We start from the raw sequence: 70,602 nt of genomic DNA, 5'->3' as shown, positions 1-70,602 counted from the left end.
GACTTCAGAGATGGTTACAATACTCCTTTGTAAACAGTTCTCACTCTTAAAGAATCCCCCGTAATTCTGATTGACTGTCTTACTTAATAATTTATTACCCTGGTGATAATATATAAGTGGATATTTCTGTTTTCTGGAAGGCATAAATACTTGTGAGTTGTCTTTGTAAAACCAAAGGAGGAGATGAGCACTGTCTCTTCTCCTGCATGAAAAAGCATGATCAAACCCAACACTGTTGGAATTCAAATTTAAACAGGGAGTTTGAGAGAACCTTGTCTCATTTCAATTAATAGGAACAGAGTGCAGAGTTTTTACCTGGATTATCTTATTTAATCTTCACAGCTACTCCACTAGGTGGGGGCTATTTCATCTCTCTTTCACAGATGGGACAATGAAACACAGTGAGACTAAGGTGCCAGGGAACACACAGCTGGCAGGTGGGAGAGCCAGGAGTTAGAGTCAGGCTGGCTTAGAGACCACAGTCTTAGACTGAATGCTGTGTACCTGGGGGAAGGCAGTTCTACTTTGTCCTGTGGTTTGAGATGATTCTGGAAAGTAGAGGAAGAAGAAACTGGGGACTTCTTGAGTATCTAAGCATTCAGAGAAAGGGAGAGGAAGACCTGAGAGACAGGGCAGTTTTGCAGAGCCTGGAGGGAAGGAATAAGCACAGAAACAAACAAACAAAAAGGAGCAGAATTTAGAGAGTGTTCCTGAGTCAGAATCCAGGAGACTGTAGGGGAGCAGGGGAGTGAGAGGGGCTCAGGAAGGGGCTGGAGGGGCTCTGAGAGGGACTTGCCTGGGTTTGGTGGGTGAAAAGGACAGGGACCTCGAGGTCGATGCACTGACATAGTACAATGGGGTGGTGGGCATCGTTTATAAGGAAAAAGAAGTGAGTGGTAAACCCTGTACTTGGGCAGTTTAGAGACCCTGCTTCGAGACACTTTGTTTAGAGGAGCAGCCAACACACTGGGTAGAAGAAAAGGGAATAAACAGGAGAGCCCACTAAGTGCTCTGACACTCTGCCAGGCTAATTGGGCAATAACTGAGGCCCAACACCTGGAACAGACCAACTTGTACATCGCCTTTTCCACACAGTCACTCCGGCCAGTAATGAAAGCTGGTACATTTAGAAATGGTGGGCCACGGGGGCAGTTCTTCAGGTGTTAGCTATAGTACTTGTTTGTCGGATGTGCTTAGCCATCTGCCTTCTAATTCCTATGGGAAACGACCTCTCCAACACCACCCCCTCACACACACACACGCACACACTTCTAGTGATCTTTCACTACCTAACCCAATATACCTAGATTTAGTTGCTTAAAACAACCATTTTATTATGATTCTGGATTCTGTGGGTCAGGAATTGGGGAAACATGCAGCAGGGGTGGCTTGTCTTTGTGTATATGATATATGGGGCTTTACAAAGTAGGACTGACTCTAGGGGCAGGAATCATCTTGAGGCAATGTCACTCACATGTCTGGTAGTGGTGTTGGTTGTCCGCTTTAACCTCCCTAAGTGCCCTGGGCTTCTTCACAACACGGTGGCCTTGAACTTCTTAAATTGGGGCCCAGAGCTTCAGAGATGAGTGTCTCAAGAGGTTAAAAAAAAAAAAAAATGAAAACTGCCAGTTTCTTTCTTCCTTTTTTTTTTTTTTAAGATTTTATTTATTCATTTGAGAGAGAGAGAGAGAGAGAAAGAGAGCTCACACAAGCCAGGGAAGAGGCAAAGGAAGAGAGGGAAACAGATTCTCCATTGAGCAGGAAGCCCGATGTGGGACTTGATCCCAGGACCCTGAGATCATGACCTGAGCCCAAGGCAGATGTCTAACTGACTGAGCCGCCCAGGTATCCTGGAAGCTGCCAGTTTCTAAGGGCTGGACCTGGAATTGGGGAAAACGTTACTTTTGCCATATTCTAGTGGTCAAAGTAGCCACAAAGTGCCCAGATTCAGGGGAGAGGACATACCCTTGCCCGTGAGATGGAAAGAGAGTCAATGTTACACTTTAAGAGAACATGTAGGATGAGACATATTGTGGGAGCCATGAATGGAAAAATACAACCTACATATACTTAGTGTGGTTGTCAATAATGGTGTTCTTCTAGTCCGGGACTGTGATATTTTGGACCTATAGTGACCCTCTTGGCTACTGGTAGAATGATTCTAAGCTGACACATGCAGAGCTGAGAGTTGGAAAGACAGAGTTCTATCAACATTGCTTGATCCTCTGGGTAGAGTCACGCGCCCATCCAGGTCTTCTCCAGGATTTTCACGTTTCTGGCACAACTGAAAGAATTCTTAACAATAAAGCAAGGGAGACAGAGATGAATGTAACACGAAGGTAGTGTAAGGACCAAGATTTGGGGCCCAAGTCTCATTCTTTGGGGGAGAAACTTCCTCCAGAAGGAGGCAGAACACCTTCCAGGAGAGAAATAGTGGGAGACTGCTCTGGGGAGTTTCCATCTCCCATGGAGTATATCACCCCCATTTCTTCCTCTCCTCTCACCATGAATTTATCCCCCAAAGAATCCAAGAATCATGGAGATAACCTAGAAGTTGGGCAATTAAAGGTAGCTGCTTTCCATTCCTGTGACACTGAGCAAGTCACTTAAATCTCTCCTCACCTCACCAGTCTCATCTAAAATGTGGAGATCATAGGGTTTTGGGAAGTTTAAATGGGGTGACACATGGGAAACCCTGAGCACAGTCCTGGGCACACTGCAAGCTCTTCATGACTGGAACCTATTACATGAGCTCTTTGGGTGGTCCGGTTTCCTCTAATGTTGACACAAAGAGGTGTTAGCACAGAGGAGTTTCCTCCCCTCTCAGATAGCCTCGGCTCTGCCCAGCCTTCTCTCAGTGCAGCCTGTGGAACTATTAGAAATGACAAGAGGCTCTCTTACAGATTTATATGTATGGGCGCGTGGTAATTTCCATAACAAACACAGACACACTCGGGCGGGGCACATATTCCTCCAAGGTCCAGGAGCTGCATAGGGAACACCTACTAAATCAGAATGGGTGAATAAAGCCCAGATTGTCTTCCTCCCTTTCCCCATGCTAATGAGCTGATCTATTTCAATTATGAACCCAGTGGAAGGGCCTGGCCATGATGGAATTTGCCAGTGGCCTTGAAACTGAAGTAGCAATGCATACCCAGAGACTGCATGGAGCACAGGCATCTTTGTGCCTGTGTACTCCTCCTGGGTATGACCAGAAAGGTTTCGGGATAGCCAGGGCCCAGCAGGCACTTGAAGGGCCTGGCAAAAGGGGAAGGGAATGTCTGGAATGAGGTGAGTAAGGCTCGCAGAATGCACTGCTGTCTGTTCCTTCTGGAAGAGTTAAGATTTACCTGAGTGAGCTGTTATAGCATTTAAGCCCTCTCTTATTCAGTTGGTAAATTTGTGACTAGTGCTTGTGACCTCAAGTCCTCAGTTTTCCCATCCTGAAAAATGGACATAATATTACATGCTTTCCATACTTTTTTGGGATTTGGAGAGGACAAAAGGAGATTCAAAAGAACATGGAAAATTAAGGTCCTAGGGCCATTACAGATTCAGAGACTTTTTGAGCTAGAAAATCATGAGGTTCAAACAAACCCCCTACTTTACAGTTGAGAAAAATGAGGCACAGGGAAGGGAAAGGATCTGCCTGACATTCTCAAGTGCATTCATGAATGAGATGAGACCAAGTGCCAGAGGTCCTGATGCTAACTAAGTCAAGTAATCTTTAGTTTTTCCCCTCATTGTTCAGTTTGCTCCCTTCCCGGTGGTCATGTTGGATGTCAATTCCTAAGGCTCTTATGCCTGGAAAGATTGGGTAGAGCATGGGCTTATGCACTATGCATTTGTAGTCTCCCTGAGTCCTCCAGCTGGTCTGGGAATTAATATCCCTGTTATATTAATGCTCTAAATATCATATATGTTGATGTTTTTATTCACTTCATAATTAATAGTGTATAGTCTCCCCCATTGGCATCCCATCAGCATGAGCCTACAATTCCCACTGGCTTGATGAGGCTGTTTCTCAGATGACGAACCATGAGGAGTGGATTAAGTGCTCTGCATGTCCTTCCTCCCCAAGTGGTAACTCATGAATTGAAAGAGTGAGAAAAACTGGCATCAAAGAGGTAATAGATTCTATTTCTAGATGAGACAAGGAGCTCTGAAGCCACCATTTATTCATTCTTTCAATGGCAAATAAACCATAATATGTGATCCTGTGCATATTCTCTCATAATATCTCACAATATCTAGTGTATGGCACTGGTTACAAGAGGGACTGGAGAAAGGGAGTATGGATAGCTCAGAGAAGTGCATCCTTAATCTTGGAGATTAAATTGCATATGGTGGGAGGTGAGAAGGGGTTATCAACACCATTGTCTCCCAGTGAACCATTGCAACAGCCTAACTTGGTCTGCTAGCTTCCTCTCCTACCTACCCAGTCCATTCTTCACATAGTCAAAAAAGTAGGTTGTTTTAAACACAAATCAGATCCCTCCCATGCTTATGATCCAAATGTCTTATATGACCCACAAAGCCCATGTTGTCAGTTTCCTTCCTACTTCCTCTCCTAGTTAGAACAGTTCTCACTGTCACCACATAGCCCGTTTCCTCTACTTACTTTCTTCATAGAAATACAATGAATGGAAATTACCCTTGTTATTGATATATTTGGCTCACCATTATTTATCCAGGACTTAGCACAAGGCCTGGCACACTAGGGTCTCAATAAATATTAATTGAATGAATGAATGAATTGATTGTGCACATATGTTAAAGGAAAGATTCTAAATGACCTTGCTTTTCAATCTCTCAGAGGGGAATGTATTCTTGCATCTAGGTTTCAGAAGGAAAATAAGTTGCGTCCCAGGGGCTCTGTCCTTCTACCCATGCATTCCACTGACAATTCTACATATGAGAAACCCCATTTACCTGGGCATTCCCTGAAGCATGGGTCCCTTGAGAAACACCTGCATTGGAGGAAGGAAGTGGAGGTAGAAGGGAGGTAAATGTTGGGTGTTTTCCAAACCAATCTTCTCATCACACATACATTTTTAATGCTGTCAGAATTTAATTTGTTATACAAAACTGGAAGCAGTAGCGTTGTGTGTAAATAGCAAACTGTGGGAAGATTGCTCTCTGCAAATACGTTTTGCCAGACCAGTGTATCCGCAGCAGGTTAATGCATGAGTCGCTGTCCCCAGTGCTGAAACAATAGAACCAAGGGCACCTGGTGTTCACCACCGGGGACAGGGGCACCTCTGTCAGAGGTGCTGAAGTAGCCTCTGAGAGCTACCAGTGGCATGCGGTCACCAAGCCCGGCCAAGGTTGGGTCACTGCAGTGATAACTGTTGGAAATCATAAGGCTGAAATATAATTCAATTCTAATTTGGCATCTCTTGAAGTTAATCCAGGAGCTTCTGCGACAGCCATCCTATTCTGTTGTAGGGAGGGTATCAGGGCTACGGGACGATAAGAAATTTGGCAGCTCCAAGGGGCATGTCCAGCCTCAGGCATTGTCAGCCACATCAATAATGTCATGAGGAAGGACAGAGGTGCCACAGATCGCGGTTCACAGCTGTACTCACCATGACATCTGTCAGTTCAGCCTTACACTGCGTGGTTTGAAGCAGAGCCTCTGTCCAAAGATCCCATGCCTCATTATCCTCATTTGCACAGTGGGAAAGTATGTTTCCATTTCCCTCAAGATGGAGAATAAAGCACAAGTTTCTGAATTTCATGGTCCTTGAGAAGTGAATGACAGGTGATGATTTAAATTATGGGCTTATGTAGTGGAGTGGAGTGACCATTAAAAAATACTTATTAGTCATTTTGAGTAGTAGCTTGTATAAAGCACACAGATCTTCAGTATACAGCTTGTGTGTGTGTGTGTGTGTGTGTGTGTGTGAGTGTAACCACCATCCGTTTTTTGGTACCTTCTCCTTGTGCTGCCTCCCGCCTAGGGTAACCCTTTTCCTGACATCTGTCACCATTGATTAGTTTTTCTTGTTCTTGAACTTCACATAAATGTATTTACTCTTCTGTGTCTGACTTCTTTCATTCATCATTATGTCTTGAGATTAATCCATGTCACTGCATATCAGCAGTTCGTTCTTTTTTATTTCTGTGTAATACTCTTTTGTGTGATTGATCCATTTGAATGTTGATGGACATTTGGGTTTTTTCAAGTTTGAGGCTGTTATGAATGAAGTTATGAACATTCTTGTGCACGCCTTATGATGGACAAAGCATGCATGTTGGGTTTATGCCCAGGAGTGAAATTGTTGATCATGGTATATACATATGTTTCTAAAATGGTTCCATCAAGTCACAGTAATGTTTTGGGGGAAAAAATGATTTCTACTTTCTGATTTTGCCTTTCTTCATTCTTTTAATCAACAGAGAAGATGTTCTAGGGAAGACTCTGTTTAAATAATGTGGGTTTAGTTTTTTTCTGGAACATTTTATTGATCAATATTGATTCAATGACTATTCCATATTAATCTCTTCCTAGAAACCAGAGACATTCTTCTCTCAGACCTTTCTTGTCTTTGGTTATCACCTTGAATGACCCCTGATATGGAATGCGAATGAAGTGATGCAGAGCTTAGAATGAATAACCTCTCCTTGTTCCTCCACACCCCAGGTATGACATGTCTGAGAGAAGAATCTGGTCAAGAAGAGCTAAGAGCATGGTATTAACCCCCCTCCCCCTAGTGCAATGAAGGAATCTTGGGAGTTCCATACACTTAAAGCCCAGTTAAAAATCTGCAAGCAGTTTTATGTTCCAAGAATGGGATGGGGATAGGCAGCAGGGGAAATGGCAAGTGCTTCCTCCTTTGTTCTTTCCCATTCTTGTCTTTTCTGTAGATTTTATGAGATTTGGGAGCACTGTATCTACTGTATCTACTGCTAGTATACAATGTTTAGATAATTTTAAGATTCAAAATCAGACTGTATTATAGACAGCTCAACAATCTCAAGGGCACACAAGGATTATTTTACAAATTGTCCTAAACATTGATCCATTCATTAGGAGACCCAGTGCTCACAGTCTGCTTCACCTCCCTGATCATTCTCCCTGACCTTAGGGTCATGAGATGTTCCATTACACATTTACTCCTCTGTAAAATTTCTCTCTCTCAGTTGCTCTATGCTCTCCTTCTTAAACACTAGGTCTCTGTCATTCTTCTCACTCCTTTCCTCTAGACTTCTCGCTTTTCCCTCTCTGCTACTCCTCCCACTCCTTTGGTCTGGCATACCCTTTGGAAAAAAGATCTCTGGGTTCAGAACAGCCAAAAAGGCTGGTGAAAAATAAAATGAGACTCCAACTTTCTCTTGAGATGGAGCTAAAGTTTCTTATAGCCCCTTTAGAGGTAGCAATAGAGGTGGGTAATGGTTTGTGCTTTATGAAATGGAAGCAATCAGAGCTATGCCAAAAGAACCCAAGAACTTCCACCCTGCTTTTCTGAGTTGAGGTTGGAGAAGCTCTTGGCTGAGCTGAGAGTTAAAGGACTTGAAACTTAGGATGAGGAAGGATAGTAGAACATGTTTTTGGTATACCTTGACTTGGATCCCTTTGGCTTAGGGAGTTCGGGGTCAGATAGGCTTGGTGGGACAAGAGAGGATGCAGTGTTCACCCTAAGGCCCTGGGAATCTTGGAGGGTCTCATGGGTTCTTGACATGCCTTTAGGGAGTCGCTGCAAGACTAGGATTAAGAGTTTTGCCTGTATCAAGGTTATTTAACTTCTTTATCAGCCATCAAGTCTATCTGCAGGTCATACAAAAAGTGATCTCCAAATCTGCCATGACTGCAGGATTCTCCTCTGGCCTACCCCATCCCTCTGGCCTGAAGATGGTCACTGTCAGCACTTTCCCTCTCTATGTAGATCAATAGGGCCCTTGGATATGACCTCAAGTTCAATTATGACTTCAATTATGGAATAAAGAGGCCGTTATTGCACACCTACCTCTTATTAAAAACACTGCACTGGGGGGCTGGCAGAGAATGGACCTGGGGGAAATCATTAGCCCACTAATTTGAAATCAATTTAAAGTGCATTTGCTTAATGGCTTAAGCATAGTGAATTATCTATAAATTGTTAATTTAGTTGAATGTCACACCAGATTTTCATTTTATAAATTGCATTTTGGGGTTTGTAAATGTATGTGTCCTTTCTCTCCCATCCACCCATGCTTCTCTTCTTCTAAAACAAAGCTTGATAATCTATCTTCTGGGATTCAACCTATAACAGGAGGGTTGAACACAACTCAAGCCATAATAGGAGGCCTTGTGTGCTCCCACTCATTATCCAGGAACACACTGCCCTGTGAACGAGTCTGGTGAGTGACGTATGGCCCCATGACCCCCATTCCTCCAGCCTGACAGTCAGCAAAGCCCCCAAAGCAAAACCACTCAGCTAACCTACAGCTGACTGCAGATGCAGGAGGGAGACTTTAGGATTGGAAAAAACCACCCAGATAAGCCCAGCTTAATTTAATTAGTTTACAGAATCATGAGCTAAATAAATGGCTGCTGTTTTAAGCCACTAGTTTCTGAAATGGCTTATTAGGCAGCAATAGATAACTGGTATATTGAGACTCAGAGAGCTCATGCGGCTTTCATAAGGTTGCACAGCTATAGGTGATGGTCTGGTTACCACACTATGGGGAAAAGGATGTGTCCCAAAGTCCCCCTGGGCAAGGGTCCCAGAGTCCCTGAGTGTGACCTCCGGAAGTCAGTGATCCAGGGTACAGGGTGGGAGGAGTCTTACCTCAGCTTCATTATTTGCTAGGATACCTTGGGAGAAATCACTTCACCTTGCCGAGCCTCAGTTCTCTCCTCTGTAAAATAGGTGGCGATAGGTCTGCTTGGCAAAGTTAGGAGAAACTGGTGAGACGGTGGCTTGTGAATTGCATAGTGCTGTACACATTTTAGGGCGTCTCTCTTTTTATTGTAATAAAGTCATCGATGCTCTCTGTCCCCTTTGATCCTACCTGCACCACTGAGGCACACCACATCACTGCTCAGTGTGGAGGCAGATGCGTGCGGGAGAAACTGACTTTGGAGTCAGACAGCCTGGGTTAGAATCCCACCACTGGGTGAAGACAAGTGACTCACTGTTTTCTTTGAAAAACGGGGATACAATCCTCCTTCCAGGGAGGGTCGTAGGGAAGAAGTGATTTCAAGGCATGTGGAAGGGTCTTGGCTATATGTCCGCTTCCCTCCACCCCTCCCTCTCTCGCCTGCCCTGCAGAATTCTACCTGTTCTCACCAAGGCAAGGCAGATCTGCCCTGAAGGCACTCTGACAGGCAGAGTGTAGTGACTGTTCGTGGAAAGCCTGGTCAGAAGCCCATCTCCTCTCCCCACACAGGCCAGAGAAGTACAAGCAGCATCTCTGTCAGGTAGGCTTGTGTAGAACAAAGGCTCCACTGATCTGCTGAGAAAACATGTCCTTCACCTTGAGTCCTTTTGACAAGAGGTGGGGGAGGAGGTGAAGGCAAGGAGGGATGCAGGGTTGCTGGAGAGTAAAAGCTGTTTTACTTGCAGAGAAGCACAGCCTGGACTTCACTCTGCCCCGGTTCCGATGAGATGGTTCCCGTTTTACAGGTAGGCAGATGGAGGCTTGAAGGGGCAAGAAATTAATTCAGTCAATAAAAATTTACAGCGAGCATGCCCTGTGCCAGGAGCTGGGGATTTTCAGCCTTTTGTCTTCACGGAGTATGCCCTTGTGGGAAGAGAGAGACAAGTAGAAGATCACTAAAAATACAGGGCAGAAGCAATCCAAAGTGCTATGGGGTCACATCCCAAGATGACCAGCCCAGCCTTGGTGCACTAATGAGGGCTTCCTGGTGGAAGCTGAGTCTGAAGGATAGATAGGAGCTATGAAGATGCATGCAGTAGGGGAGGAACGTTCCAGGCAAGGAGGAACAGTCTGAGTGGAGGCTGGAGGTGAGCCACAGCACCACATGCATCAGGACCGAAAGTTTGGTTCAGCTGAGATCTGAGGTGCAAAGTGGAGGCAGTAGTGTGAGATAAAAGTGGGGAAACTGCCAGTGAGATCCTAAAAGAACTTGAAGAACCTTCAGCTTTATTCTGAAAGTGATGACCAATGCTTCAGTCAGCTACGGTTGCAATAATGCTGCAAAACAAATTTCCCCAAACTCAGTGGCTTAAAATAACAGCCACCAGTGTCAGTTGAGAGTCAGGTGATCTATGCTGGGACCGGCTTTGTTTGGCTCCAGACTACAGCTTGTGTCGAGTCTGCTCCACCTTTCGAGTCTACTCCACATATCTCTCAGCCTGCTGGAGCTAGTGGGCTCCCTGGGGCATGTCTTTCCCTTAGAGAAGCAGAAGGTCAGAGGGCAAGTCCCTTCGGACAGACGTATTTCAAATCTTTGCTTGCTTCACTCCTGCCAGCATCCCAATCGACAATTCAAAGGCATATGGCTAGACCCAGAATCAATGGGACAAGAAAACACATTCCACCCACAGTTGGAGAAAGACTAATTGGGGAGCAAATAGTCCCTGTTTATTGAAGTGCTTTGCATCTCTAAGTACATAAATGCTACCCTGAGTTGGGAGAAATCTATTTTATAACAATGCTGATGGTCGTGATGATGGTTTAGCAGGTATCGCTATGACCAAGCCCTTGGCATTATATTACCTCATTCAAAATGCAACAACCATGCACCATGGATTATTCTATTTAATGGATGAGCAAACAGGTTAAGATAGAGCAAATGACTTGCTCAAATTCACACAGTTAATGGAGGCGGAATGAGGACACAAACCCGAAGTTCTAGGACTCCACACTGACACGGCCACAGAGCCCAGACCCAGCCTTTTCCTATCACCCTGTGCTGCCCCTCCCAAGCATTCCTTCTGCATGCTCAACTCCAAGGGGGAGAGGGAGAGGCATCCAGGCAATGCCACACTCCCAATCACTTCCAAGGCTCTGATTAAACTCTTTGGCTACAGAGCAGGTGACTACCCCATGTTTCTGCTTAGAGAAGGAGGAAGCGAGGGAGCCGCTGGCCACACTAGTTCCCAGCAGTGCCTGGGTTCAGACAATCTCAGCTAATGTTTGTTGATGTCTTTTCTGAGTGGGGAGGTACACCCCTCCTCTTCTTCCTCACTGCTCTCCCTGCCTCACTCTGCCTTCCTCCAGCCCACCCTCTGCCCTGCAACCAGAGTGAGCTCTCTAAGGAGCAAATGAAAGCCACATCTCTCCTCTGCTTAGAAAGAAGAAGAAGAAGAAGAAGAAAAGAATCATCTAGGTACTACATTCCTGCAGTCAAAAGAATCCAGAATGTGAGAAGATTTATAAAAAATCTTCCTTCAGTTGTTGTCTGCCATATGCCTGGTACCAGCCCCCGACGCCATACCCACAGGTAACCAGTGTTTTAGCTTTTCTCGTGCTTCCTTCAGATGCATACACAAGCAAAAATGAGTACATATCCTCTCACCTGCCCCCCTTTTTAAAAACATAAACTAGCACATTTTACACACTGTTTTGCAACGTTGCCCTATTTGACAGCTGGGTGATGTTTCACATGCTAGCACTTAGCTTCCTTGTTCTTTCTTTATAGCTACAGAGTATCCTATTGTCTGAAGAGACAACTTTATTTCATTGGTTCCTGTGCTGATGGACATTTAGAAACCCCCAGTCCTTTGCTATACCAGACAAGTTTTCAGTGATTAATTTCTACATTTGACCGGTGTAAGTTTATCTTCAGGATAAATTCTCAGAAGTGGGTTTGCCAAATCAAAAGGATCGTGCAGCTGTGATTTTGAGAGTTATTGCCGAATTACCCTTCATAATGGCTGTTTACACTCCTACCAGCAATGCGTAAGAGAACCTGTCTCCCTATAGCCTTGCCAACAGAGGGTGTTATCAAACGTTTAGAATTTTATCAACTGGATAAACTCCAAATGGTCTCCTGCTTAAAGAAACCCTTCATTTTATTCCCATTTCCTTGGGATAGAGTCTAGCTTCCTTGGGTAGTCCTGGTGGTGGGCTCAGCTTTTTCCTTTCTCAAGGGCTTATTGTCAGCCAGAAAGGTAGATGTGGACACAACTCATGATAGCATGGAACTTGGCGTTCCAACAAGGAGCCAGGAGAGAGAAGAGGAAGCCTTCGTGGAGAAGGTAGCATCTGAACTGAGCCTTGAGAGACAGGTCAGAGTCTGACAAGCGTTAATGGGGAAAAGAGAGGGAGACATGGGTGCGTAGTCCAGAATGGAGATGGGGAATGTCTGGGGCAGAATGTCTTGGGTGGCTGGAGGACCTTGAAGGAGATGAGCCTGATGCCAGGGTTGAGGCTAGATCATGATGGACCTTGAATGTCTTGTGTAAGAGTTGGGGCTTAAACCAGTAAATGGTAGAAATACTTGAAGCCTTTGGGGGAGACTCTTTAGTTACGACTCTTGATTTAAAGTGAAAGAGAACATTACTCAAAGTGACTTAAGGAAAAGGGGATTTATTGGCTTAAGAAAGAAAGCTAAGCACATTTAGCTTCAGGCATGGCTGGATCCAGGGGCTTAAGTGATATTATCAGAAATTTGACTTTTACCCTTTGGTCTCTTTCCTCTGTTTTGGCCTAACTCCTAGGTAGGCTCCAGACTTTCCTCCCACACCTAGAAATATTGGTCAGAGGAGAGTCTACCTTTGCCATAATTCCAGCAAGTCCGCAGGAAGACATTCATTGAACTGGCTTGGGTCAGTCCATCCCTCAACCTATCACTGTGACCAGAAGATGGAATGCACTGATTGGCCAGGCCTGGGTTACATGCCATGCACACCTGGTTGGGGGGTAATGTAAGGGGGAAACTGGGGGAGGGTATGTGAGGGAGGGTGGCCTCAACTTCACCTGCACCACAGGTCTGGGACAGGGAGAGAGCCTCAAAGAAAAAAGATTAAAGTGCAGTGACCAGAAGAGGGAAGAATGGGTTTGTATGAGAGACTGATTAAAGGTGGGGAAACCAAGGAGGAAACCGTCAAGGCTGGGAAGAGGATGAGGGACCTGGAGGAAGCCCCCCTGGAGCTCCTCTGTTGGAGCTGTGGTGTGGGGGGGCTGAGCGCCTCTCTGTGGCTGGGAGCGCACTCTACCCTCCTGGTCTCAGGACGCAGACCTCATCTCTAAGGCAAATCCAGGCAGCCTTAGAGAGCGGGGCTGAGAAAGGACATCAGGCCCCATGTCAGCCTGACCCCTAGGGACCCATGGCCCCCAGAGGCTGGGCTCCTGTTGTACATCTGTTCAGAGAGGCCAGCATTTCACAGGACTCCACTGGGCCTTGGATGCCAAAGGCAATGGTATTTAGCCTGCTGAAATGGGTGTGACTACCACCCCGAACTCCTCTAGAGGCCTCAAGAGCCAAAGGAGATTTGGTTCTTCCTGAGCAACTTTCTCTGTAGGAAGGGAGACTGGCCGGAGAGCCCTGTGCACAGGACACTCCATGTGCTTTGCTCGGCTCTCTTTCGATTCAGCTGGTGGGTTGTGTGTGTCCCTTTGAACCAGATGTTCTCTCCTGGGCCAGTGTGTTGTCCCTTTTGTGTCTGGTGCCCCAAGAAGGCTCTGGCCTTAGTCCCTCTAAGGTCCAATGAATTCCTTCTTTTATGCCTTCACATCAGCCTGCAGTAAGCTGTCCTTTTGGCTCCAGAAGGCCTGTGTCTGGTGGGATCAGCGCCCCAGAGGCAAGGAAAGTGGTCCTCATCCTTCTCCAGAGACCCCTCTGCCAGCCCCGACTTCATGGCTTTGTGCCCCTCTGCCTCACTCCTCTCCCTCACTGCCCTCGGGTTTGTGTTTTTATGTTTGAGGGGTTCTTCTATGAAAGTTCTTTTCCCCACCTCAACAGTAAGGTCAATGAGATCGGGGTCTGGGTCTGTGTTTGCATTCCCTGTATCACTGAGGCCTGGAACGATGCCTGGCACATAGTAGGTGCTCAGTAACCAAGTTGTGGAACACATGGACGCACAGCTGCAATGCGGATTCTTCTGCTTATGAGATGTGAACAACAATGAGAACAAGACTCAGGGGACGGTCCCCGGTGGTGGGCACAGGGCAGCTTGATTTCAGGAGACTCCAATTCTGCCAGCATAGCAGAGAACAGATCAGAGCTCTGGGTGTCATTCTGTTCCCTGCCCCATTTCCCAGATTAAATAAATGTTCAGTGGCTTGTTCAAGGTCACCTGGGTAGGGCTGGAGCTAAGACTTGGACACTGGACTCTCAACTCCAGATCGGGTGCTCCCTTCTCTTAGGGCAGCACACAGGTGGGCAAGCAGCTGTTGGAAGCTGGCCAGCTGTCCCTGGAGTCAAATGTGGTGCATGCTGGGAGGCTGTAGGGGACACAGAGCATGTACCCAGGAGTCAACAGCCCTGGATGGGAAGCCTGGCTCTAACTTTCGCAAGCTGTGTGAGCTCAGGCCAGTTACTTCGTGTCTCTGAGCCTCAATTTCCCTTAGCAGTGATAGAAACAGAAACATTCCCTTCTGAGGAATGCAGCGAGGATTCCCAAAAATGCATGGATAGGACCCAGGACACAGCAGGTGCTCCAAAAAAGCTGGCTCTCATTCGTACCTCCTGGCCTCCAAGAGAAGGAGGGAGAGAAGCAGGGGCTTGGGGAACTTTTGGAGGGGAGAGGGGTCTCTCTCCCCTGGGCTCCCCTTGTATCCTGTGGCCCTCCTTGGCCTGCTGAATGCCTGCACCTCCTCGCAGACCCCAGGCTAACTGCTGTGCCCAAGCTAATGAAGGGCTTCTCATTAACGCTCGGCAAAAGCCCATTAAGACCGTGAGCTGTGCATCAGTAGCAAAGGAAGGTCAAGTTTCTTCTCATGGGAGTTAGTGCTTCTGGGACTCAGTGTCAATATTCACAAACAAGAGAAAGGGGGATTTATCTGTAGGCAAGTAGACAGCCGAGGGTGTGGCCCCAAAGAGTCACCCAAGTCCTTCCCCCAGCCCCTGGGAGGGAGAACATCACATCCCAGGAGCTGGACAGACGCAGGGCCTGAAGGACCAGGACAGGTCAGTTTTGATGAGGAAATTAAGATCCAAAGTTGAGAATGTCACCCTCAGGGGGCGGGGTGGGGCAGCAGCCTGGTACTGCCCAAAGCTGCATTCCCCTCTCAGGGCCCCGGGAGCTCATCTGAGAGATGAGCAGCTCTCTCTGCGGAGAGCTGTGAGGGGCACCAGAGTTGTACGTGGGCCGGGCAGCCCTAGTCACCTGGGAGGAGGTGACAGTGACACCAAGGCCTACCTGCTCACGACCCTCCGCAACACTCTGGAAGAAAGCAAAGGTCAAGGGGAAGGAAGTGGAGCAGCTTCTTAAAAGGAAGCGGGCTAAGTGGGGTATTCTTTACAAACGGGCATTATTTGGACTGTGTGCAAATGAGATGCAAACGACTCTGCATCCCCATGAAAACTAGGTTGTTGGAGAGGTTATTGGCCAGGACAGTCCCTTCTCCGAGAGCCTCTGGGATGCCTTGTCACCTTGCCAGCTGCCTCCCTGTCACCCTTCCCACCTGAACTCCTCCCACAAGCTTGCCTGTTCCTCCCACAGCACCAATCACTGGAAGGAGCCCTGGGATCACCGGCCTGAACCCCTGAGAAGCCCCTTCAGGGCTGTGTGGTCCCGAGCTCCACCTGCCCGATCCTCTGCTCTTTGCTGGGCCTCCGAGGGCTCGGGTTTCACCGAAGGTTGATGGGAGAGTACTTAAGGGTGAAGTATTATACACATTCAAGGGTTTCCATCCCACCCAGCTTTTCTAAGAACAGGCCTCTTGATTTGACCACCAACCTTCCTTGAAGGTTCCCATCGTCAGGCTTTGCTACAATTCTCCCCGAGGTCGTATACCTTTAAAGGCTGAGTACACCTTAGGGCAGATTGTCTAGGGCCAAAATCTGGCTCCACCGCTACCAGCTGTGTGACCCAGCCAAGTCAATCTCTTAGAGAGCCTTGGCTTCCCCATCTCTAAAATGGGTATGATAGCATACGCTCGGTAGGGCTCATGAAATGAGCTGACACATGTTGACCCCTACTGGTTCAGGGCTGAAATGTGTCCCCCCAGAGATACAGTGAGGTCCTAACCCTGGTACCCATGAATGTGAGCTTACTAGGAGACAGGGTCTTTGCAGGTGATCGAGTGGAGCCACTGAGGTAGACCCTGACCTGATACCACCAGTTCTTGTAGAGGGAAGGGGACGTGAACATCACAGAGAAAAGATGGCCACGTGAAGATGGAGGCAGAGATGAAAGTAACGTGTTTCCACAAGCCCAGAAACTCCAAGAACTGCCCACAACCAGCAGGAACCAAGAGAAATGCCTGGAACTGATTCTCCTTCGGAACCTCCAGGAGGAACCACCCAGCCAACACCTTGAGTTTGGACGTCCAGCTTCCAGAACGGAGAGAATAAATCTGTTGTTTAAGCAGCCCCCCACCCTCCCCAGTGGTGGCATTTTAGTTCTGGCAGCCCCAGCGGACAGGTACAAATCCTGAGAACATCTGGCACAGTAAGTAGAACCATGAATTACTTGGGGTCTGGCTTCACCATAGATGGTGGCTCCAAAGTCGGCTATTCCCCAAATACTGAGTCCCCACTTGGTCCCAGGCAGGCACTGGGTGGGGACACGTTGTTACACCTCTGCCTTGTAGATGCAGCCCCCAGATAATATTTCCAGATGACCAGATGAGCTAACCCGAAGGTCACTCAGGACTCAGGGCTCAGTTCCAGCTGTTTGTGTCCGGCTTCCTAACACTCACGGGGCAACATGTGCCCCAAGGAAGGACAGTGCCTGGCACACCAGAAGTGCCCCGAAATGCCCCAGCTGGGGTGCCTGGGTGGCTTAGTCATTTAAGTGTCTGCCTTTGGCTCAGGTCATGATCCTGGCGTCCTGGGATGGAGTCTGCATCAGGCTCCCTGCACAGTGGGGAGCCTGCTTCTCCCGCTGCCCCTTCCCCCACTCCTCTCTCTCAAATAAATAAAATCTTAAAAAAGAGCCCCAACTGACAAGCCAGACAAGCTCCTTAAAAGAAGGTTCACTGGGGCACCTGAATGGCTCAGTGGGTTAAGCGTCTGCCTTTGGCTCAGGTCATGATCCCAGCATCCTGGGATCGAGCCCTGCATCGGTCTCTCTGCTCAGCAGGAAGCCTGGCCCCCCTCTCTGCCTGTGATTTCTGTCTAATAAATAAACGAAATCTTCAAAAAAAAAAAAAAAAGAAGAAGGTTCATCTACGGAGCCCCATTCCCACAGTGCTACTGAGGCCCCCAACCTCAACCTGGGCCCGCAGAGCACTGTGGGGCCTCGGTCCCTGGGGAGTCTGGCACCCTCCACCCACCTCCATCTCCCTCCAGCCCCCACCCCCACCCCCGTGCTGGGCTCTGGCCGCGCAGCCTGTGAGCACTCGTTACTACAACGGGAAGAACGCACAGCCCGTGACGTTTACGACGCTCGTGTTAATGGCGGCCGTCCGCAGTGCCATTTCACTTGAATAGGAACCATCTGCTGTGAGCTGGTGGCAGGCACAGCCAGCCCCCGACCCAGGGACTGCCTCCCCCAATTCCAACCCCCAGAGTCGAGTCGGGGAGGTGGGGGCTTGGATCAGTGAGGAAGGCTGTGTTGGGGGGCCCCACAGCACCCCTGGGGAGAAGGAGCCCCTTGAGGCCGGGCCAGGGGTAGGACATGCAGAACCCAGGCCAGTCTCTTGTGCTCTCTGGCCAGGACCAAAAGGCCTGGGAGGGACCACAGGACCACCCGGCGTTGGCCTCCACGAAGCTGGGGGGGAGGGGAAGGGGGAGAGGGGTGCAAGACCCCTGCCCTTGAACCCACTGTGCTCTTCCTGCAAATTCTCCGACCAAGGCACAGGGCTCAGGAGGCAGTTGGGCTCTGCCACCGAGCCTTCTACATGTCAACCAATTTGTCTCCTGGAGCCTCAGTGTTCACATCTGTAGAATGGAGGCCCTGTAACAGCCCCGTGGGAGAGCCGTCGTCAGCACTGAGGCAGTACAAGGGGGAGGTCCCTGTGGTGAGCCGGCACGGAGCGGGGCTGGGCTCTTGGGCTGTCAGGGGGTACCTGACACAGCCGCTGGCCGCCCAGCACGAGGGGGGTGGCGGCCGGCTTCCCACCCAGCTCTGGCCGGGTGCCGTCATGAAGGCAGTGCGGGCCACGCGGGCAGGCGTCCACTCCCACACTGAGCGATGGGGTGCCTTTCTCGGCCCAGGCCTGGGAACAGAACTAGTTAGAGCCGAGCCGGGAAATAACGTGCCTCTGGGGTCAGAACAAGTACCTCGTTCCACACCCGCCGGACAAAAGGTGCGCTGGTCAGGACCCAAGTGCCAGGGCTATAGGGAGGCCCCGGCGGGCAGGGGGATCTTATAGCCGCTCCGGAGGAGCACGAGGCAGGCAGCCAGTCCCAGGGCCCCTGCCAGGAGCACGGCGCCCAGGGCTTTGAGGAAGGAAGTCCTGGTCCGGGTGAAGGAGCCGGGTGCCATGATGCCGAGCAGGGCCGTGCTGACCGTGAGCGTGTAGAGGATGGACACCCCCGTGTTGAGCGCGACAATCTTGCCGAACTTGGCAAATGGGGCGATGATGCAGAAGAAGAGGGGCACCGTGGCGATGACCGTGGTCAGGGCACTGGACACGATGGCTACTCCCACGTGCCGCACGGCCTCCAGGGTCCGCCACTGGCGCTGCGAGTGGGCGTCCTGGGTGCAAAGAGAGGGCAAAAGCTGGGGCCGGGGACCCGACGTGCCTGGGGGGTCCCTCCCTGCTTGGGGCCGGCCTGTTTCTGGACGGCCCCAGCTCTGCTTCCAGAGACGGGGCCAGGGACGGCCCCTGCTCCCCGGGCTTGGTGGGAAGATGACCTGGTTCCCTGACGAGGGTGTACAGGCAGGTGCTTAGCGGTTGCTGGGACAACCGGGCTGCTGCTGGGGTGTGTAGTAGGTCCTCAGAAACGGCCCTGAGGGGAACGGATTTCTTTCTTTGGACCCAAAGCAGCTAAAAACATAACTGACTTAATGTAGGTATTTATGAACATTTCCACACCACCACAACTCCAAATTAGGAGAAAACAAAGCCCTTGAAAAGACCCGGAGCTGGTGCTGAGTAGATGAGCGCGTTCTCCCTAAGCCACAGACGTCTGGGGGGGTGGTGGGTGGCTTCAGAGTCACGACTAGAACGGGCCACCCCGTTCCCCAGGCTGGAGAAGGAGACTTGGACTGAGGGAAGCAGGGAGGCCCTGTGCTCATTAGCGGAACAGGCTGGTTGGGAGTTGGGCACCGGGGTGTCCAGCTGGCCTCGGGGGACACCCTGGCGTCAGGCCGGCAGGGCGCTCACCTCAGCCTGGTGGGGGGGCAAGTTCTCTCCGGCCAGCAAGTAGCCCTCCACCAGATGGACGCAGTAGTCCACGGACGAGCCGACGAGGATGGACAGGGAGATGGCTTCCACGGCCCCCATCTCCCAGCCGCTCCAGTACATGATGGTCACCACGAGGCAGACGATGCCTGCAGGGGGCAAGGGACAGTGGGCAGGCGGCTTGGACCCAGCTTTACCCACGCAGTCTAGAGGGGCACTGGGTGGACTCAGAGGGTCCCTGGGGGAGGTGGCAGAGCCTAGAGTGGAGCCCCCACCTCTGGTGATAGGAGGGACCAGGAGGGTCAGAGAGAAGTGGGGGTTCTGGGGGAAGGACAGGTGCAGCAACAGGTCACTGGGCCAGGAGCTACCGCCTGGCGACATCTGGGTCCCTTCCGGGAGCACACAGGCTGGTCCGGGACAGTCTTGGGAGCGACCATCACACGGGGTCTTTCTGCCTGGAGTGGATGTAGGGGTGGCTGGGAAACCTTCAATTAAGGACATGTGACAGTTCAGGATGGAGAGGAACCTGCTGGCCTGAGGCCACCTTCGGGATTCCTGCCCACTCCTGGCTCCAAGAGCCTGATGCCTGCCTATTAGCCTCCCCCATCCCCCTGGCGCACATACCCAGGATGCTCAGGAGCACAGGCAAAAGGAGGAGCACGTGGGTGGTAAACACGGCCACTGCAGCCACGCAGATGAGCAAGGACAGGGCCAAGCCGTACAGGGCACTCTGTACCCCTGGAGGGCAAGAGAAGAGGGTCCTCAGCTGGGCTTCAAGGGGGGCACCTGTAAGTACCCCCCACTGCCCCTCCATGGTTCAGAGGTTGCTGGGATCCCAGAGATGGCCACCGTCAGAGCTGGTCATGTCACTCTGGGTAAGCCACAGGACCTCCCTGAGCCTCATCTGTAACACCGAGCGACAGGAGTACACCCCACAGGCCTCCTCTGGGGTTTAAAGAACACGGTCAGGCCCTTGGCACAGAATGTGGTCCCAGGAAGGGACCAGAGAGCTGCCACAATGGTGATCATTGTCACTGTTCAGGTGACCAAATTAAGGAGAATGCGGCTAGATGCCCCTGAGCAGGAGACCCACACTCCAGCCTCTGATTGGGGCTCCTGGCCACTGGGCCATTCCAGTTGCCCTGGGGCTCTTGGCCAGGCTGGAGAAGATGAGAAGTGCGCAGTTCAGACAGGCCACACCCGGCCCTCCCTGCCCCAGGTAACCTGCTACCATCCGCCGCCGCTTCAGACCTGGGCAGTTAGGGGGTGAGGGGCTGGGCTGCCGCTTGCCTATGATCTCCATGAAGATCTGTTTCCAGTGCTCACACGTCTGGAATCCTCGGCGCAGGGCTGAGCCCTCGGGGAAGGTCTGTAGCTGCTGCTGCAGGAAGCTTTCCCAGCGCAGGTAGTCCGAGTATGTCTGGAAGGAGGACTTGCCCTTGTACGTGGTCTGTGGGGCACATGAGCCAGTGAGATGGGTAGGGGGCAGTGTACACTCACACTTCCCATGTAATGGCTGGTCCGCCCTGTGGCAGGTGCAGCCGGCCCTTGGGCACCTGCACACGGACAGTGCCCCAGTCCGGGATTATCTCGCACCAGCCTCTGGGTGCATGTGTGAGCCTTACAAGGGCAGCAAGTTCTGATGCCACCAAAGTCCCTGTCCCTTCCTAACAGAACCAGTGGCAGCTCCCAGAGTCCCCAAGCTCTCACGCCCCAGCTTGTGCACACAGTTCCTTCTGCCCGCACAGCCAACTCCCAACATCCTTCAAGCCTCTCATGGGCTCTATCTCCTCCAGGAAGCCTTCTTGGAAGCCCTGAGACAGGCCTCTGCTGGGCTCTGCCAAGCCGCGGTGCTTCCCCATCAGAGCTGTTGTCACGGCCCAGCATCCTGCCCGTCTCTAGCCCTGAGCTCCGCAGAGCTGTTCCACGGGAGGACAGGCACTCAGCCTTCTCCTGGACCTTTGCCTGCTCCCACACCCACTTCTGCTCTCCCCAAGCACACCACGTTACAGTGTGTCCGTGCACATGTGTGTGTCTGAGCGTTGGTGGGGTCTGCTTGGAAGCGACACTGTGTGGTATGGCCAAGCCCGAGAGGGGTTCTGTCCTCTCTCAAACTGTCTAGGGCCTCAGCCTCTGAAAGGCAGAGGATTCTGACATAGGTCAGACGTGGGTGAACTTGGGGACCGTTACGCTGAATGAGATAAGCCAGACACAGAAAGACCAGTGCTGTCAATTCCGGTTACCTCGGGGGCGCAGAGAAGCCAGGTTCCCAGAGACACTTCGTAGAACAGTGGGTGCAAGGGCTGGGGGAGGGGCGGGAGGGAGCTGGTGTCTCTCGGGACAGAATTCCAGAGGCGGATGGTGGAACTCGTTGCATCACAGTGTAAATATCCTAAGCGTTACTGAACCATTCTTCCAAAATGGTTAAGATGGTCAATTTTACAATGCATATTTTACCACAATTTTTAAAACTGCCTGGGGCTTTGAAGTGGTGTCTACATGAGCCTGGGGCTCCCGTGGAGGAGGACTGGGAGGGGCTCTGGGGCTGGGTGCGGCGACTGGCAGATGGCGGCAAGGAAAGCAGGGCCCCAGGCCAGAGCACGAGGCCTGGTTTTCATTCCCCGCATCTCTAGGTGACGGCCCTGCTGCTTCCCGGGCCTGCCAGACAGCGGGGAGCGACATCCCACCCTGAGCTTCAGAGGAGGCCTTGGAGGCCGGTGGGGAGCCGTGATTGGCACAAGGAGACACAGAGCGCTCCAGCATCAGGGCTGGGACTGGACCCCGGGTCTCAGCACACGGGCAGCAGCGGCAGGCTCGGCAAGCCTCTGGAGCCAAGCAGCATGGCCATGGGGCCTGCAGAGGCCCAGGTCAGGCGTGCTCGTGTGTGTGTGTGTGTGTGTGTGTGTGTGTGTGTATGTGCGCGCGCACGTGCGCATGTGGGCCTCCCTCCTTGGGCCGAGTCCAGGCAGTGTCAGTATGAGGGAGGAGGCAGTGAGGGGTGCGGATGGCGGGTCCCCTGGCTTCCAAGCTTCTTGGAGGCGGCCCAGCACCCAGGACTGTGGCCTAGCGCCCAGCGTCCCAGAGCAGCAGAGGGGAGCGTTCTGAACTTTCGCCAGGGCTCTCCACCCCAGAGGCGACAAAGCAACATAGGCCCTGGCATGGGGGGAGCAGTCTGCATGGTAGAAAGGGCAGTGCCCTGTGGTCAGACGTCTGGCTTCACACTTGATGTTGACACCCATAACCGTGGGAGCCAAGGGGAGTCACTTCAGCTCTCTGGGCTGCAGTATCCCCCCCTCCATAGAGCCGCCTCTCAGATCTGGGCCGGGCGCTGAGAGGAGAGCCCTGGGCCTGGCGAGGCCACGGGGAGCTCACCGACTCGAAGGCCATGGAGATCCACTGCACCCGGCCCTCCCTGACGCCCACCGCCCCGTGAGACAGCTGCCCCGGGAGCAGGTTGGGCTCGGGCAGCTCCTTGCACTCAGGATGCAGCATCTGCAGGAAGGACGAGGTGCTGTAGCCTGTAGGGAGGAAGGGGGGAGAGAGGCGGTGGGGCTGGGGACCCTGGGAGCACGCCCCTTCCCCTCCCCGCCCCGTCCCACCCAGGGCACGTGTGCACCTGCTGGGAGGGCACGTAGGAGGGGCCCTGCCCTCCCCCCAAGCCCCTGGCCTTAACATGTGTCGGTCACCAGGGGCAGTGGGCGCTAAGGTGACCTGCAACAGTCATTTGCCGCTGGGGTGGAAAAGGACACCTTGGGTCTCCTTCAGCAGAGCCCTGGCATGACCTCGCCCGGGTTAGTGGCGTCCACCCCAGCCCTGGTTGGGAAAAGCCACTCTGGCAGGTGTGCCCCCACACACGGCACACATCCCGCACACTCATGTACCTCCACACCAATCCGTGTCGGGGCACGATTTGGCTCTAGAAGTCTCACCCCCTGCCCCTCGCCCCAGTAGGGACACAAACTCCAGCAAGGACGTGTGTCTGCCGGACCCCTGCCAGGCACGGAGGTCCTCGTGGCGGCCCGCCCTGGGAGGGGCAGCACGGCCTCCCCGGTGTGTCCTCCCTCTGGCAAATGGCTCTCCCACACACCTGAGGGCAGACACTGGGCCCCGCCTGGCTTCACCAGCTCCGAGTTCCCCGCGATGGCCTTGCAGAGGCGACACAGGTGCCCAATTTCTTTGAAGAGATCAAAGCTGCTGTCATAGACGACACTGCCCTTTCCCAAGGAGACACAAGTGGGCACGGGCCGCTCAATGAGTTGGGAACTCGGTCCTGAGCCCCACCCCAAGGGGAAGAACCTCCCCAGCCCCCGGCCACCATCACAGACATCAGACTGGAGTCTCTGCATGGTTGCCTGAGCCCCCTGCCCGAGACTGCTCTGTCCCGCTCAGACCAGCACCTTCTGCTCCCAGCACAGACCCCTAGGCTCAGCCCTGCTTTGACTCACAAGCTCTTACCCTGGGCTTCCTCCTGTCTCTCGCTGCTCCGCACAGCCAAATCTCCGTCCTCCCTCGACTGCTTTGTGTCCTCCCCGCCTCCCCCCCTCTTCTGAACACCTGGGGGACTCGCGGTCGGGACAGAGCACACAGATCCGGACTATCCTGGCTCCCGAACTACTTCGGGTCTGAAATCCTGTCTACCCAGCCAGACTGACTTCTCAAGGCAGGAGCTCTGACCTTGTCACACCCACGGTCCTTCCCACACACACTCAGCACCCATCCGTGTCACACAGACCCCATGGCTCCAGCAGTTTCTCTCCCTTCCAAAGCCCAAGAGCCCAGCGCAGGGCACAGACATCTACAGGGCGAGGAGCCTACACAGAGGGGAGGGCCCTGCAGTCAGGCACAGAGCAGGGGCTGTGGGTACAGGGAGCGGCCTCCTGCAGGGCGGGGGGTGGGGGGCAGTTTACACACCTGCATCTCCCTTAGCTCCGTTCTAACCCCTCACGGTGAAGGGCAACCAGCCCAGGCCCACAATGTACCCAGATTCCTGGGTGATTCTGAGAGCCCCGCCCTGATCGCTCCTCAAGAGAAACCACCCCTGAGGGCCCGTGGTGGTCCTGTCAGGGCCTCAGGAGCGGTCAGAGGAGCAAGAGGATGTGTGGGGAGCTGGGCCAGTGGCCGCCCGGGCTGGCGTTTGTTTGCACATCTGGTGCGGTCTGGCCCCTTGACATCTGCCCAAAGTGGGCCCATGTACCGGGTCTCCGATGACGTGGTTGTCCACCTGCCGTGTGCGGTTGATGCCAATAATGCCAAAGACCACGAAGACCATGGCCCCTGTGTCCACCAGCGGCCGCACGGCTGGCTTCCCGCAGCCCGTGTTCACGCAGGGGTTGAAGCCGAAGGTGGCCGAGAGGCGGGCCTTGGGCACTGCAGAGGGAGTCACATCTGTATGCGAAGGCGGGGCCCAGCCTCCCGAGGCCCCACAAGCCTCCCCGCATGTACCTTTCTCACTGGGCACATAGAAGAAGCCTTTGGTCGGGCCGTCGGGGCTGGAGCTGAGCAGGCAGCCGGGAGGCGCGGCGCACACGCGCCCGTGGAAAGGAGGCTTGTGGGACTGAGCAAAGTACACTTTCCTGCGGAGGCAAAGGAGCCTGGCTGAAGCCGGGAAGGCCAGGAGGTGCCTGGGAGGTGAGGCCAGCACAGCCGTGTGTGGCTGTGCACAAGGACAAGAAGAATGCGGGGACGGATTCGGGTCCCCACCCCCCAGCACGAGGATGTAGTCTCAGGTTGGGGGCTGGGATGTGGAGGTCACTCCTGGTCCCCCCCCCCCCCGTGCCAGGGGCTCCTGCTCAGCAGCCTCCGGCTCTGTGTGGGTCTCCCCACCCCTGGCCAGGAGGGTGGAGACCAGGAGTTTCCAAACCATCCTCCAGGGGGTGCAAGAGTTCGCAGAGGGGCCCAGGCTAGCCTGGCAGTTCCCTGCTCCCAAGCACCCCCTGCTTTAATGGGAACAATTACTGAGCCTCAAGATTTTGTGTGAAGCAAGTGTTCCGTGGTTAGCTTGTTCACCACTGGACCTGACATAGCTCAAGGTTCTTTCTAGAAAGTTCTAAGCTCCTCCAGGCAGCCTGATCCCATTTGCTATTGTATATATGCAAAGCAAGCCCAGTCCCGGGCTCAGGGGAGGATGGGCAGAGGGACCCCTACCCCCTGAGCCCAGGTACCCTGGACTGGAAGGGCCCAGTGAGCCCATCTTGGTCACCTTCCCCCACCTCCATGCCACTGCCCTCTGCCCCAAGGGGCTTCCAGCCTCTGTGGGTACCCAGAGCCCGAAGGTCAGGCTCGGTCAGAGACCAGAGCCCCATGTGTCCCCAGGGCAGGGTCCGCACTATCGCTGTCCAGGCCCAGCACTGCTCCCCCTTCCAGAGCAGAGCACGTGCCAGCATTAGCAACGACACTGGTTGACTTGTTAGCTGTTGTCTCCCGCTCGCCAGCCTAAGGGCAGGAGCCACATCTGTCTTGTTCACCACTGAAGCCCCAGCTCCAGCAGGGTGCCGGCACACACTCGGTGCCCCACGTTTGTTCAGTGAGCAATGAAATACAGTCTCAGTGGACACATGAATGTGAGGCCCTGGTCTGAATACAGGTGCCCCCAGCCACTCGGAGCCCCCCGCCTCCCCAGGAACGGAATGCTGTCACCCATTAAGCACTCTGGGGCACCTTCACGTGCCAGGCACTAGGCAGGGCCCAAGTATACAGAAGGTAAATATGACAGTCTCTTCTCTTGTCTCCTTACGGTCTGGCGGAACGGGGGTGGGGGGAGGAGTGGTGTGGGGGGTGGCATTTATTAAATATTTACTGAATTAATTATATGTAGAGTGAATAGTGCCTTGGAGAGGAGGTAAAAAGCGCACACATCCACTCATTTGGCCAGTGTTCACCGAGAACCCCCTGGGTGCCAGGCCCGACGCTGGGGACACAGCGACAGAAATGGTCAAGGATGCTCCCGAGGAGACAGGTTATAAACAGGTCAGAGTGATTCCAGGTGGTGCTGGGGGCTGGATAGGGAGCAGGGGGAAACGCTTGGTTCTTCTGGTCGGGGAGGGAGTTCCCGTCAGCGACAGCCTCTCCCAAGAGGGGACCCTGGAGTGGACACCTGAATCCCGGAGGCCTGAGACGTGCCTGCTACTGCACGGAGGGGCGGAGCCAGCGCGGGGCAGGGGGCAGACAGGGGAGCGGGTCCCCGGCCCATCCTCTGCGCCGGCGTCCCCCGCTCCCCAGCCCTGGGCTGGGAACTAGTTGAACACACGTGTGCATGTGGACAGGAGCCTAAAGGCACCTAAAGGTGCCTGCTGACATCTCTCGGTGGAGGGGGTGGTCCTGCTGGCCAAAAGGGGCTTATCCACGAGGCTGTTACCGCGTGTGCTGCTGTTCCTTGGCGGCCGCGTAGAAGCTGAAGTCAAACTTCCAGCCCCGCTTGGTGTCGCAGGCCAAGGTCGTCACCATCCACTTGCGGGAGGGGCTCGCCGGCTGGAGCAGCCCTACTGTAGACATACAAGCGGTGAGCTTCTTGGTGAAGTTACCCAAAGGCGCTCTATACACCTAAGCAGTGGATTGACAGAGACAAGACAGGTGACTCCGGGGGGTTGCCTCAGCCTGGGCCCAGCCTCAGGCTCCGGCCCCTCCCTCCCTCCTGGGCAGCTCCCCGACCCTGTCCCAGTACCCGCAGAGGGGCGGGGCAGAGCCCTGGGCAGAGGCTCAGGAGGCCTAGGTTCGAGTGTGAAGATGGAGCACGCCCTTCTCTCCCTGTCTGAGCCTCGGTCCTCCCCCCCCCAGCGGGGCACCTACTCTGCCCGGGTCCTGAGCTGGGCAGTGAGCGTCAGCAGCGAGAAAGATGGTCTTGGCCCCTGCCTCCAGGGAGCCCCCAGGCACAACAGCTTTAGGTTCTACTGGGGGCTATGAATGTGCCAGGATGCTAAGACCGGGGAGGAGGACGGCACACCAAGAAGTGGGTCAGTGCAGGGCTGTCTGAGGGGGTGACATTTATGCTGAGGCCTCAACGAGGGGCCTGCCATGCGTTCCGCTGGAAGGAAAGCTTTCGAGGCAGCGGGAACAGCAATGCAAAGTCTCAGAGTCAGGAAATGCCGCAGACACCGCACCATTCAGATGGAAACAGAAACCCTGAACAAATGAGTTGACCCAGGACGTAACTTGTCCAAGATACACAGGTGATTCCTGAGAGGGAGAAACTGGAGGACTGGGGTGGCCCTTAGAGGCCCTGTTCTGGGGTGCCGGAGCAGCTGCCAAGAATAGTCACCTAGCTACCAGCTACCAAGCACTTCCTGTGTCCTAAGCACTACCTACCCTTACCTCATGTACCTCCAACCCTGGTTGTCATTCATGCACCCCATTTCACAGATGAGGAGACTGAGGCTCAGAGAGATTAAGCAATCTGCCCCAAGACACACAGATTATAAATGGCAGAGCCAGGACTCGAACCCAGGTCTGCCTGACCTAGAAGCCCGTGCCGTCACTACTCTGTAGGTACCACAGACCTGGCTGGGAGAGGGTCCTCGTCTGCCTCACAGACCCTGCCTCGCCCTCCCGATGTGGCCAGGGTCCACTAGTGTGGTTCTGAGGGCCCCTTCCCCATACTGGCAGTCCACGTCACGGCAGCCCAGGCTTACCTGGAAGGAAGGCACCTCCCCGTCCCCAGGGGACACGATCTGCCAAGGGGCTGGTAGGCTGGCGTTGAGGGAGAACCTGTACACAGCCGGGTGGCCTTTACTCTTCACCTTGGAGACATACACGGTGCCTGGGGAGTCTGGGAGACAAATGAAGGGTGGAGAAGGGGCAGACAGTCACCTTGCCTGGCTTCCCTGGACTTGGAGCAGCCCACTCTCTGTTCTGTGGCCCGAGGAGCTAAGCCCTGACTTGGGCTCCTTTCTAAATGTGGGCTCTGTTCCTCTCCACTGGACCGAACCCATGGTCATGATGGGGGATGCTGGTGGTGGACGTGGGGATGGGGTGGCGGGCACGGAGGAAGTGGGAGGTGGTCGTGGTCACCGGGATGGGGCGGCACAGTAGGTGGCCACACTGGCAACGACGTTACAAGTCGTGGGAAGATGTGCCGTCTGGGCTAGGGTAGCTGCCCTGCTGCCTGTGATGGGGGCGGGGGTGAAGGGCAGGGCCAGAGCTGCGAATGACAATGGCAGGCAGCGCAGATGGGTGAAGACAGCCATGGGGTGACAAGGACACACAGAAGTGCCCCATGGGGGAGCTAATTCCCACACGGGTCCCAGTGTCCCAGCTCTGATGGGGATCTGGGCAGGGTAAGTCACTCTTTGGGGCTCAGGACACTCCTGCCCATCCCCAGACACTGAGGAAGGATCTGGCACACGCAGCAGGTCCATGGGAAGCCAAAGGCCTGGCTGGGGTGGTGTCAGGAGGGGATACCACTGTTCCGACTGAGGAGAGCTAGTAGGATAGTGGGCGAGGGCCCGAGTTCACCTCCCAACCCAACCCCACCTCAGTGTCCCCAAAGCACAGACCCTTGTTCTCATCAGGAACACCCTAGTACTAAGGCAGGATCTCCCAAAGCCACCCCCCTCCCTCACCAGCCAGACCACACTCCCCACTAACCCTGTGGGGTGGCCTCAGGCCGGCCGGCCCAGGAAACCCCCGAGCCCCGCTTCTTCTTCTCCAGAGACGTCCGGATGTTGTTCTGCAGGCTGTGGGGCTTCTCCTGGAACAGACCTACCCCCGCAGCTCGTTAGGGACAGCCGGGCCTCCCTGGCTGAGCCCGGCAGGGGAAGGCAGAGACTGAGAGAGCTGGCCACCCTAGGGACATGGGCCTCGGGGCCCCCGGCTCGGGGGACGGGCGACAGGGGTCTGAAAGAAACTGGATAGAACTGAACAAAAAATGCCAAATATTGAATTTGCAGGAATCTTAAGGCAAAAGGAAGGCACCTGTCTGCTCCATCTGGAGAAAGACACTGACACTTTCCCTCCTCACCCTCACCGCGCCTCACGCCCCTCTTCTGTCAAATGGGTGATGCTGAACCTCCAGAGGGTGGGCGGCAGGACCAAACAGGACACTGCCTCTCACGCATTTAGCTGATAAATGCTCCACAAGCAGGAACAGGTAGAAATGGAATGCCATCCACCAGCTGAGATGACAGGAGATTGTCCTGTTTGGCCTCAACAACTGGGGATGAATTTTCTGGTTTCCTTTGTTGTTGTTTCATAAGAAGAATTTTACACCCTCAAAGATGCAATCTTCACAGTAATTCTCGGAGGTCACTATCATTAACCCCATATGACAGAGGAGAAAGCAGAGAGGTTCGGGGAGGTTCTGTGACCTGCGGAGGAAGTGACAGGAAGAGCCTCATTTGGATCCTGTCTTGGTGGCCCTGAAAGCCCTTTCTGCCACAAACCCAACAGGCCTCCCAAAGGGCGGTTCAGGGAGCCAAGAGGGCCAAGAGGCTGAGGGCTGGACTTGGGCCAGCGTCCTGGCCCTTCTCTGGACAATTTTAGGAGCTTCAGCACCATTGTGGGTTTCACCTAGCTAGGAAACAGGGACTGGCTTTTTGACTCTGAGCCCCGAGGGACAGCAGGTGGCCTCCAAGCAGCAGTGGTCATGAAGTCCGATGCGTACGCACGGGCAGGAGAAGAGTTGGGGATGCGGCCGGGGCTGGCTCCAATTACGGAGGCGCTCTTCAGGCACCTCTCTGAGCTGCAGTCGATTAGCGCGCATTTGGCTAATGCCATTACCGAGGGGAAGGCCAGGTTAATGCGAACACCGCCCTAATTAAATGAAGGCAATCACAGCAGTCGGTGCATCTTCTCCTAGGAGCTGGAACGACAAGCCCCGCATCCTCTCATTTGATTCTAACGGACCTGGCAAAGCTGTATGACCTTGTGCCAGCCTCCCCTGGCCCCAACCCCAACCTCCGGCTCCCCCCTGTGAGATGAGGGCCTGGATCAGACGACCTCTAAAGCAAGGCGACATCTTCAACTCACCTCCTTGCTCATTCCTGACGCCCACACCTCATCACTGTTTCTATGGATTTCACCTCCTCGAAACCTCTTGACTCCACGGCCACCGTGAGCATGCTGGCCCCAGGCCCGCTGTCTCGGGGTCAGATGAGGGCACCAGCCTCCTGCCTGGTCTCCCGGCCAGCTGCCACCCTCACCCTCCCATCCACATCCACACGGTGCCCAGGACACTGAATCATGGCTCTTCTCTGCCTAAAATCCTCCAGGAGCTTGCCTGACTGTTAGAATCAAATGCAGACGCCAGCCCTCCAGTCCCTGGCCCAGCCCACCTGCCTTGCCTTAGCTCCTGTGACTGACTCTCTCACACTTGGCCTCGGCCTTGCCCATCGCTGGTGCTTCCCTCTGCCAAGACCTCTTCTCTTCTCTCTCAGCCTGGCTAAGTCTTTCCCTTTCTTTGAGCCTCGGCTTAGACACTGCCTCCTCCAGGAAGCCCTCTGTGATGCTGAGCTCCCCAGGCTCCCCGTTCTCCCTCCATCACAGCTACCTACTATTCCAATGCTGGCCCCTAGCAGGCAAATGGACTCCCAGAGCTCAGGAAGCCTGTCTGGCCCACGACAGTTTCCCCAGCACTTGGTAAATACCTGTTTCAAGAAATGGGGAAACACTGAGGCTCAGACGTGAAATGATTTGCTGAGGTCGCACAGTGATAGGAGCCTGGACCTTGCATCTCACAGGCTGACAGTCTTTGAGACCTGAACTCCAAAGAGAGCAGGGAGCGGGGGGGAAAACCCCACTGAACTCTCACCTGAGCAGGTGATACAGGATATGCCCTCGGCACTCAGGTTGTACTTGAGGTCCAGTAGCACCTGGATGTTGGTGTCGGGCCGGAAGAGCAGGGGGGCCCGGCTGGCGGGGCGGAGCCGGCTGACGAAGACCAGGGACAGGATGAGGACAGAGATGAAGAGCCCTGCCAGGAGAGGAGGCACGCTAGGTGGGCCCGGGAGGCTAGGGAGGGTCCTTCACAGCCCTGGGGAAGAGCTGCTCCCTTTATGGGGGAGCAGTGTGGGGGGGGGCAGTGTCCCCAGGAAGCTAGCAGAGGTGTGGCACGGCAGCTTGTGGGTGAAGCTGGTCAGGGACTGGTCCTCTGGGGTTCGGGGCTGGATGTTATCTGTGTCACTTGGGGAGGCAGACGAGAAGCTGCAAGGTTGCACTCTTGGGCAAGAGAGTACCTAACAGTTTCTAAAGAGCCCACACGTCTGCTTAATTATACACAGCCCTAAATACAGTCCGTGATTAGAATAATATGAGACTGACGCGCTACCTACTGCGCTAACGAGGCACCTCGTGATTAGAATAATAACAGCACTGAGCCTTTATTGGGCACTTACTGCGTGCCACACCCTGGGCCGAGTTCTTTCCTTGCACCGTGGTTTGCCCTCCGTCTGCCCTAGTAGATAGATACTATTCTTATCCTCAGGAACAGGTGAGGAAACTGAGGCTCAGACTGACTGACATACTCCAGGTTACCCAGCCAGTATATGGTAGAATTAGGATTCCAACCTGGCCAAGCTGGTCTGACTCCAGAGCCCAAGAATCTGCTCCACAGCCCGGTGTGATGACTGGCACACAGCGGGTGCTCCATCAGCAACAATTATGGGGGACCAGCTCCATTCCACACGGGAAGGGGAGATGCGAGACGCCAACCCAGGATCATTTGCAGGAGGGGTGCTGGACTCCCACCGCCAATGCGTCTTTTGGGGGAGTCTGTCCCCCATACCTTAGGCACTGGGGAAAAGCTGCCTGTCTGAGGGGAAGGAGGCAGAGACCCCACTTACCCACGATCACCCAGCGGCTCTTCACAGCGGACCACAGCGCCCAGTGGTGCAGCAGCTCCTGTAGCTGGGCAATAAGCTGGCCACGGCTGCCCTGGTCGGGGGCTGGCTGGAGGCTCTCGGGGGGCACAGACACCAGGGCCACATCTCCTAGCTCCAATGACACTGCCAGGACAGAGCAGCAGCCCCTCAGAGGTCAAAGGCCACCCTGGTCCCCATCCTCTCTAGGGAAGCCTAAATGCTTGATGAGGATGCCCGAAACCGTGAGCACCAGCCTGTCCTCACACTGTCTTGGCAAAAGTGACCTCCCTGACAGAGGCAGGCTCAGCTCCCGCCGGGGTCAGCAGGGCAGGTTGAGGCCACACTCACCTGGCTCCTCTTCAACATTCAGCAAGGGAATGTCATCGTCCAGGTAGGGCATGGGGCCCTGGGCAGGGCTGTCCCCAGCCCGCTGCGGGGCGGCGAAAACGTCCCCAGGAAAGTGCAGGGAGCTCTTGCGGCCACACTTCTGGTGGCAGCTGCAGAGACAGTGTGGGGGGGGGGGAACGGGTTGAGCCCCGAGGACCCCAGGTGTGCAGGGCAGGTGGGCAAGGCCCCAGCTACCATCCTGAGCCCCAACATGCTGCTGTGGACGTCTCCTGGGGGACATTCAGCACGGACTCCCAGGAGCCCATTGCCTGATCTCTTTCTGGGTCCCTCTCCCGCCCCCTTCACCCAGACCTCCGGTGCCACCACACTTCCTCTAGGGAGACAAAGGGTGACGGCAGCCATGATCCAGGGAGAGGGTCCCCTGCCCTGGTGCGGCCTGCCCCAATCCCAGAGCGCCTGTCCTCCCTAGTACCCAAGCCAGCCACCCGGGCCCCGCTCCCTGGGGCCTCCTGCCCTCCCTCTTGTCCTCTCTTACCTTCCCAGATCACTCAGCCTGCAAGACCCCAGCCCTGCACCTTCTGGCAGCAACTGGGGGCTGACCTATCCCACTATGTCTAAATTTTAGATAGACATAGTCAGCGCACTATGTCTAAATTTTACTCCACCAAGGCGAGAATGCGAGAAGCATTTAACATGGAGGCTGGCGTGGGGGCCATTCAGACCACTGGGTTGAAATTTTGCCTCTGCTGCCTACTGAATGGGCGACCTTGAGAATGTCGCCCACCCTCCCCCAGCCCTTGCTTTCTCATCGGTAAACAGGGAGAAACAAGGGAACCTAGCTCCAAGGGTCCTGGGGGGAATAGGGTCTTATATAAAAGCACTTGGCCCACTTCCTGGCATGGAGGAGTGTTCCCAAATGGTAACTACCTGGCAGGATCCTCTTCTCCCTCCTCGTGCCTGCAGGAGTGCCCAGCAGAGAACTGGGCACACAGAAGGTGCTCCATAAAGGATCAGAAAGCTTGTAGAAGGGGGGAGTTGCAGGAGTTCCTGGAGGACCTGTTATGGACATTCAGTGGGAAGAGAGCACAGTCCCTCCAGCTCTATGGCCACTCACCTGGTTTGGCAGGCGCTCTCTAACGGTGCCATGTAAAGGCTCCAGATGCCCAGGGCAGCCGGCATGGTGAACAGCACAGCCAACCAGCAGCAGGACACGATGAGAGACATGAACAGGCCAAAGTCATGGACGGCTGGGATCTGGCAATGGAGAGGTACAGGTGGGCTGTGAGGCTGCTCGGGTCCGGCATCCAGGGAGCCAGCATCCCTGCAGCCAAAGGCTCTCTGGACCCCAGACCACTCCCAGAATGCAGGGCGAGGGGAAATGAGGAGGCCGAGGCTGCCAGGAGGACCTCAGAAGGCAAGGGACTGGGGGAAGCTCAGGTCCACACTGCGCCTCGCTGCCCACAGTGACATCTGGCACGGAGTAAGCGCTCGCTAACGGATGTTACCTGAGTGACTGGGGCTCAGAGGAAGACAGCCTGTTAGAGCAGGCCACAAGTGAGTGAGGAAAAGGGAGAGAGTGCTCACAGGTGCTCCCGGGGCTGCGGAGCAATGGGGTGTCCCAGGGACACACACAGGGATGTGGCGGTCAGAGGGAAACTAACCAGCAGCGTGCAAGCCTTTGCTGCTTGTGAAAAACTTGGACAACCAGCCTGTTTCAGTCCCTGAATAATCCACAGAGGAGGTGAGTGAGGCCTGGAGGTCCTAAGGTCACACAGCCAGTCACAAAAGGAACCTAGAACCCAGCTCTGCCTGTTTTCGGGACACAGTTCTCTAGCGAAACCTGGATACTCCCAAAGCATCTAGTGGTTTCTAAATGGGATACTTGGCCTAGGTCCTTAAATGTTTTGAAGGCTCGGGTGGGCTCACTGCTTTTCGGGTTCTGTCAGCACCAAGGACCTGGCCCAAATTCAGTAACTCAGATCCTTCTCCTGAGCCCAACTCAGGGGCCTGAAGGAGCATGGGGCCAATGAGAGGGACATTGATGAGAAGGATGACAATGTAGGGTAAAGCTGCTGGGTGGGAAGAGCTCTGGACTGGGGGTCTGTGGACTTGGTCAGGCTCACCACTGACCAGCTGTGTGACCTTGAGGAAATCACGTTACCTCTCTGGGCCTCAGTTTCAGTATTAGGAAAAAAGGGATGTAATTGTACCTTTCTCATATGTCTTAAAAACTAAATGTGGAGGAGCTTTGCAAATTGTCACATACCCTTCAGGGCAGAGGTTGGATTACTATTAATGAGCATTAATAATAAATACTATTTGTATTTTTGTAATTTCTCCATTTGTTAATTTCTGGCAATCATCCAGGAGCAGGAACGGAGTCTAGGGACATGGCAGGAGCCTTGAGGCCAAGGCTGTGTGGCTGCAAGAGAAGGGGTGAGTGGGAGGAGCAAGCCCAGGGTCTATGGGCATAAGGGGGAGGCTGAGCCCGGGACAAAGGCCATCTCTCACCTGGGAAAAAACATTAGCTGCGTAGGCAGCAGCCGTGGTCAGGGAGGTGAAGAACGTGGCCTTGCCGGCCGTCTGGATGGTGTGGATCATCCGCAGCTGTGGGTCCTCCAGGTGGCTGGCCTGGCGGTAGGTGTTGACGAACACAAAGACGTCGTCCACACCTATGGGTGGTTGCCCCAGGCCAGCAGGGGCAGGCTCAGGATCACGTTGCTTTCTCCAGAATCAGACCCACGCTGGGCCTGCACCAACCCTGAGTGGCCCCCCAAGAGGTCAGGCTCCCAGACAGTCCTACTTCTCAGCCTGGAGTTTGGAAAGGCCCATCTGACTTGGCAACCCTCCCCGCCCCAGAATCCAAGTCCCACCCTCCACGCTTCCCCAGGATGAGGGCCCTTATTCCAAATCTTCACCTCCTTTCCACCCTTCCTGCCATGCCACAGAGGCAACTCACCGATGCCCACTATCACGAAGGCAGCCACCCCATTGAGGATGCCCAGGTACTGGATGCCGAAGACCACATGGTACAGGAAGAGTGCCACCAGGCAGCTGAGGCCAATGCTGGCAATCCCGAAAAAAGACAGGAACACTGGGCAGGGCGAGAGGTACATGGGTTAGAGTGGGAGGGTCAAACAGACCACACACCCTTTGGGCACACAACTGGGTCCTGCCTCATACCCTGTGTCCCCACAGAGTACCCTCCACTGCCCGGGTATGCCCTGAACAGTTCTCATGCCCAGAGAGAAGGGTCCAGGCAGGAGGCCAGAGTGGCAGAGGGAGCCATCTGAGTGGGTGGTTCACAGGCCCTCACCTTCGTAGAACTGACCTCAGTTGCTGGTAGGGAATTATTATATATTTCACATCTGTCACCCCAACAGACTAGAGGTTCCATGGGGCTAGTAAATGTGTCTGGGATGTTCATTACTGGATCTCTGGTGCCTCAGGGCACCCGACACATAGTCAGTGCTGAATTTGTATTTGTTATGTGAATGAAAGGATATCTTTTCCATTTGTGAAGGTATGATGAACCTGCCATTTGCTTGGGCAATAGAGAGTACCTACTGTATACACAGTAAGAAGCAGCCAGGATATGTGGGAAGGTAGTGTTAAGGTGAACTAAGGGACAAAAGGGCAGCTGACCTGAGACTATAAAACATGCAATGGAATAATCCATCAAGGAGGGCCCGATATTCCAGACCCCCAAAACAAAATTTTTAGCAAGGAAACAATGGTCAAAGGGTACAAGGTTAAGCATGCAGGGTCCTGGGAGCAGGGGCCCTCAGGTATGGCCCGAGCTGAATCTGGACTACAGTCCACCTGCCTGGGGTTGGAAGGTGATCTCTGAGCACCCCGCTCCACCAGCTCTGACACAGTGGATTCAAGACGTGGCATTCTGGAGAAGGCAGGCTTTGGTGGGACAGGAGCACACGGGGAAGAGGGAGGGGAGCTGGCTCTTGCTGGGCCTTCTGAGGAGGCCTACCAGAGCAGGAGGTGAGAATGTAGACGAGGGCTGCGATGCAGCTGCTGCTGATGAAGGCCAGGAGCATGTCATTGTTGAAGGTCCTGCGCACCTCATAATCAAAGAGGTCCGTCCCCCCGTATAGAACCTGGACTTTGCTGGAGGGGTGGAGAGGAAACACAGAAGTGGGTTGCAGATGGCTGTTGACATTTGGAGGAACAGGAGCTATCCATCTCTGTAATGGCTCTTTACTTTGGCTCTATGTTGAATCACCTGGGGACTTCCAAAAATCCTGATGTCCAGGCTGGACACTAGACAAATTAAACCCGAATATCTGGGGTGGTGTGGAGTCATCAGTGTTTAATCCCAGGTGATTCAAATGTATGGCCAATGTTGAGACCCTGCTTGACACAGACAATAGTCAATCACTGTCGAATCCTTTGTCATCTCCCAATCCTCAATATTCACTGCAAAACCCTAAATTCAAACCAGCTTCCACACAGCTATTCCATGTGTGGAGAATACAAGCTATTCTTAATAATAACAAAAAAATAACCAGCTGATCACATTGAGTTTTAAAATACAAACAGGAGGGACATATGCCTTTGGCCACGATGGAGTGATAAGATGAAATCTAGATTTACCCTCCCCCTAAATTTAACAACAACAACAAAAAAGAAAGAAAATATATAAAACAAGATTCTGGACACGAGACAACACAGGATGATGATACCTGAGAGATAAGAAGCAAAATGGATCCTGTGCTTATCTTCACTTATCACCTTGAGAGCTGCTGGGCTCCCTGCAGCATGATGGGTTATATATCTCATCCACCCAAAGGAGAGTGAAACTTCCCCAAACTTGATGGAAACTATAAGCCTGCTGATTCAATAAGCTCAAGCAACTAACTCCAAGTACAAAAAAAAAAAAAAAGAAAGAAAGAAAACCACAAAAAAAACCCCCAAAACCATGAAATGACAACAACGCCCATCATAGTCAAATTGCTCAAAACCAGTAATCAAAAGAAAGTCTTAAAAGCAACCTGAGGAGAAAGACCCATTACATACAGAAGAACAAAACTAAGGATGACTTCTCATCAGAAACCATGCACATGAGAGGACAATGGAACAGTACCTTTTACCTACCAGGAAAACAGCTGACCCAGAATTTTATACCCAGCAAAACTATATTTCAAAAGCAAAGGCAAAATGAAGACTTTTTCCAAATACACAAAAGTCCAGGACATATGGACTACAAGAGATGTCAAAAGAAGTCCTTCAGGTACAAAGGGAAGGATAACAGATGGAAACATGGATCTACACAAAGGAATGAAAAGAACTGGAAATAGCAAGGCATGAACAAATATGTAAAACTTTCCTATTACTTGTTTAAGTCTCTTTATAAGATAATTGATCATTTAAGCAAAAATAATAATGTAGTGTGGTATTTATAACATACATGAAAATAAAACACATGACAAAAATAACATAAAGGCCAGGAGGAAAGAAATGGTAGTATACCACTGTAAGGCTCTCACACGATATACAATATGTATAACATCATCTGAAGGTATGCTGTGATAATCTAAGGTTGCATACTCTATGCATTGATGCAAGCACCAAAATAAATAAAAAGTTATAGCTAAAAGGCTAACAAAGGAAATAAAATGCAATAATAAAAAATAATGAATTAGTCCAAAAGAAGGCAAAAGAGAGGAAAAGGGAAACAAAGAATATATGCTAAGTAGAATAAAATAAGAAAGATTTAAGTCTTACCATATTAACAACTGCATTAACTATAAGGTCTAAATACCCCAATTAAAAGGCAGATACAGTCACACTAACTTTAAAAAATTAAGACCTAGCTGCTACAAGAAATGCATTTTATGATTTTTTGAAGATTTTTTTAATTTAAGTAATCTCTACACCCAACGTGGGTCTCTAGCTCATGACCCTGAGATTAAGAGTTGCATGCTCCTCTGAAACCCACTTTAAATGTAGACACAAACAGGTTAAAATCAAAAGGATAGAAAAAGATATGCCATGTTAAGTCAAAAGAAAGTGGAAATAGTTATGTTAATAACAAATAAAGTAAATTTTAGAGCAAAGAATATTACTAGGGATAAAGAAGACAATTTCAAAATGATAAAGGGTTCAATTCATCCAGATAACACAATCAACAAATTTGACCTAATTGATATTTATTAAATACCCCACCCAACAATAGCAAAATATGTGTTCTTCTTAAGGGCACAAGGGAATATTTAACAAGACAGATCACAAGCTGGACCATAAAACAAGACCCAATAAATTTAAAAGGACCGAAGTCATACAAAGTATGTTCTCTGACCACAAAAGAATTAAATTAAAAATCAACTACAAAATATCTGGAAAATCACCAAATATTTGGAAACTAAATAACATACTTTTAAGTAACCCATGTGTCAAAAAAAAAAAAAAAAAAAGAGAGAGAGAGAGAGAGATCAGAAAGGAAAATAGAAAATATTTTGAGGTGCACCTGTATGGCTCAGTAGGTTAAGTGCCTTTGGACTCAGGTTATGATCCCAGAGTCCTGGGATCAAGACCACATCAGGCTCCCTGCTCAGTGGGGAATCTGCTTCTAGTTTTTCCTCTCCCTCTGCCCCACCCCCCTGCTTGTGTTTTTTCTCTCTGACTCAAATAAATAAAATCTTTTTAAAAAAACTATTTGAATTGAATGAAAATAAAAACACAACATATGAAAATTCATGGGATGTGCTAAAACTATATTGAAAAGGAATTTTATAGCAATAAATGCCTATATTGGAAAAGAAGAAAGGTTTCAAATTAATGACCTCAGTTTCTACTTGAAAAAGTATAACAAGAGAAAATTACATGTAAAGTAGACAGAGGAAAGGAAATAATGAAGATCAGAAAAGTTAATGAAAAACAACAAAACCAATAGAAAAAAAATCAAAGAACCCTAAAGCTAGTTTTTTGAAAAGAATAGTAAAATCAATAAACCTCTAGCCAGACTAATCATGAAAAAAGAGAGAAGATACACATGAAAGAGGTGACATCTCTAGTTCCTATAGATATTTAAAAGATAATAAGGGAATATTATGAGCCACTTTATACCAACAAATTTGACAATTTAAATGAAATGGACAAACTTCATGAAAGACTCAAAACTACCAAAGCTCATCCAAGAAGAAATAGAAAACATTACTATCCCTATGTATATTTCTTAAATGAATTTTTTAAAAGTTGAAATATCCCTGTGTGTGTGTGTATTTTTAAAATATGAAATAAAGAAATAGATTGATGAAATAGAACATTGAGACCATAAATAAACCCACATATATAAGGATAATAGATTTTTGTCCTAGGTGCAAAAGCAATCTTTGTTAAAGGGATGATATTTTCAATAGACAATGTTGGAACAATTAGATACCTATATAGAAATATGTGGCATCTCCACACACTGGTTACTGCTCAGCATCTAAAAATAACAAACTATTGATACCTATAACAACATGGATATAACTTAAAATAATTAGGATGAAAGAGGTCAACTAAATGAGTGCATACTGTATCATTCCAAGAATATAAAATTCTAGAAAATGAAAACCAGTATACAGTAATAGAAAATGGAAAGTGGTGCCTGAGATAGGGGTGGACAGACAAGAAGGGGGAGGATGGAATCATTAGCCAGGGTACAGAGGAAACTTTTGGGGGAGGTGGATATGTTCACCATCTTGATTATGGTAAAGGTTTTTTGGTGTATTCATGTACCAAAACTAATCAAGCTGTAATTTTTAAGCATATGCAGCTGGGTTGTATGTCAATTATATCTCAATAAAGCTGTTTAAAAAACCAAATGGAACATTTAAAAGCCAAGTAGAAAAGATCTTTGGATTACCTACTTTGTTGAACTAAATAGGTTAATGGATCTTTCATTAGAGTAGAACACGGAAAGATCAAGCAACTCCTTAGTTATTAATTCATTCATTCATTCATTCATTTGTATAGCATTTATAGAGTGCCTTTGAAGTTCTAGGTCCTATCTTAGTTGCTGGCTATAAAAAGACACAGGCCCAAATTTTTACTCTCAGGTATAAAGGAATAGCTCATGGAAAAAAAATATTCTTGCCAAGAACTACAAAAAGTCAGATAAAATAAAAAAATAATCTGAGGACAGTAGAGAGTATATGAGAATAATGAGGAAAGGAACTCTAGAAAGATTCTGGAAAGAGAACTTAGGAAAGGTAAATTGTCCTTCTGTGGCTGTTTTCATCCTGGAGGCATCTGCTGATTCTGAACACAGGCTGAAGGCTAAAAATTAAGTCTGGGAGTCAGATGAATTAGCAGAGTTTTGGGCAGAAACCTTTAGACCAGCGGAGTAAAATGTCAGTTTCTTTCTCAGTATTTGTACTGAGTACTGGAGCTGCAGGAAGTATTAGGCTAAAAGTCTAAGCAGAAACCTCTGAAAAGGTGACATGGAGCTTTGTTTTTGTTTTTGTAGTTTTGAGAAACAAATATTAGAGTTTGTAACCTGTCAGGGGAAAGAGTTGTGCAGAATACACCAGGTTCCCAGTTGAAAATTCTAGAGAATCAAGAGCAAACAAGAGGCAGACTGAGACTTTGCAGGGCTGCAAAATAGCCTTGACTCAGTGAAATGGTTGGCTACTTAAGGTAATCAGTTACAACTCTGCCTAGTGGAGAGAAAGATAAACTTTCTGTGCATGAAAAAATATCATCTGGACTTCTTTGTTTTTTATACACAATGTTCATCACTCAATAAAAATTACCAGGCATTGGGTGGCTCAGTCGTTAAGCATTTGCCTTCAGCTCAGGTCATAATCCCAGGGTCGTGGGATTGAGCCCTGCATTGGTCTCCCTGCTCATCGGGAAGCCTGCTTCTCCCTCTCCCTAGCTTGCGTTCTCTCCCTAGCTCTCTCTCTGTCAATTAAATAAATAAAATCTTTTAGAAAAATTACCAGGCATACTCATAGACAGGACCACATGACCAAAAACCAAGTGAAGAACAGATTACAGAAACAAATCCACAAGTTATCCCTATATCAAAAGTCAATGGATAAGGACTTTAAAATAATGATAATTAATATGTTTAAGGAGAGAAAGGATAGTATAGACAAAGTAAATAAAACTGAAGAATTTCGCCAAAGATTTAGATCAATAACAAAGGATCAAATGGAAATTCTCCACAGAAAAATGTAACATTAACCTTCAAATCTCAATAGACATTAATTAGCAGATTAGATATAACATAAGACTGGAGTATAACAGTGAACTGGAATATCTAAAACACAGAAGGAAATTAAACACAGAAAGTAACATATACCAGAACATAGAAAAAAAATTAAAACCTTGGGAAGAGCACTGAAAATACATGGAACTCAGTGAAAAGATCTAACATTTGTGTAATTAGAACTCTAAAAAGGACTCCTAAAAGGTAAAAGCAATATTTGAATAGGAAATACCCAGGAAACCCTTAAAACAGATGACAGTTATAAACCTACAGACTGAAGAAGTTCTGTGCACCCCAAGCAGAACAAATACAAAGAAAACTACACCAACATAAATCATAGTTTTCCTACTCTTTCTGAAACCAAAGCCAAAAAGAAATCTTAAATGCAGCCAGAGAAAAAAGATACGTTTCAAAGGGGCAACGAAAATATTTACAGCTGACTTTTCCACAGAAATGATGGAAATCAGAACACAATGGACCAACAACTTTAAAGCAATAAAAGAAAACTACCCATTTATAATTCTATACAAGCAGAGATATGCTTCAGAAATGAAAGTAAATTAAAGATGTTTTCTAGGCAAACAACACAATTTATCACCAGCAAACCTGCACCAAAAAAACACAAACAAACAAACAAAAAACCCTACTAAAGAGACTTCTTCAGATACAAGCAAAACAATTCCAGAGGGAAACATGAAGTTGTAGAAAGTAATGAAAAGCAACAGGGAAAGTAAATATGTGAGTAAATATAAATGAGTACTGATTCAGTAAAGTAATAATGTAATGTCTTACGGGGCTTAAATGTACATAGAATTAAAATGCATGCAACAAAATGCAAAGGCTGAAGGGATATAAGTGCAGTGAACATGTTCTAAGATTCTAGTATTATCAAGGAAGTAGTAAAAGAGATTATGTGTACTATTTTGCAATAAGTTAAGGTACATGTTGCCATCTCTTGGATAACCAATAATAGAATAATAAAAGGATCTGATTATTCTACAAGAAGATACTGAAGCCAAGTCTACAGGGATTCTGCTTGTCACCAAACCTATGAAGCTCTAAGGGGATGGGAAGGGGGGCGAGAGGCTTTTCTACGCAGGTGGAGGTTTTGACTCAGCAGCTGATCATATTACCCATAAGGAACTGTCCGTATCTGAAACCCTAAAGATCCTCCTCAGCCAGCCCCTCCCAGCTTCCCAACCCAGCAAAGCACCTTTCTTAGGAACACTCCCATTTATTCATCCATCCACCCATCCACTCACTCATTCCCAAGACAAATCCCTATATGGGGTTCCTGGCACAGGGGCTAAGCCTGTAGAAGTGAGACAGGAACAATCCCAGTCTCAACAGACTCCCAGTCTACTGAAACGTAATGACACTAGACTTCCTTAACCTTTAATGTGCAAACAAATCTCCTGGGAATCCTGCAGGTCAAGGAAAGGCCTGGAGAGTCTGCATTTATAACAAGCCCTGGGTGATGCTGACGCTGCTGATCTGAGGGCTGCCCTTTCAGAAACAAGGAATTAAACAACTAAACGACAGACTGTCAAGGGCCATGATGGAACTGGAGCTCAGAGAGGTGCAAGAACTCACTGGGACTACCACAGCTAAGCGAAGTCACTGTTATGTGACCCCAGATATGTCTACCTCAGTGTATGCTCTTTCCTGCCTCCTGTAGGGAGAAGGAAGGGCATGGTGGAAGGGGGCCGAGTGGGCTTTTGATCTGCCCAGGCTGTATCTTAATGGATGAACAGGGGGTTCCTTGGCAAAGAAACATGACTGGGAGAAGGTTCCGAGTGCAGCGACTGGCATACAAGCACAAAGGGTAAGGAGTCCAGATTAGAAAGTCTGGGTTTTGTTTTGTTTTGTTTGTTTGTTTGTTTGTTTTTGAGAGAGAGCATAGGCAGAGAATCTTTTTTTTTTTTTTAAGATTTTATTTATTTATTTGACAGAGAGAGAGAACAAGTAGGGAAGAGAGGCAGGCAGAGAGAGAGGAAGGGAAGCAGGCTCCCCAGCGAGCAGAAAGCCCAGTGCAGGGCTTGGTCCCAGGACCCTGGGATCATGACCTGAGCCAAAGGCAGAGGCTTTAACCCACTGAGCCACCCAGGCGCCCCAGAAGGAAGAGAATCTTAAGCAGGATCCACACCCAGTGCGGAGCTCATCTCAGGATCTTGAGATCATGACCTGAGTGGAAATCAAGAGTCAGATAATTAACTGACTGAACCACCCAGGCGCCCCAGAAAGCCTGGATTTTCATGTCATTCCACCATTTATCATTTTGGACAACTTCCTTAACTGTGCTGTGCCTCAATTTCCTCAACTATAAAACGGAGATAATCAGAATGGCACCTACCTTGCTGGGTCAGTGTGAAGATTAAATGAGATGTGTAGAAGGGGCTTTTGCCTGCTCTGTGCCACATAAATGTTAGCTGATTTTCACAGTCATTGCTCAATGTAGTTGCGCAAACTAATGGATGGGTAACGGAGGGAACAAGGGTATTTCAGGCAGAATATTTCCTCCTATGTATGGGGCTGGCCTGTCAGGGCAAAGGACTGAGAAGCATTCCAGTTGTCCATCAGGACTGACAGATGAACTAGCTAATTCCCTTTCTCATTGTATTCGTAGACACATACCCCAACATCTGAAAGACAACCAGAGCACTCACTGCCTGAGAGCACCTTCGCATCTCTTGGCTCATCTCCTCCTAATGCCTCCAGAAGGGTATCAGGACTTACCATTCCTATTTTACAAGTAGGGAAAGAGAAGAAGAGCGACTCACCAACTATCTCCCTGGGTAGTAGATGCAGAGAGGCCAATACTCCCTGGTCAAGAGTCTTTCCAGAAAGCCCTCTAGCACCATCTCAGGAGAAAAGCAGTATTCCACACCTCCGGGGGGCAAGGGCTTCGGGACTCCCTGCCTCTGCCAAAGCTGTGATGTTCAGTACCCATGAGCACTGATCAAGAAAAGGGTTTATCAGCTGTCAGAGTGACAGCGAGGATGCACCTGGCTCTGCCCCTGATTCGGGAAGAGAGACTTCCTAGGGAGAAGGTTGAGAATGTGTGATCTGGGGTTTAGGAAAAAGAAGCCAGGGAAGACAGTTTCTTGCCCAAACACAGCCCTTTCCTGGTATACACAAGGGCAAATACACACTGGTGCATTTGGACCTCCTACCTAGTCGACTGCTTGGCCAGCATGGCCACGTAGGTGACCACAAAGCTCTGAAACTTGGCCCGCTGCTCCTCCCAGCGATCGTCCACCGAGTAGTAGTTGGGCAGGGGTGCTCCAAACAGGATCTCGCTGCGCAGGAGGGAGCTCTTGAGGTTTTCTGCGGAGAGGCCCTCGTCCACATACCAGTAGAACTCGGGGTGAGTCATGGCCAGCTCTAGGGAGCCTGCAGGGGCGGGGGCCCAAGGAACTCAGAGGGTCAACACCCCCCAGCCCTCCATCAACATCACCCTGCCCTCCTCACTATCTGACTCCTCTCTAAGGAGGTAGGCATCTCCCCCTCAGGCTGCCTCCAACTGTCCCTAACAGGACAGAGAGAGGGTTTAAAGAACTCACTAACCACGAGCGGCAGCCCCCGAGACCTGCTCAGGCAGCCCCCAATAAATTCACATTTTATTTGCATGTGAACTTCGCCTGATACCAAGGCTCAGTCTTTGCAGTCCTAGAACTCCACCTTCCCACTGCAGTCCCCCTTCCTCTCCCTAGAACCCTGTCCATGTGTCCCTTAAAAGGCACACCTAAGCCCCCAAGCCCCTCGACCATTCTCTAACCCTCTTCAAGTCTCATCCCCAAATTACCTGCAACGAACCCCACCTTGGTCTCCCTTCAACCCCAGTCTCTTCCCCTGGTTAGATGCCCAGTCCTCTGCCACCACTCCCAGGCTTCCCTCTAACCAGCCTCATAGGCCCAACCGCAGCCCATGCTTTCTCTAACTCCCAATTTCCCTCAACCCCGGTACGCGTCCAGACCCCCTTCTTTGCCTCCCTTGGAATCCCATCTCACACCCAACCCTGCTCCCAGCCCTTCAACCTGTCACCTTCAGGTCACGCCCAGCAGGCAGCTCCAGCCTGACTCCGCCCCACGGCCAAGTCCCACCCTGCCCTCCTTCAGCTGTGAGTTCAAGGCCCGGTTTCCCATGCGCCCCTAAAGCACCTTGTCTCAACCCCAGGAAAACCCAACCCCTGGCCTCACCGAGGCCCCGTCCCTGACGCGCCCCTCCCCATCCAACCCCACCCCCCAGCCACACACAGGTCTGCTCACCCCGGATGTCAGCCAAGTCCTGGCCCATGCCATCATAGTAGATCTTGCCGCCTCTCTCGGTGGGGAAGAAATAGGTCATGAGCGAGCTGGGTGGGGAGCAGTAGGAGTAGGACCCTAGTGGGAGGTCTTTGAGCACCTCGTGGGGCTTCCAGCAGAACTCCCGGAAGCCCGGGTGGTCCATGATCTTGCGCTCAATCTCGTGGATTGTGACCAGCCGCTCACTGGTGAAAATGTTTCGCTCCGCGTCGCCGCGGGCCAGGAAAATGAGCTCGATGCGCCAGTGCGCATGCGTCTGGGTGTTGGCACTCACAGAGGAGCGGGAGTAGTCCCAGCGTGAGGCCCCTCGGCGGGCTCGGCTCTGATTGGCCGCAGCCACAGCAGGGGGCGGGGCACTGGGTTGGCACTGCCCATTCTTCTCCAGCCTCTGGTTCATTGGGCCTTCACTCTGGTTGGCTGCCAGATCCTCCGGGGGTGGGGCCTCGCGCCGAAGACGCCCACTCCGATTGGCTTCTGGCTTCTGGTCCGCAGAAGTGTCGGGAGACAGGCCTGGGCGGCGGCGCTTTGGGGCCTCAAGGACTGCCCGTGGGGGCCTGGGGGCCGGCCGGGAGCGGTTTCCCAGATGCAGCTGCTGCAACTGCTCTGAGATAAGGCGCTGGAGCGTCTCAGAAGTGAAGTCGGCCAAGTCGCGCCGGTTGCGCCCCCAGGACCCAAACTGGGACTTGAGCGCCAGCGCGAGGGCGTCAAAGCGCTGGGAGGCCTCGTGGTTGCGGATCTCAAAGGCGTTGTAGGAGATGTCAATGTCCAGCGGCGGGTAGTAGAGGAACATGAAGGCTGACAGGGCCATGGGGATGCTGCAGCCCAGGAAGAGCACCAGCCCCGCACAGCACGGGTTTGTGAAAGCCCAGCCCAGGGTACTCCAGAAGCCCGAGGCCGGGGGCCGGGAAGGCAAGGTCCAACGCCGCCAGCAACACTGTCCTGCTCCCCCAGCTTGCGGCCCTGGCTTCTGGGCTCTCCTCAAGGCCTCATCTGTTGCTTCCTCCTCCTCTTCCTGCTCCTCCTCTGGCCACACATCCTGCAGCAAAGGGTCATCCTCCGAGTCCATAGCCTACAGGAGACGGAGAGGGTCAGCAAGCTGGAGAGATGGAGAGGATGGTACCCCATGGCTACAGTTGCCCAGCCCTGGGGATTGACCCTGTCCACGAATACTACGATGGAATTACAAATCAAGCAGGCATTTAACTCAACTGAATCCAATCACTCATACACAACACAGAAAGCAAAAAAAAAAAAGTTATTTGTCCCTCACCTCCCCCATCTAGATCTTGACTTTCAAGGTCACAGAAAAGGGAGAATCACAACCCAGTTGCAAACGGAAGAGACATCTCTTCCCATGTAAGGGCTCTTCGAAGGGAACTTTTACTACACATGATTTCCCAGCTTTTGCTTCATGCTCTGATTTCAGGACTCATGGCCAATGTGAAGTGTTACTCCATTAGAATCACTTTTATTTAATCAGCAACTCTGAAGTACCTTGCAGAAGTATCAGGGTAAAAGGGAAAGAACACGATCTTTGGAATCAGATGGACCCGAATTTGGGTCCTGGTCATTTGAACCTTGGCAGCAGGGAAAATCCCTCCGAATCACAGAGTCCTTGTCTGTAAAACAGAGGTGGCCATCCCTGCCCCACACTGTTGCAAGGTAGGTCAAGGGTTGGAGCGCACTGCAGTCTGTGCAGTATATTACTCATTACGTGTCACATAAACGGATTTCTTTGTTCCCCTCTGGGGGCCGTCATGTGCTCAGTTATTGCCATGGGGCTCTGCCAGAGCTAGATGCCTGTCACGGCGCTCCTCAAGAACTCTCCATGGCTCCCCACCCCCTCTTTGAGACGCTGCAGCTGCAGCCACTGTTTGTCAGACTCAGACCACTTAACATGCAGCTCCAGCAACGTCAAACCTTTGGGCATGAGCCGGGGCCAGGCATCTGTCTCCCCAAGACTTGGGCACAAGCAGCAGGAGGGCCTGGCAGGAGAGGGCAGGCTGGGCAGCCTGAGGACTCCAGCAGGGTGGCCCGAAGGCAGGAGGCCTTCCAGCATCCCCGGGCATGGCCTGTCCCCCTTGTCCCTCCTGTCCTCTGGTTGGACGGAGAGAGACTCATTATCAAGTTAGACGCCAGGCATTGAGAAGAGGAAGCTAATTATGCCAGAGCTGGCTAATTAATGCTGCCTTTCCTATTAACATTCTCTAGAGTGCTCCATTTCAATTAGACGGTCTGTCCAGGAAGAGAGGGGGCTGCCGACAGCCCAAAGAAAGTGAGGAAGAGAGGGTGAGGGGAAGGAGGGAAGCAGAGACAGAGAGACAGGAAACGGGAGAGATGAGAGACAGTTGGAAAGAGGAGACGGAGAGGAGAGGGGAATTGGGTGGGGGCGGGCAGGCAGAGATGGGAATAAGGAAACAAGGGGAGAGAGAAACAGAGTGGGGCGAGGGTAGGTGGCAGAGGAGGAGGGCAAAGCAGAAGACTTGAAAGGGAGAGAGGCCTAGAAGGGGTGGGAACAGCTCGTGTAATATGCAAGAGTCCTATGATGAGATAATCAAACTTTCCATTTGCCATGCCCTAAAGCAAGCCTGCTGAGGGGATGCTATCTGCTCCGGGGCCCAATTTGTATTAGCAGAAACTCCTGAGTATGAACCAGAGGCAGCTCAGACTCTCCCTACTTCCGAAAGGCAGAACGAAGTCGACCTTTGGAGGTGGGGGCAGGTGGGAGCCTTGGCCCCACTCCCAGCCTTGGAAGGAGGATGCTGATGGCGTATGGTGGAGGAACTGGGGTCACTTTTGCCTTTTTTCTGGGGTCTACCCACCCTGTCCCCAGCTTTCAGGATGTACAGTTTATAATATATTGACGTGTGGTGGTGATGGTCCAAGGCCAGGATTCTGGGCCACAGCTTCATTCTTTGAGAGATTTGGGGGATCCTCTAACCCACTGCTGCTGCACCAGGAATGCCACTCCCTTCCCCAGGTGTCCGAGTCTAAGGCATCTTTCAAGGTCTTGCTCAAGTGTCACCTCTGATAAGAAGCCTTCCCAGATCTGAAGCCCCCAGCTGCCTGCCTAAGCTTGTCACCACACCTGGGGGGTAAAAAGCACTTAGGGACAAGGAGGGAGAGGCAGAATATCAAGAACTATGGCTTTGGAGGCAGACAAACCTGGGTGCCGATCTCAGCTGTATGACTTAGGGCAGGCAGTGTAGCTGTCCTGAGCCTCGGGTTTCCCATCTGCAAAACGGGGCTAACAATACCCTTCACAGAGGTGTTCGAATGATGTATATGGCAGGCTGACCACAGTGCCTGGGAAAAGACTACTTTTCTCTTATGCCCTGCTTCTTCCCAAAGGCTGTGAACTCCTGCAAGACCCACATGGCCCTTTGCATCTGCCACAAATGGCCACAGCAATCTCTCTCATCTCATGTGTTTTCTCATGGTATGACTGAGACTTCTCCCGTCTGGAAGTAGTGTCTGCATTCCTTCCCCTTGAATCTGGGAGCGTGGCGGGGTGTGGTGGGAGGGTGGAGACCACAGCAGAAGTGGTGCTCTGAGACGTCTGAGACAAAGGGAAAGGCAGCTCCCCCCGGGCTCTCTTGGGACACTTGGTCCTTGGAACCCAGTTGCCATGCTAGGAGGAAGCCCAGACTAGCCCAGGAGGAGAGACGACAAGTAAGAGCTCCTGCTAACAGCATCAACCACCGCACACACGGGAAAAACACCTCTGGTCAAGGAGTAACCCAAGCCTTCAAGTCTTCCCAGCAGAGACCCAGGTACCGTAGAGGAGAGCTAAGCCACCCTCTCCTGTCCCCTGTCCTGACCCACAGAGTCCATGAGCAAAATGCTCATGGTTGGTTGTCATACATCCCTAAGCTTGGAGAGGACTGCTGACATAGCAACTGGGACAATTGAAACGGAGCCCTGTCCCCTACGTGTGACTCCATGCCCTGCAGACAACATTTGCTGGATTTAAATGACCAGAAAATTGGGCACAGCCATTCTGCCTCCTGGTGAGAGCACCACAGCTGGGTGGACATGAACTCCAAGAGAGCAGGGACTTGGCTGTTATGTTCCCTGTTGGGTTCCATGTGGCCTAAAGTACTTGGTTGGGGGGCGGGGGGTAGTGATCAGTGCTTAGCAGATACTGTTGAATGAAAGAAGGCAACCAAATCTCTGGAGAATCTGAGTTAGACATTAGATAGGACCTCCCCCTGCACAGAGGATAGTCACTCAACAATACAAACACATGGCTGAGAGTGTGGTGACTTCTTTCTTGGGGGAGGATCTTGAGGAGGATGAAACAGACAAGCAAGAATTAGACTCAGTGAGTTGTCTATGGCGCCCCCTGCCCCCTCCATGCCCACCTTCTCAGTCCACCCCTGAAAAGAAAAGCTGTCACGTAGGAAATGATACAAGATTGGTGGTCGGCCACACTGGCTTCAGACCTGGCTCAGCCACCAACTTTCTGTGTGGCCCTGGGCCTGTCCCTCCCTTCTTGGGGCCCTGTCTCGCCCATCTGGTCCTGGGATGGTGAAGATCCAGGTCCTGCTAAGTGTGACATCCCTACAAATTGCTGAGAAGTCTCAGTCCTAGGCCAATGGGGGGGGGGGCGAGATCTGAGAGACACCCCCTCAAGTCCAGGGAGGCCCAGCTGGCAGGTGGAGGGTTGACAACAATGCCTCAGTGGGCAACCACCTCCCTGGGCCCTTCTACAGGGCGGACAGCAAACTGCACACTTATTTTCCTTTCTCAAATGATGGGAATTGATTAGCTCAGCAAGAAGCTCCGGCTGCTCCATGGAAAGGAGCTAAGGACCGCTCCACAGTGCCCATCATGAGCTGGCTGCTGTCGTGCCTTTATGGTCTCCCATTAGGGTTGGCTCTTGGGGGGTGCTTCTGCTCAGTAACTAATGTCCTCGCTCTCCCGCACTCTCTCTCTCTCTCTCTCCCTCACACACACACACACACACACACACACACACACACACGCTCACTCGCAGAGGTGGCCAGAATTAAACTCTGGGCCTCCCAGGAGCCCGTGAGCCAAGGGGGGCACACATCCACAGAACAAGCTCTCCCTCCTCTTGGGAGGAGCGAGAGGGGTAGCTGCCTGCAAGAAATGGCAGACCCTTGGGGCCTGGGGAGGAAGAAGATGGCCCACTTCTAAGGGCCAAGTGTGGGGCAACCCAGAGCCACATTTGAAGTATAACCTTAATTTTATAACAGAAAAAAATTCCGCATGTAGACGCATTAAAAAAAATTTATAGTGGTTATCTCAGTCTGGGAGGATTATGGGTGATTTTTATTTTCTTTTTTATACTTGTCTATTTCCAATTTTTCTGCAGTGATCAGGTGCAGCCTTACTTTCAGAGTGAGGAATCACTGTTATTTAAAAATAGAATGTGTGTGTGTGTGTGTGTGTGTGTGTGTGTCTGTGTGTCTGTGTGTCTGTGTATATGGAAGAGATTTTGGTAACAGCCTTCAACTCTTTGAGGAGTTACTATAATCAGCCTGGGAGGAGGGTTCTGTCCACCAAGGAGAGAAAATGAGGAGGGGGTGACTGAGTTGCAGCAGGAGAGACCCTGGTTAGACAGCAGAAGGAACTGGCCAGTGCCCGATGAGTGAGTGAGTATGGAAATCTCCTGCTCCCCCGAGATGAACAGAAAGGTCTTGAAAATGAGCAGGGAGTAGATCATAGCTCCCTGGCCCCAGAAGGGACGTCAGAGCACAGCCAGTCCAACTCCTTCATCCTCCAGCTAGAGAAACTGAGACCCAGTGAAGAGAAGGGACTTACCCAAGGTCTTATTTCAGTGGCAGAGGGACTCTTGGCTTGGAGAGCTCAGTCCGCTCCATCGTCAGATTCGGGGGAGGGTGGGGTTGGCAGTCCCCGGGAACAACCAGGCATGTGCACCCAAAGAGCCAAATGGGGAAGCTATTTTTAAGGTCTAAGGAAAGACACATTCTTCAAGTCCCAAGCCAGATGGACTCCCCCACCTGGATAGAATGGGACTTTGATGGGAGGCAGTGTTGCCTCAAAGACACCCCAACCCCCTCCTTGCTCTCCTGTAGAGCGGCTCCCAGGGATGAGACCCCACGCCAGAGACTGCCTGCAACCCTGATTATAACTTCCCTCCTCCCCGCAACGGGTGACAGAAACCTTCTTTCTTCATTCCCTTATCCCAGCCAGACTATTAAAATGTAATAAAAAAGATCACATTAGACATGCAGATTTGACTTAAAATACGTATATGTATATATAATTTAACGGCAATTAGGAGCTAATCAGCTTTTTCTTCCTGTCTCGGGGTGTTTTGCCTCCCTGGTGCACGCAGCAGCACTGGTCCTTGGAAACATCTTGGGGTCTTTGATTCTCCTTCCTTTCGGCTGAGCAATTTGGGCGCAAGTTCAAAATGAGATAGTTTGTGCTGAACAGCTCCATTTTCCCCTGATGCTGGAGCGGGGACATTATGTCCTTCTCTGCTTCCTGATTCTGGGTCTGGTCCTTTTGCGAATTCAGCTCATCTGAGGCAGAGAAGGGAGGACAAGAGAAGGGAGGTCCCTCTGGGCAGTAATGTCCTAAGTCCTCATGCCCTATCTTTTGAGAATCTGCAACCCCCTTCCACCCCCGCCAGAGGCCCCAGCTCTGTGCCAGCCATCCTGAATCCCAAGCCTTTCTCCAAGACTGGGGCACTCCATCTCAGGCCAGGAGACAGCAGAACTATTAGAGACAAGGTGGTGAAACTGGGGCCATATCACACAGACGGGGGGAAGACAAGAGCCCAAGGTGCTCCATGCGGGAACTGCCACCCCTGAAGATGATCATAGTCTAATAATCCACTGCTTGTCTACCAAGAGCAGGTGCTCTATCCACTCTCTCTGGTACTCACATCAGCCCTGCAAGGGAGGCATTACAAGTATCCCCGTAGGACAGCCAGTAAACAGGTTAAGTGACTCCTTGTGGTCACACAGCAAATAAGGGGTGAAACTCGAGTTTGAACCTCAGATCTTCAGATTCTGGCGCCCATGATCTTTTTTTCCACTCCAGGTAGCCCTTAAGTTCCTTGAGAGCTGAAATGTCAATACCCATGGAGGAAACCTACAGCTCTTTAGCAAGCCTACACCGGCCCCACAAGACCCCAGATCACTCAGGTGTCATCAGTTCTGTTTCCGGTACATGACAGCTCAAGGCATGACTTAAAGAAAGTCCCCACCAGTCTCAGAAACCTGGTCTTCCCTTCGGTGGGAACATGGGTTGGTGGTTAATTTTCTGTGGCTGGGCAAGGGGACGCACGCCCAGACATCGGACCAATGTGTGGCTGTGGAGACTGAGTAAAGCAAAAGACCCTCCTTAACACGGGCTTCATCCAATCAATGGAAGACCTGGAGAGAATAAAAAGGCTGAGTGAGAGGGCACTTCTGTCGGCTGCTGGGGCTGGGGCTTCGGTCTTTTCCAGCCCTCAAACTCTGCCTAAAACATCGGCTCTTCTGGGTCTCAAGCCTGCTGGGTTTCGGGCAGGAATTTAGACCATTGGCTCTCCTGAGTGTTCAGGTGGCCCATTGCAGACCGTGGGACCTCTTAGTCTCCATACTTACCTGAGCCAATTATTTTATCTATAATCTATTCATCTTATCTATCCATCCATCTATCTTATCTCTAATCTATCCATTCATCCATCTATCCATCCACATCACATCGGTTCTGTTTCTTTCTAATACACTTTCCCTAGAGGCAAAGTGGGGGTCATGCAGGGAGCCCCAGCTCAGCAGCTAGATCTTAGGTGTCTCCTAGTGTCTTCTCTCCAAAAGCCCCACGTCTTACCCAGCATCTCAAATGAAAATGGTTAAAGAGCCAGGGAATGACCTCCAAATCCGTAGACAGAGGGGCGTAGCTAGGTAGCTCTCAGGATAGGTCTGAGCCCTTCTCTAGCAAGAGGATCCGAAATCCCCCACCCCTACCCTCCCTGCCCCAGGCTTGAGAGAAACCTGGCTTTGCAGCTGTCGCTGAAGCAAGCACCTGCACCTACACCCCTCAGACCTCCTGTCCCCCAAGAAACACCAGCCTCATTAACTAAATGTGCCAGCAGAGGGCAGGAAGTTTAGAGGGATGCACATGGCCACTTCCCGCAAAGAAAATCTGGGCTTATTTACCGGGAGTCAGGAGGAGTGGGAGAGGGAGTCGCAGGGCCTCTGTGGTGAGCCTGTCTAGCCTCTCATTTCCCAGAGCAGGGCGGGCTGCTGCGATGGCGCTCATGAAGGACAGCTGCTCTCCCCGGGTTGACAGCTGGTGAGGAAACTGGGCACTGACTCGTAAGCCCAACAGCTCAATATATATCCGGCAAACAAGCTTTGCTCTGGTCAATATATCACCGGGGGAAATGTCCCAGCCAGCACCAGAGGAATCCAGTATTGATGGTTACAAGAGCACCGCAACCCTCTCCCGTTCTGTGTTCTCTCTAGTGGGCTCAGGGGGACCAAACGCATCCCCCCATCACTAAGAAGATTATGGGGTATGAGAGCACTGGGGCCTGATTCTGGGGGGTGGCGGTAGGGAACTAAGCATGGACTTTGCAGTCGGATAAACCTGGGTTCAAACCTCTGCCACCCGCTGGGGGCCTGGGGTCTCAGTTTCTTCATCTGTACAATGGCAAAGGTGACACCCTGCTCGCCGAGTCACAGCTGCCAGTACGATCGTGATGAGCTTCAGAGATAGGGAGAGCCCCAAATCTGGCCTCTGCCCATGAGCAAGGGTGGAAGTTGGCCAGAGCCAACTCTTATTCTCTACCGCCTTAACCCTCAGACTTTAACATGGGTCAGGCACCGGGTGCACCTATTCAAATGCAGATTTCTAGGGCAGACACCAGGTCCAGTCAATCAGACTCTCTGGGGACGGGGTGGGGGCGATGGGTGGGGTGAGGCCCAGGAACCTGTAGTCATACCATCTCCCTGGATGATTCTGCGGCAGGTGGTCCAGGATCCTTTGAAAGACCCTGCTACCCTGGTCCCCTCCGCAGTCCCCAGTGACTTCTTCAAGGAGGTGGTCTAACCATCGACGTTTCCCTGGCCAGGGCCTCACACTTGCCTCTCTGCAGACTTGCCATACCCCTGGTCCTGAGGATGGACTCGGGCTCCTGGGTCTCTGGCCAGGGCTTACTCCTCCAAGCGCCTCTTCCACCAGCGGTGGAGAAGGACGAAATGACAGCCTCTGGGCCAGGAACAGGATTCTATGTCCAGGGAGAGGGACCCAGACAGACTGCCCAGATCTGCCAACCAGCTCTTCAACGAGCAGTGAAAGGAAATAGAAGGCCAAGGGGCTTACTGTCTGGCAGAAGCTGTGCGAGGGGCTTGGGCAGGGAGCTCTGATTGAACCGAGCACTGCCATGTGCCCAGCGCTGGTCACTTCACTTATCTATGTCATCTCTGATCCAGCCGCGTCTCTAGGAGGCAGGGTGCACGGGTTGGGGGTGGCTGCGGTCTGGGCCTCTGCAGGGTAATGTCAGAGCCCCATCATTTTAGCCTCTGTGTTCTACTGCTGGGGGGTGTTATACCCAGACTGACCCACTTTTGCCTGCCTCCCCGCTTTCCCCCCCACCTCTTGCTGCCTAAGAGTTCAGGCCTCACGCCCCAGACCCATCAGTCCTGGCTCCTGGAGCCCGCCAAGAAGCCTTGGCTTCTCTGAAGAAAAGGCAATGAAAGCTTAATAAAATGAGTAACACTTACAGAGCCCATAAAATACAGCCAGGCCCCTGGGTGCCCCCTTGCCTGAAGGGTCGGAAGGTTCCTAAAAACCCTCACTATATGCCTTGGGCAACGTGTCCCCCTCCCACCACCTCTTCCCCACCCCGCCGTCCCTGGCCATTGTCTGGACTTCAGTGTGAGCCCGGAGGACCCACTGGGCCCGGTAGCCAGTCAGCAACCCAGCCCCTGGACCGCTAGGTGAATTTAAAAATATAGTAATAAAAAGATCCCTACAAAATACGACCAATAACCATGGCCATAAAAGCCAAATTGGATTCCTTTGTAGATGATGAGCTTGGGGTCCTTCTCTCTCTCTCTCTCTCTCTCTCTCTGAGACCTGATTAACAAATATGTAAAACAATTCCCCTGTCATCTCTGGTTCCAGCCAGCTCTCCTGGCAGCTCAAAGCTCAGGGACAAGGAAGGAGGCAAAAGCAAGGATTGCCATCTGGGGCAGTAAATGCAGCCCCAGGGGCTGGGGTTAGGGATGCCCCCCTGGCTGTGTGACTGAGAGCAAGTTGCTTACAACCCCTGAGCAGTCCCCCATCCAGGCAGAGATGCTCTCAAACTCTCCCTCTTTGGATTCTCAGCCTCTGCTGTAAGACACAGAGACAAAGGCTAGGGAGAGGGCTCCCTTTCATCCCATTCAGAAGCTGTTGTACAACTGGGGGGCCCTGGGGACATGCAGGGAGGGTCCTGCTGTGACACCAGCTAAGCGGAGTGTGCCCGGTGCCATCAGCTTGCTTCGCTGAAACACAGCAGGTGGCCACCTGTCAGTTCTTAGCTCCAGGGTGACTTTGGAGACTCTATCTCTCCCCTCCCCCCAGCACACCCAGACCACATCTGTGGGTCCAGGCACATGGCAAGACCCTTCTCAGCCCCTCACCACAAAATGCAAAGCACATAATGCAAAGTGCTCAGATCCACAGAGAGGTCACAACAAGTGGCCTGGGATGGAGCTCTAAGAAGGCTGGACCACAGCCTGACTGCCCAGGGCTGGGGGGGAGGGGCACGGGAAGGGTGAAACCTCAGGGCAAATGTCCCCTCTGAACCCTCAGGGCTCCCCCAGACCCTGCTGCCAGGTTTGGGGCTTGCGGAGGGACAAGGGGGCCAGCACCGGATGAGAGAAGCGCAGCACAGAGATGCTGGAGGCTCCTTGTGTCCCCAGGCCAGAGCCACCACTCTCCCGGCCCCTCCCCCTCCCACCCAGGGAGACCGAATGGGTCTTGTGTCTATGCAGCAACTTACAGCTTGTAGGTCATTTTCACAGGGGTTTCCAAGTCTTAGGAATCATTTCTAATTTGCAAACAAGAAAAAGGAGGCTAAAAGAAGTAAAGGGATTTATTTGAAGCAGATTTCTGATAAGCCTGATATATCTCACTATAGTCGATTTTATTTGAGTCTCCCATGTTTGAAAACGCAGTTCTCCTCGTCCCCACTGGTGTGCACACCTGTGAGCTCCTTCTTGCTCTCTTCGTGTCTCTCTCTCAGTGTCTGCCCCCAGAGTTTTCTGGCCGCCGTCTAGGCTCAGCTCTGGCCCCAGGGAAGGGAGGAGGCAAGCCTCAGGGACTAACAAGCAAGTTCATCAACTTGGGAGTCCGGGTGGAAACGCAGCTCCGGTGCCCACACAAGTCAGTGGCTCCGGGGAAGGGCTTCCTGGCTACCCTGACGATGGGCAACTCGGGTGCCTATAGTGGGGGTCGAGGGATCAGTCTAGGAGGGGTACCTTGTACCCCTGCATACATGAGGCCAGCACAGAGGCCCCTTACAGGGTGGGGAGTCTGACACTGGCTCTTCGCCTCAGCCCACACTCGGTGAAGGTGTGGCTACCTACGGAGACAGGAATTGAGGGTGGGAGCAGAGGGCCGGGGATGGAGAGCAGATCTCCAAGTACCCTCCCTCCTCAACTCTGTTGCCTTTCCCATAAAATGCTTGGGAGATTCAGGCTCCCGGGGAACTAACAGCAGCTCCCAGCCCCAGAGGCCAGGAGAGACCCCAGTGAAGCCACCTGGGCTCAAGAATCTCAGTCGCTCTCTGCCCCCCCCCCCCTGCTCAATGGCGCAGTGTTAACCGAGTCAGTGGGAACTCTCCCCCAATCCTGTCACAATCATGGGGCTCTGTCTCCTATCTGCTTGGGCTCTCAGGCTCGTCTTCCTTCCCTTTGTCAAATGGGAGGGCTAGACTCAAGGAGCTTTCAGATACACCACCCAGTTGTCATCTGGAGTCCACAAAGGGCCAGGACACAGAAGTAGGACAAGAGAGAAAATGGGGTGGCTTAGGGCCCAGGGAGCAGCTAGGAAGGTGAAGAGCATCGCAGATTTCTCAGGGTGCTGGGACTGTCACCTCTATCAGCTTTGCAGCAACCTGGTTCCAATCCGTGCCATGACCAGAGCCAGAGGGGCCCTGTGACCGGAGGGTCCAGCAGAATGGGGGCGGGGGTAGAAGTGAGAGGACAAGGTTCAAGGACTCAGGCTCAATCTCCCGGATCCTGTGCTGACGGATGCTCTGGGGACAAGAACAGGTCCCTTCCCTTTGTCAGCACTTGGCATCAGGCTCTGTCAGATCCAGGGCCTGGCAAAGCCCTGGCACAGCCCACTTCATTCATTCACTCATCCCCTAATTCATTCATTCACTGTCTTCCTTCATTCACTCATTGGTGCTCGCTCTATAAGATAAAGACTTGCTGTTAAATCGTCTTTACTTGAACTCCTTTTCCCCAGAAGTCTCTCTCAAGCTTCCCAGCCCAGACCTGTTCTAGTGCTCATCCATGCCCACAAATGCCTCTAGTGCTCATCCATGCCCATGAATGCCTCGGCTAACACATCCCTGTCCATCACAAGCTCCTGGCTCTGTTACTCTGGAACCATCTGCTCAAAGCCTCTGGAAGACTGGGTCAGGAAGCCAGGAACCCTTACAAAGAGCACGCAGCACCTATTTCCCGCAATGCTTCTCCAGCTTCTCTGCTGGAAGAAGGGAAGGCGGGGTCTCCTCCTCTGATCACCGACACTGTTCCAAAGCCTGACTTCTCTCTAGCCTACCCTAATGTGTCTCAGTCTGAAACCAACATCCTGCCTTCGGGAAGTCACAGGATGATGCTTCAAAGCCAGCAAATACTTTTCAACCAGGGATTTCATACATGCGGTCATGTCCAGAGGGATCCAAGTCCCAGCTGTGTCTACATGGAATGAAAAGGGGGAAACATCTGGAGGAAAGCCAGACAAGGCCTGCCAGTCTGCCAGATGTTGCACACATCTGGACATCTGAAACATGATCTGTGTGGCTGCTTGGCAGTCAAGAAGCAAATGGTCTACCCATGTCGCCCTGTCAACTAGGACACAGCCCCGTACCTACAAATTGCTCAGATTACTGAAGGGTCCAAAGGCACTTTGGCTGCAATCTTAAGAGACCCAAATCAAGTTACTACAAAGGCCGAAGCTTTGGTCATCGTATGGTGGCTGCTCTTACAACACCTGAGTCCAGCCTGCCCGCGTCCCACTGCTCACCGGCAAGCTGCTTCGTCTCTCTGCGTTTCACATTCCTGATCCTCAAAGTGGAGTAATAATAGTGATGTCCTCATAGGCTGCTATGAAGATGGAGTTGTAACACCTATAAGCTCTAAGCCAGTGCCTGGCAGGTAGAAACACTCCAAATCTGTTGGCTGTTCTTAGCATCATCGTCATCATCGGAGGCGTCACCTGGCAGAGCCCTCCCAGCCAAGAGGATGCGAAATCCTCCGGAGAGTACAAAGGCCAAAATGGGGGAGAGGGACACATGCCCCTCCCCAAACATTCCAGGAACACCAGTTCGCCAAACCCCTTGCCCAACTCAGCCCCATCTAAGCTGCCTTTCCCAGAGACAAGAAGATCCCCACATTCTCGTCCGTAATAGGAGTGGTGTCCAGCTAGGAGTACTGTCTCCCCTATTGAGAAGGTTTGGCACTGTCCAGGTGCCAGGATATGCATCGGGTGCCTGGGCAGATGGCTGGGCCGGGATGAGCCTTCCCCACCACACCCCATCTCCCACCAAGACATCAAGCTGGGAAGGTCACCCAAGCATGCTGCAGGCACCACCCGTGGGAGGCTTTTCTTCTGACCCTGGAATGACTGCTTGATTGGATCATGTCCTCTGAGCCCCAGAGGACACCTGGGTCTCTCTTCTACTTCTGGCAGGGGACCTACAGGAGCCATCGTTTTCATCTATCACTTCTGCTCCAAGTAGGAGATGCTGGCTGGGGATGGGAGGCTCTGGTGAGCCCTACAAGGACAGAGACAGGCTTTTCCACTTCTGCGCCCAGTGTCTGGCACAGAGTGGGGCTGCCTGGGCAGACACGTGTGGGATGGGGGACTAAGGAGAAGACTTTTTCTGGTAGAGGTTTAAGCCTCTGGACACTGTCTCCCAGGACATCACTCCCTGGTTCAAGGAGCACCCCTATAAGAGTCCTAGATGGCACCTGCTGGCATCAGAATCCAAGCCACTCCTTCTCATTGTCCCCGCCACCTCCTCTTTTCCAGGGGTCACGTTCACTGCATAAAGCAAGACCCTAGCTCTGCCACGTGATGGCTTTTTCTGAATTTCCCAGGTTCCCAGTCTGGTTCCCTCAGAGAGAGGAACAAAGGAAGGAAACAGGATGCTAGAAGCAAGGGCACGCTCTAGGGGTTCCGCCTGCCCAGTGGGTTTCCCCCTGAGTTCAGGGAGAAACATACCCAGACCTGACACTTCAGTAAAGTCCCCCAGGGAATGGTCCCAGGACCCTGAGCCAGGCTTCTTCCTTCCAGGTTTTGGCAGAGACACAATTCTTCCTGGCACAAATGCCAGCAAGCGTGACAAGACCTAGAGGTATAGTATAAATAGCTTGTTGCTGCCCATCAGCAGCTCCTTCCCTTTGGCTTTGGTTCCAGATTCTCCCCCTTCCTACCCACAGAAAAAACTTGCCAGTGGGGGGCTCTGTGGGCTCCACCTACCTCTTGGTTAGCTGTGTGACCTTAGGCGAGTGAGTCAACCTCTCTAGCCTCTGTCCCTTCAGCTGCGAAGTGGAGTAAAAATACCTGCCTCTGGGTTGTTGTGGGGATTCCATCAATTAATGCGTGTAAAGCATTTAGCACAGTGTCTGGCACATGACAAATATTCTGTATTGTTATGATCATGCACGGTTGGGGACCTGGGTGTGTGAGCATGGTCAGGCTCGAGGTGGGGGTGCCCTGTGCAGAGGAGAGGACTTGGTGTGACATGCAGTGAAAGCCAGCCCCGCTTCACCCCTGTGCTTGGAAAGGAAGTATTACAGTGACCGCCTGCATCGGCTCAGCTCCTTCCCTGGGGTCCCCTGGATGCTTCCCACACACACACACACACACCAGCCTGGCTCCCTGGCATTCAGGTTCTGCTACCAATGTGTTGCTGCATGATGCTGGGCAGCTCGCCCTCTCTGAAGTCACTTCCCCATCTGCAGAGGCCTCTTAAAGCCCTGACATCTCACAGAGTTAAATCATTTTTCCCAATTCAAGCTTTAAAGGAGTCTCCCACCTGAGCCCATCCACAGGCAGACAGGTTTGGGCTCCCGTGGTTGGGGACAGAGTCCAAGACACTGAGGCAAAGTCCCCACTCCCAGCGCTAGCCCAGAAAGCACAGGTACCCATCTCCGGTCCCTGAGAGATGGCCAGAGCTGAACTCGGGACACAGCCCTGCCCTTCACCCTTCACCCTTGGTGGGGCCAGCAGAGGAATTCACATTCTTTTGAAAATCATCATGTAAATGGTTTCTCAACAAAACTGTTCATTCAGTGAATGAATGGATGGATGGATGAATGCCAAAAACAATGCGGAGTACTGGGCAAAACGGGGACTTTCGGTTTATTTGATAAAAATCCCCCATTTGGCCTCTCCTCAGTGTATGGCCTTGGGCAAGCCTCTTCACTTCTCAAACCTTGGTTTTCCTATATATTAAATGGGAATAATGATCCCTACTCCACGAGGTGGTTATAAGGTTGATGGAACAGTATATGTAGATGCTTAGTACGTACCCAACAAATGGCAGCACCATGATCCGCACTGTTACTACCAGCCTGCTTCTCCCCCTGGAAGCCAGAGGACCTGAGGCCATTACCCTTGAACGGTGCCCATTTCCAGAGAGCTTTGATGCCCACACAGAATCGCAGCCCTCCCACCCATGTGCCTTCCAGCTGGTGAGGGGCAAAGAGTCCGTCTGGTCTCCCCGTGGCCGGGCAGCGAGCTGGCTCGCTGGGGAGGCTCTGCCACCTTCCCTGGGCTGTCCTGGCAGCATCCACGCCTCTGGCCTTTGTCAAGCAGCTGGAGTGTGAGGCACACCGCCTGCCCGTGAAATACGACTTTCAGAAAACATGCATATTTGGGAGTTGGTGCATGTTTCTATTTCGGGCTGACACTGCTCTCTGTATTTATTTTCCCTGGGCTTTGCCTTTAGAACCCAGCTCAGAGGGGCATTTTGACAGACTCTGACACTGCTCCCGGCTCCTCTGGCAGGAGACATGCTCTGATGGGGGTGGGTGGGCAGGGGGAAGAGGATTTAAAATGACAAGCTTTCTCTCAGCTAGGACCCACCAACAATCAGACACCCCTGCCTCACTGGTCCAGCCCTCGGGATCTCCATATGTGGGTGGGGGCAGGAATAGAAGAGGTTCAGGTGGGGAAACAACTCCACAGAGTGGGGAGGAAAAAACCAAAGAGGCTAATCATGATCAATACCAATAATGTTATTATCAACCAAGGCTGTCACCACCACCACCACTACCACCACTTTTGGGTGCCTGTTTTTATGACTCACAGTGGCCTGGAAGACTGCCCTTAGGGAAACCACCTCGTCTATCAGCATCTCACTGTGCTCATCTGTAAAGGTGATTTTGCAGAACTCAGCTCACGGGGCTGTAAGAAGTGGCCACTCAGTCAAACGGCAGCAGTGACTGTCTTCCCTCCTGGCCTCCGATCTTGGCCAGCTGCCCATGATCCGCTGACTTGGTCCAGGTCTTAGGGCTGATTACCAAGACCCTACCCACCAGGCAGGCCTCTAATGGTGTTCTCAGCTAGTGTCTTCTCTGTGGTCATTTACAACCAGCCCGGAGTTGACCTTAACTCAGACAACTCTGTCTGCCTTTGGATGACCAGAGGAGTGAAGGGGAGAGGAAGGGACAAGATAAGTGTGCTTAAACTGTTAGAGAAAAGGGGTTAAACCATAATTCTAAGGCTCTGAGGGTCAGGAGATCCCAGCTGAAGTTCCTACTCTACTATTCATTCATTCATTCATTCATTCATTCACCAAGCATCCACCAGCAGAACCAGGGGTTCTTGCAGAATCAATGTCTGCCTCAACAGAGAATGTGCTTCGGCAATGTGACCTCAGGAAAATTACTTGACATCTCTGTTCCTATAAAGGAAGTCATCTGAACATCCCTCATTCAGGGGACAGGATGAATTCACCAGTGGGGTGTGCCTTGAGCAGGGAGGTAAGGTACTATAGCCTCTGAGGTTAGAACCCTGATTTTCAATCCCACCCACACTCAAGAGTGAGTTAATGTTCCCCATTATTATTGGGATTAAATAGGGACCCTTAAGGTTCACTTCAGCCAGCCCTGTTCTTGTACAGATGGGAAGCCTGAGGCTCAGCGAAGGGAAGTAACTTGACCAAAGACACACCGGGAGACTGTGGCCAAGCTGAGACAAAATGCAGGTCTCCTTACTCCCACTCCAGTGCTCTTTCCACCACATCACACTGGGACTCTTCCCTTTCCAACAGTTTTGGATATTAAGGGCAATAGCAGAAGAGGTATCAAAGGGCAAGCCAGAACATGGGTACCAGAGCCTTCAAAATCCCCATGGGATGGGGGCCCTCCAGAACAGAGGAATCCTGGCCCTTTGGAGAGACTGTTGGGGCTCTGGGACATCCGTCCCTAGACATGTTCCCAGGGAGGGGCCGGAAGCTGCTGAGGCCATGGGCAGGGAGGGAGGCAGTGTCAGACTTTCACAGAGAGGGTAGTGAGGGGGGGTCTGCCTGGAGAATGGAGTCAGCTCCCTCTAAGATCTGTGTCCATACTGGAGCAAAGACTGACTGACGGGGTCAGACCCAGGCTAAGGAAAGTTGGTGGAGCGTGAACTGAGAAAGACGGTGGGGTCGGGGGGAACAGAGAGGTACACAGGAGAGGAGCAGAGAACAGGGAAACAAAGAGAAAGTGCAAGCAAAAAATGATGCAGAAAGAGTGGCGTGTACCCTGGTACACATTTGTCTGGAGTAGGGTCTGAGGAAGGGGAGCAGGTCTGAGGGTGGTAAGCTGAGCAAAATGGACTCTGAGCCTAAAATCCAGATTCTGTAAGGCCAGGTTTCTGCCCATAGCTTCCAGTGGGCCACAGCCTTCTCCTTCTGTTTGGCAGATGCCTGGCTTTCTGCTTAGGTCTGCATTGGGGGTTGGGGGTGGGGGGGATTGCTTTCCCTCACCAAGAAAGTGTGTGTGTGTGTGTGGTGTGTGTTGTGTGGGGAGCCTAAGTAGCTCTGTGAATCAATGGTTATCTCTGTGAGCACCCAGAAAGGAGCTCTGGAGTCAGGCTTAGTAAGATGTCCAGAGACAGCAGGACCTGGAGGAAGAGGCCGCACAGATGGTAGGGTCTGTGGGAAGACCTGAGTTTGCCCACGTATGAGTGGATGGATCGCCCCTCTGTGTGTGGACTGTGAATGGATATATATTTGCATGTGTGGACTGTGAATCTGTGTGGGGATTATTTGCAGGTGGTCTGTAGGTCGGTGTGAGTGTGCGCGGGGACCCTGGGTCCGTGGGCGTGTGCACGGGGGTTGTGCGTCTCCAAGGCAGGCTCCCGGCGCTGTCCGCGGTGCTGAGCCGGGGCGTGGACGGAATGGCACCTGCGTCCAGCCTCAGGGGGGCTGCCGGACAGGGGCCTCGGAAAGGAAGTCTCCAAGTCTTCCTTGGAGGCGCCTTTTCAGTCCCAGTTGCGGATCTCCCCGGGGAGTTGGGAAAAGTTCTCTCCCAGCGGCAAGGTTGGTTCACGGAACTCCGCGCTACTCGCAGGAGGAATCTTACTCCAAGCCTCAGCACCACCACTGCCCCGCTGCTCAGCCCATCTCCACCCTCACTCGCCTCTCCGCAGGGCCCGGGGACCCTATCGCATTCGGCTTCATCCGCCCGCCCAGTCTGCCTCAGAGCTCCCGCGCGCCCGACAGGACCTGCAACCAGGTTAATTGCTTTCCAGGACTCGGGAAAGGTCCGGTCGAAAGCACGAGTGCGCTAAGGTGCGGAGTGGATGAAGAGGAGGTCATTAACCTTTTCCTCCCTCTGCTCTAGCCTGGCTGAGATCCGGATCCCAGGCGGCTTCCAGACTGACACTCAACTTTTACGGAATCAGTCATCCACCCGCGAGGACGAGCAGGGGGCTGGAGGTCGAAAGCCTCCCCGGAGACCGGAAATCTCGCCAACTGTGGATGTCAAACTGACCCGCGCAGACCGAAGCTGCTCCAGCCCCGGGACGAGTTGGTGCGCAGCTGGGGCCCGGCCGCGGGGGGCAAGCTCCGGGCTCTGCCCACCGCCAGCTGGCTTTCCTGGGGACGCCAAGGCCTGCACCCGGGGCTGACTGGAGAGCTAGAGAACTTCACACACAGCCCCGTGCAGGCCGGGGTGGGGCGGCGCGAAGGGCTTGCACCTTTCTCCGAGCAATGCATCCCCCAGCCCTGACCCGGATGGCGCCCAGCGGCCGTCGCACTCACCTCGGCTGGCCAAGCTGAGCTGGCTGAGCCGCGGGCGCTGGAAGAAGGTGCACGGGAGGGGCTGGGGGCTGCGGCCACCCCGCCGGGAGGACTTGTCCCCTCGCGGAAGTCTCAGTGAGAAGCTCTTCAGGGCTGCAGGAGGCCGGGGTTCCCCGCTCCACTCCAGAGAGCACAGACCGCGCACAGCCTGGTGCTGATCCTGGTCCCCAGCGCGCAACCCAAGCACTCAGCGCCGCCACCGCCTTTTATTCGCCGCCCGCCTTTGTTTGGGTCCTGGCTGCTACCACGGGGTGTGGGGGTGTCCGGGGCAGGCTCTGGCGCTGCACTGCCCCCAGACCACGGGCGCCTCCGGCCTTCGCGCCGCCTGGCCTTGCGTCAGTGGCCGGTGAGGGCCTGCGGTCCGCCGCTTACTGCTGTCTCTGGAGTCCGCCGCCAGGCGCCGCGGTGGCCGCCTCTCCCCCTGCGGGAGCCGCACGGTGGTACAATCGGGCTCCAAGTGCCGGCGGGCGGGGCTGCGAGAGGCGTAGCGACCCCTGGGGGTCGGTGCACGCCTCTGCAAACGGCCCAGGCCGTGACTCCTGCCCCGCCCCCAAGTTTCCTAGGTCCTCAGGTCTCTCTCTGGCCTGCGCTCCTGACTCCCCTTCCGCACAGCCTTGGCAGATCACCAACCGCCCGGACACTCGAGGGTATCCCCGGGTCTTCTCCGGAGGGAGCTGCCAAACCCGGGCTCCTGGCGCCATCCCCTCTTCCCTCCTTTATTCACCTTCCTGGCACCAGAGCCCAGAACCATGCCAACTCCTGGGACCGGGCATCCCTCCAGCGTTAGCACGTGGTCTGCCTGACACCCCCGTCCTGAAGGCCACAAGGAGAAAGGACTGGGCAGCAAAGGCCAGTGCCTGGCCCATTTCTGTCCATCAGGACTCAGAAGGCATAAACATCGGTGTCACCTGGGGAGAGCTGAAGGGGTCGCCTCAAAAGTGGGGTAGCCATAGGGCGCCAGCTGCAGAATGCAGAGGTTTTCCTTATGGAAGCCAGGAAGAAGGGAGGCCACCACCACTGTTGTGTGAGGGGTGAGCCGGATTATCATACATCCTCAGCGTGTGTGCGGAGAGGAGCAGGGAGTACAGAGATGGGGGAAACACACTCGGGCTACAGCAAGTTCCCAGCTTCTGGGAAGGATGAGAACAGGAGAGAATTCTAAAATGAAACACTAAGCCCCACACTCACACACAGGTACTCAACCCATGCTGGTTTCTCCAGCCCTTCTCTTCAAAAGAGGAAAGCTGAGTTGAGGGGACCTCTAACTCCAGGGTGCTGAGTGGAGCTCCTGCCCTGTGGCTCACCTGTCATTCCTGCTCTGTGGTGTCCAGTTCCTGGGAGCTGTACCCGCTGGCTCACTGCCAACTAGACACATTGGTATTTATGACCCTGGATGCCTTGAGAGCTCCTCTATGCAGAAGCAAATGGCCCGAGCCAGTGTCCCTGCCCCAGCACTCACTCCCCATGTGCTCAGGATCCTCAGGGGAGCCATTGCCAGACTGGCCAAGCCTGTTAGGAAACTCCCAGTGGCTTCATCTGGCCTTGAAAACATTTAGGGTTGGAAGCAGCTCCTGACTCAAAGGGTGTCACCCTGAGCTTGAGGGGCGGGGGACAGACACAGGAGGTCTCTCCTGAGAAGTGGGGAGTATGTGTGTTGCTTCCCCCAAGATCAGTGGCCATAGCTGACACAGGAGTACAAAGGAACAGACCTAGCACCACCGTGCACACTTTGAGTCTCTCTTGCCACATCCCAGAGGGAAGCCAGAAAATGTGGAACCATGGGAGAGGATGGGAGGAAGGAGAACAGGGAAAAGATTGGTTTTTAAGGGAGCAATAGGGGAGATACAAAATGTGTTCCCAAGCCCAGCTGAGAGCAAAGGGTTTTCTTTGCTGGGTGAATGGCTTACTCTTCCCAGTTGGTTCCTGGAGTTGTTGCTTCCAGAAGTCTTCTTAAAGTTCTCCAAGCCTCTAGGACTGTAGCTCTCAGTCTGACAGATCCACAGAGAATGCCACTGGGGAGCCCCCAAAGTACGGTGCCACCCCCAGCCCACACCTGGGGACACAGCCCCCGATCCCCTGGGAACTACTTTTAGCGGGACGGGGGTCCTAGCTTCATGCCACCTAGCTAGCCACAGCTGTAGCCACCCTAACCACGCCCTCCTCCAAGCCCTCCCTGCCTCTGGGGGTCTCCAGATGATCTCCAGTAGGGGATGGGCTTGCTCTGCCCTTGTCCGGGGATTTCTGGGTACTGAGGATGCAGAGGCAGAGGCCCACAAAGTGGGGGAGGAGGTAGGGAGTGTGGTGCCCAAGAACACTGAAAAGATGCAATTTTCCCAGGCCATCAGCAGAGTTTTAAAAATGCAAATGGAACTGGGCCTTTGAAATATGCCTGCCATAAAGTGGAACTGGTGGTGGCAGCGGGAGCTGGTGCGGGTGTGGAAAGTCATGAGAAGCCTCCTCGCGGGGCCTCATCCTCAGGCTTCCTTCCCTCCACTCCCCACTCTGCCTGTAGGACGTGTGTTTATGGGGAGCTGGGGATGTTGGACTCAGAGATCCCTGCCCAACCTCAGGGCACCTCCCTGAAGCCTCCTTTACCTCAGTTATCTGTCCTGCAGAAGGGAGGCAGAGACTGAGATTCTCCATCTCCCACAGTCCATACTCCCCCCTTACCTCCCCACGCCCCCCCCCCCCAGCCCCCCCCCCCCCCCCCCCCACCGCCCCGTGCCCTGCTCCAGTGCTGTCTGCTGGAAGTTCTTCCTGGGTCTGATTTAAATGCCTCTTGGTGCCGATAAGCAGCTTCCCTTATACTCTGTCTTCACGACTAATTCAAAAGCTTCTTTTGTAACGGGTTTGAGCTATAAAGGGCTGCTTTGTCCTTCATTCCCATCCCTTTATTTCTGTTTTCATTTTCTCTCCAGCTATGTCTGAAGCAGGGCTTCTGAGCCCAACCTCGGAGTCCACCACTCCCAGTAAAGCCATATTTCTGCTCCACCCCTTACCAGCTGTGTGACCTTGGGAAAGTCATTTCACCTTGCTGAGCTCAGTTATTTTGTCTATAAAATGGGGGTGGGAGAAGTACTTATCTCATAGTAGTGGTTATGAAGAGTTTATTAAATGAATGAATCTTAGTGTGCAATAGCATTTAGCACAGTGCATGGCACAAACCAAGCTCTAAATAAATGTTTAGGTGGTGATGGTGATGATGAGGAGGAGGAGGATGGCTTGCTAAGCAAGAGATGGTCTGGAGATGTGTTGCTGGAGGTGACCATAACCTTTCTCATTTCTTCGCCCCACCCCCGATGAGATGAGCTGTGTACAAACCAAGTCTCTCACGAGATGATTGAGCAGCTCAAGGGAAGAGTATATGGGTGGGATTGGAATTGTCTATCCTGAAAACTATGGAAGAGTAAGACAGTTGCTCCATTATTCCAGCAACTAGGAATAGAATAATTACATTTAAAAGTAATTCCTTCTTCAGTCTGCTAACACACTGACTTTGGAGCTCTTGGCCCCAACTAGTCTCACCTCTCCAGGAAACCACTGAGTAGAGGCAAGTGGACTTGGGTGTGCTGGAAAGAGTTCTGGAAAAAGAAGACTTTTACTAACTCTATGACCTTTGACCTTTACTAACTCTATGACCACTTCATTTCTCCGAGACTCAGTTTCCCCAGCAGCAAAATGGGAGTAAAACGATCTGTGCCTACAGTATTCCTGCAATTATCTTCTCGGCTGAGGCAGAACACAGATTTATAGGCAACTATCTGATAATTAGTTATATATATAGTTATATGTAGTTATAGTTATATGTAGAGATAGGTGGAATGATCAATCCCTCTTTCCATGACTTTCAGGGTTGACTGCACTTCCTTTGATATAATGGATGCAAAAGAGCTCAGGAAACTTGCCCAAGTTCATGGTGAATCAATTTCTGACTCAAGGTGATATAGGAAGTTAGTGGAAGAGTTGGGTTGGACGCAGGCCTCCCTGGGTTCAGTTTTGAGCTTCTACCAAGGCACCATCTTTCCTCCTTCTCCCTGGAGCTCTGTTCAGGAGGTGAGTGTGAGTTTATGGGGAGCACAGGATAGAGGGGTCAATAATTCAAGAAAAGAGAGAAAGCTCTGGAGAAAGGTGATAGGGCCAGGCTGGGATAGGAGCACTAAAACACAGGGCCTGGGGGAGGCTGGACAGATGGCAGCACTCTTCTGCCTCCAGAATTCTGCAAGCAGCCAGACCTAGCACTCCTTTCCCAGCCTTGCCTGCCTCCTCCAAGGAAGCAGGCAGCCTGTGCCAGAGTGAATACAATCCAAGTTATTAATTGCCTCCAACAATTAGCCCTAGTGCCTGGGCCTGCAGACACCAAGGCTCTGGGAAAAAAAAAAAAACACCACCAATTACAGCTTTTTCAGTATTCACTCTGCTGCATAATCCTCCCCCAACACCACCCTGCTCCCCATCCATGTTCCTAGGGGCCTTTGCTCTGACCCCAGTATCTGGAGAAGACCAAGTTTTTCTGAGGACTTTAAAAGTGGAAGTCACTCAAGGGTTAGATCTTACACATAGCAGGGTCAAAGCACTGGCAGGAAGGAACAAGCTCTTGCCAAAGATCTAGCCCACTGTGTGGCACTAGCCAAAGTCTATCCCATTGTGTAGAAGAGAGTACAACCTCCAGGTTGAAGGTTTAAATAGATTTCCTGAGGCTCTTATTGTTAGTACTGGCAAGGGAGAGATCAGAAACGCACCCAAAGTTCTGGTTCGAATCAGTTCAATCACATACTAGCTTTGTGGCTTTGGGAAAATCCCTTCATGATGCTGAGCTCATTTCCTTATCTGTAAACTGGGGATGGTGGTCACACCTCTTCATGGAGGGAGATTCAGAGAAATGCTGTGCAGAAGCACATAGAAATACAGTGGGTGGCATGGGGCGAGCTGTAAATAATGGTGTTTTGTTCTATATGGATAGAGCCCTGGCAGGAGGCTCCATGCTACCTGTGGGTCCCCTGTCCCTTGGCAGGGGAGAGAAGTGGGAGGCAATGGGGAAGGAGGTAGATAGGGAGTTAAGAGGTCTGGTTGCTGAACCCAGGTTTGCTA

The 70,602-nt window shown here is 52.2% G+C and overlaps 1 protein-coding gene across 1 annotated transcript; it reads right to left on the bottom strand.

The window, feature by feature from the left end:
• Positions 1–17,379: 17,379 nt before the first annotated feature.
• On the bottom strand, positions 17,380–65,907 carry DISP3 (dispatched RND transporter family member 3). The gene is made up of 21 exons (XM_059375510.1): positions 65,476–65,907; positions 45,972–47,076; positions 44,877–45,096; positions 36,475–36,611; positions 35,449–35,583; positions 35,001–35,161; positions 33,604–33,743; positions 32,490–32,638; positions 32,124–32,285; positions 31,094–31,255; positions 28,933–29,046; positions 27,978–28,114; positions 26,708–26,892; positions 24,796–24,926; positions 24,548–24,720; positions 23,441–23,567; positions 22,726–22,871; positions 20,644–20,803; positions 19,978–20,091; positions 19,336–19,502; positions 17,380–18,704 (listed from the first exon to the last, which is right to left on the bottom strand). The coding sequence occupies exons 2-21, from the start codon at positions 47,071–47,073 to the stop codon at positions 18,342–18,344; spliced, it is 4,185 nt and encodes a 1,394-aa protein (XP_059231493.1). The 5' UTR covers positions 47,074–47,076; positions 65,476–65,907; the 3' UTR covers positions 17,380–18,341.
• Positions 65,908–70,602: the final 4,695 nt, after the last annotated feature.

The sequence above is a fragment of the Mustela nigripes genome, chromosome 14 (assembly GCF_022355385.1).
Source record: "Mustela nigripes isolate SB6536 chromosome 14, MUSNIG.SB6536, whole genome shotgun sequence".
Classification (NCBI taxonomy): Eukaryota; Metazoa; Chordata; class Mammalia; order Carnivora; family Mustelidae; genus Mustela; species Mustela nigripes.
The sequence above is the reverse complement of the archived record's forward strand: the minus strand, read 5'-3'. Positions and strand labels throughout refer to the sequence as shown.

Coding starts and splice junctions, on each gene's coding strand:
- DISP3 (XM_059375510.1), bottom strand. CDS start 47,073: ATGGACTCGGAGGATGACCCTTTGCTGCAGGATGTGTGGCCAGAGGAG. Junction 23,568..24,547: donor ACCACGTCATCGGAGACCCG/GTACATGGGCCC, acceptor TCCTTGGGAAAG/GGCAGTGTCGTCTATGACAG. Junction 20,092..20,643: donor GATCTTCATGGAGATCATAG/GCAAGCGGCAGC, acceptor CTTGCCCTCCAG/GGGTACAGAGTGCCCTGTAC.